Source organism: Haemaphysalis longicornis, unplaced genomic scaffold, assembly GCF_048455015.1.
Source record: "Haemaphysalis longicornis isolate Haplotype H1 unplaced genomic scaffold, Haemaphysalis longicornis Haplotype H1 scaffold_6, whole genome shotgun sequence".
NCBI lineage: Eukaryota > Metazoa > Arthropoda > Arachnida > Ixodida > Ixodidae > Haemaphysalis > Haemaphysalis longicornis.
Genome location: NW_027526407.1, coordinates 163,643,257 through 163,715,345, shown reverse-complemented (window position 1 = coordinate 163,715,345; position 72,089 = coordinate 163,643,257). Strand labels below are relative to the sequence as shown.

Below are 72,089 nucleotides of genomic sequence, written 5' to 3'. Positions count from 1 at the left end.
GGAAGCTGGAACGAAGCGCCGGCGACGGACCTCGGGCCTACACCGCGAGGGCGCCTTCCTGCTGTCGTCTTTCCTGACCGTTTCCGAGCTCGTTCCGTTTCTTCTTCCCTGCTTATTTCTTGCTGGCCCATCCTCTCCGTCAAACGGTACAATAACGGTTACGCGGATTGGCCACCACACTGTACTACCCTTCACTTCATATCTATCTATCTATCTATCTATCTATCTATCTATCTATCTATCTATCTATGTAAGACTTTTTCTACCCCACGGATGTAGGTGCCGCCCCTGTTAATTATTTTTTGAGGGTCAGGGAACCTTTTTCTGTCAACAGATTGTGTTAAATGTTGAATAACGCACAAAATGCGTGAGAAAAATGTACCTTTTAAATGGCGTTGAAAGTTAGGCTGCTCGGATACTATTCATAATTAAAACAACAGTGCACAGGACGAAAGAACACAAAAAGAGAAAGAACGAGCACGTAATGTGTCGCCGTTAATGTCCACGACCTGTCTAGTTTGTTGGCAGTTGTTTTTATGGTGTTTGGGAAAACTGCAGCGTTCTTTACAGCTGGATAGCGTCACTCAAACGGAATTGGTAATACCTTTTTTGGAACAAGAAAGAAAAGGTGCATTCAGTGATTACCCCTTTGATAGCAGCCTGCGCAAAAACGCGACTTCACAAAAATTTTATTTATTCTCAGCGATGTTCTAGACATGCTCCAAAACATAAATACTTTACATTACTCATGGTAAGTCAAATTTAACTCAAATATTTAAATAAAACAGTAGAAAATATTTAAAACACAGCGAAGACGAACACCCAACTGCTCTCCTTCACCAATACAATCCAAACAATCAAAATGGGTAAACTCTCTTGGTGATTTCAACTTGCTCAGAAAGAATCCTGACAAGCAATGCCGGGACTGACAATACCGGAGGTGAAAATGGTGTCCATGCACAAAATAAACTTTTCTTAATTATCAAAACTGACGACATTCCCGCACTTTCAAGACAAATATTTTATGGCGACGGCTGCCATATTTCCTTACGTTCACTGGGGTGCTCAACAGCTTGCAATTATCGTTGCTTGTGTCCTGTGGAAAATTATATTCAGATCAGGTCAGCTACCACTCTGCCTAATGATAAGAATTTTAAGCTTATGGTACTACCTTTATTGTTTTGTCCACTCCTGTTATCTTCGTTTATATTTCCTAGGTAACGTGGATGACACCATGCTAGATAATTTCAAAACCGCATACATCCGTCCGGGTATGGTAGCGGTAGATACGTTTTCTTCATCGGGTAAGTGCTGAGCAGTCTCTTCAACTCAGAGCCTACAAACGCATTGCATGAACCACTGCACCAATTCTGTTTAATTTACTTCTCACTGAGCTACGCAAAGTATATCGACAGTGCAAAGCATCCTTACAGTAAATTCAATCAGCCTATACGAGCAGCCATTAATTTGCTGGAAAGATATAGAGCGCACAGGAACCTCCCGCGATTTTTATGTTCAAACTATCCACACTTTCGGTGTTGCCTTAATATCTTCCCGTCCGGAGAATATTTTCTTCGCATAGAAACACTCGCGCACCAAGTCTAAGTTGCATTGAATTGCTTTACACACATATCGACCACAATGGGGTACAAATCCGAAAAAATATTTTCGCTTGAAACAGCATCTGTTACACTTAAACGACCAATCTGGAACATATCCAACGTTGAACAGCCGTGTAGGACGACATTTTAAGATGGAAGAACGTCCGCGTTGCTTTTTGACAATGTGGTGTTGTCGGCCTAGGGTTGAATAGGAAGGGCTTGTGAGACGGTTATTTTCACAGCTATGCTCTGTCATGATGTGAGAAGGCAGTAATCTTGCATCCCCAAAATTATTTTCTTCAGTACACTGCCAACCTTGCTTTCCACAGTACATTGTTTACCATTATATGCACGTTTATTTCTCGAAACACTTTGCGCGTTGGCGGGAAGCACTCGTGTGAGTGATGTGTCCTAAGTAGACACTTCTTTGTAGTCTATTTCTGTGCATATCTCCGGCTCAAACGGCCATGTAAACATAAGCTTTTACATCATTCTCGATTATTTCATGAAATAAAAATGCTGTAAGAGAAATGCCCCATGTACTAAATTTCTGATCATTTACACTCGGCCATTTGCTCTTTTCCGCCTCCTTGCAATCGTATATTTCTATGTGCGGGGGCGTTGGGGCCTTAGACTGCTGTTTTGTCGACACACGGTGTCAGTAATTAATTGCGGACAGTAAACATTCATCTTCTGGTCACATTCACTATTCACAAGGGGTTGAGTCATATTTCTAAAGCCGATAACGTCCACAAGCCCAATCTTGGCAAAAATTCTGCTTAAATGGGTTTTATAAACGTTTGCCAGGGACATGTTTGAAGCAATAAAACTAAAAACTAATTATTCAAAATTTGTAGCAACTATGAAAGAGTAAAAAGAGGGGCTTTGACTGCTGCAGCTTTTGGCATCAGGGGCTGAGCAATCATACTAACGACGGTAGGCGCCATCGCGACTTAACAGTTTTCGCGCTCTTTTTGATATCGAACAATATCGTTGTTTCGACTGGCTCTGTACTGTGTTTCTTTTCCTCCAAATATTTTCAGCAAATCGCTCTTTTCGTAAATTTAAAGTGTCACTATTCTGAGTGGCCATCATTTGCTTTAAATTGCTAACAGATGCAGTTACTGTGAACCAAGATTTCTTCTAGAAGCAGCGTGATTCCGGTGTTTATAGAAAGGAGGTTTATTCTGGGAACACGTTTGTGGCTCAATCAAAAGTCTACTTACTAAAAAAGAAAAAGAAAACGAATACAGCCCTCAGGTTGTCTGCCGGGTTGTCTTTTTTGGCTGAGAATGGCTATGAATATCGAACATCAATTTTTATATTAGCCTCATCCAAATGGTATCAATGGACGCACGAAGACGAATCGAAACGTTAAATACCCACAAAGAGGCGTTTCCGACATTCGTTTATGTTACGCGCCAGTACTTCTTATTTTTTCCGTGATCAATACTAGTTCGCCAATTTTATACTAAACGCGGAGTTTTAGTCATGTGTTGGTGACGTGCTTCCGGTTGAAAAACTTTCTGCATTGCCCGAGTGCTCCCTCCGTTATTGCCAACAGCGAAAATAAACCGCAACAAAACAAAAATACCACAGGTATATGCACATTGCGATATTTGGCTTCACCAAAAGCTGTCTGACGTTTGACAGCAGTGGATCAGACAGTGTCTTCTGTCGTTGGTGGCGAAGGAAGTATTTCGGCTTCTTGTTTAGGAACATTAATTTTAACGCTTATTTTACATTTGCATGCTGAAATAAAGGTGGCACCGTTCGGGGTTTGTGCCCAGGGGTAGTGGCGTTTTCTTCCACGGAATATCTGCTAAAGAGGGCGCTACTCTATGATGCACCGCCTTCGCCGGTAGCAGCAGGGAGCGCCAGGAAGAGCCTCGAGCCGCAAGAAGATAACTACAATGAACTCCAACCCCACGTTAAGTCCAGCAAGCCCTTCAGCAAACCTTCGGACAAGTTAACTTCTAACTCTGGCCGAAACAGCGGCAAACACACTGCTAAAGACAATCTTCGCAGAGCATAAACTATAGCGTGTACTATGGCTGAGTTTCGCCAGTAATGCAAAACAAAAGAAAGATGCGTTTTAATACAATTTACCATGCAGTGATTACTAAGAAGAAATACTCACTCTACCTAAGCAATGAACATACGAATTGAATGCAGCAGTCTGCAGTGGCCCCCTGGAGCTTTGTTGCTATTGCATGTGGTACTGACGATGTACTATAATGTCAGAGTCACTTCTAATAAGAAGTCAAAAGGCAGGGGCGTTCTGTGTTGTCAGCGTGTTTGTTCTAAAGAACCACCCGGAAATGCTGGGGCTGGTGTTTTCCGATCTGAACTGGTGGGCTACATCATAACCGCTAAAACTCTTCGAGCTGCACCTTCAGCATTACGTTTTATGGAGCTTCTAACCCGACATATCGGGTTGGCTGGGCCTATTAATTTTGCAGCGTGGCGTCGCACACTTCTCCACGCAACGCATGTTGCGCGTTTAGCACTGTGCCCCGGGCCACCTCGCTTGATGTTATCATCTCCACAATGTGCATGTAATGGGCCGAGTTGGCTCTGCAGCTTCGCCTTTCGCTCCTGCGACATTATCTTCCCAAATGGGTACCACCCTGGAACTTCCTGTGCGTGCTCAGTGTGATATACTGCATCATTTGGAACAGTCTCTAAATTTTGCTCAGCAACTGATACAAAAAACACCATCTTCTCGCAGGAGAATCCTGAGTAGTATGCGAAGCAGCGATGGGGTCGATTCAAGTGCCCATTATTTTGAGTTCGTCGTTTCCGGTAAATTGAGGTACTACGTAGCTACCGTTGTATTTACCGTTTGGTTTCCATGGAAACTACAAAACTTTTCACTTACCGGAAATACAAAACGGGAAATTGCGTTGACCCTATGGCTGCTTCGCATGCTATTTAGGGTTGCCCTAGGAGAAGATAGTGCAATTTTTTTGGAGGGTGGGTGTTAGAGTGGAAAGGCATTAAAGAGAGAGAGACGTTGTACGTTGTATGAGGTTGTCTTTATTTAGACATTATCATCACCATGTTCAACGTAGGTTACGTCGAGCTGTGGTTGGCGTTCCGCTTTGAATATGACCGGCTTATGGTCTGTGAAATGTAAAGTCAAGGGCTGTTGTAGTAGATGGACCCTGGAGTTGCTGAAGATGAGGTCCATGCACGTTCCCCGGGTGATTTTGGGCTGCTTGTAATCATGGCCCGCTGATACTCGCCGACTCACGCCGCCGCCGACTACGATGAAACGTCGAAGGCGCGTGAAGCGTGCTCGTCTCGTGCCGGCCCAGGAAGACGCCGGCAACATTGTCGCTACAGGAGCCATTAAAGGGTAAGACACCACCGGGCGTTCAGCAAGCCAAGTATGCGTAGTGGAGGTGTGGACGGCGCAACAACAAGGGATGGACATAGGCCCGACTATGAGATGCTTCGCATCTAAAAAATCCGCTATTTGGCCTAACTAGCTTAGGTGTATAAACATATGTTTTGGGTCTAATGGCGTAGGTAAAACCTTCCTCAGTGTCATAAGTTTTCCCTAAGACCTGTTTTTTTTTTCAAGCGAGGCCTAAATTATTTATATCCGTTGCTGGTGTACGCCAAACATGTGGCCGCATAGCCAAGTTTACCTGCGTGCTCTTCAGCGCTGCTCTCGCTCGTAGATTGCAGCAGGCGTGGGCGCACAGGTGTCGCTCGTCATCGTCGTCGTCGTGCCTACCACCACACCACATCGCAGGTGCGGTAGCTTGCTCTTGCCAGGCTCTTGCCACAGCAAGGGTAAGGCGCGCGTGATTCGCTCCGCGGAAGAGCCAAAAGCCATAGGAGAAAGTGAACGTTACCGATAATTGCATAAGAAGTATCTCCAAAAACGTATATTAAACATTTGCTTTCGCGTAAAGCTCAGCGAAATGCAAGTGTTTCGTTTTAATTGATCGGTGGTTTTTCGTTTTCATTTGGGCCATTGCGTTTTGATTTTAACCTAGGGGTTTTAGGTCTTGGTTTGCAGTCCCCGCGTTTTATTTTTGCTATTTTGCGTTTCCATCTTGGTAAAACTTCGCGTGCACCCCTGGGTTCGGAAACAAAAAGCTCTTTTATTTTTCACTATAAGACGTTCTCTTAGTAAAAATCCGTGCCTCTCCTACGTACACCAGTGTGGTTTCGTGTCTTTTACCGTTGTTTTGAGTTGGGGCACATCATATAAACACGTTTGTTTGACGATCTGCACTTCACCGGGTGTGCCCCGCTTGTACATATTGTGTGAGGGAATATCACTTTGGTGTTTCAGTCGTCACGTAGTGCCCATGTTACTCGCTTGCTTCTTCTTTTTTCTGTCTCTTTACCCTGGGTGAGCGGTTTTCTTTCGGGTTCGCCTTTTCAAAGACGACAGTCTTGCTTGGGCTACGTAAGCGTCAATGGTGGGGCCTATCTGTATATCCCTCAATTCAGCCGCCTTGCTAAGAGTTAACAGAATTCTTGAACCAAACGTTTAAACAGGCAAAGCAGTTTTAAACTACTAACTTTGGTAGCAGTGTTCATAGTTATCACCATTTTTCAGCAAAAATAAAGTTTCGGGAATATCTCAGGAACGACATCTACATGAGCGATAGTTGCGTTATTCTTTAAAATAATGTTACATGGCTGGATCGTTTCTTGATAGCAAATTCGTTTTGTTTTGCCCTCACGGCATACCGATTTTAGTTGTTTTCATTTAAATTAAGGCAAACCTTCATGCTAACCCCTTAATTCGGCGGGAAAGGGTTTCTTAATTTATTTGCTTTATCTGCGTCGCTGGTGCTTCATGCACTGATTTCGCGATATTTACATCAACAAGCTTGTAAAAAAACTGTTATTCTTCACAAGTCGAGTACACAGGGATGCGACATTAGAAGGATTTCGCAAATATTCTCCTCTGTAGAAACGTCGGAATGGCGCTGCGCTTGGAGAAATAGACTGAGAGATGGTTTGTGCATTTATAACGGCTGTATCGATTCTGCGGTTGCGTTTAACAGGCTCTTGAAATACCATCACCAAATTCTAATCACCACTATGCAGCGTTTATAACCTAACTGTTTTACTCACATTTCTGGGTGGAACACGTGAAAAATATTCCGTGCGATGCCACAGAAAGTGCCACCGGAAAGGGTAACTCGTAAACTAGCGTTATAGCCCGTAGCAGCAGCACCGCACCAACTCACTGACTTACCGCAACGGGATTTTGCAATTGTCATGCGAATATCCCCTGTGTATTTTATTCGCCTAATGTAAACAGTAAGCCCAGTCTAACGTAAGTCATTACAAACTATCCCCCAACTTAGCGTTGTTGAGCACGATGATTCGCACTGCCGCGTCGAGCCTCCTCATTCTACTCGATGTCGTTACAAATTCTTATGCCCGCTTTAGGACCATAAACACAAAATACTAGGTGGACATTGAGGACATGCATACACTTGAATATTTCAGCCCATTCACTTTTCTACGCGATCATACAATAGCTTGAGCATTGATTTTTTTCATCACCCATTCAGTCAAGATTCCTGTTGTTTACCAGCGTCTACTGCAAAACTTGATCTGCTTTTCCCGATTTGAGATTTACCCTTGCAGGCTACGACTGACCCTTGAGGTGGAGCCGTTGTCGAAGGCTCGGCCTTATTTTAGAACACCTAGGGATCTTTAGCCTTCGACAAATTATGACAGAAGGGATTTTTTTCTTGCTTTCCGCCACTGTGAAAACAACCTCATCATGGCTTTGATGGAAAGTTTACTTTCAGGCCCAGCAGCCAACGCCTTATACGCACAGCCACGGAAGCGGGTTAAGCATTTGAATTTACACAACGCATAGACCATGGCCTACCGGGACTATTACACTGAAAAAAGGAGAGAGAGTGAGAAGAATGTTCTTTATTTAGGATTTAAAATAAAACAATGTTGCTGTTTGCATGAGTGGTGGCCAGTAAGGATGGTGAAGTTCTCATACAGGATGGGCACAATTTTTTGATCGCCTCCTGTATTTACGCAGTGCTCCCTTCGGACCCTCGTCGTAGCAGACATACAGGCAAATCCTAGCGGTGGAAGGTTTACAGAAGGTACGCCGTTCTCTCTACCGTTCCTCCGTGAACCTAACGAGTTATCGTTACAGTTCCAGCAACCCTTAACAAAACGTGAGTGTTCCGGTTTTTCTCCCAAAAGAATTCACCAGTTCGAGAAACCCCGTTCTGTACAACACTGTCTCTAACCAGTTTACGAGTCGCATGTGCACTGTTGCAGAGTTAATTTGTTTTCATCGACCGTGCTCACGTTAAGACAATGTAGAAACTGAGGAAATATAGCCACATTTTTATAGGCAGAAGTCTTGTCGGAAGCCAGTTTTCACTGTGCCGTCCAATTGCGATGAACGGCCTTTGGCTGCCTGACTGATTTTGGCGGCGTTCTTCGCAAGCCGTCGTCACAGAAATACACGGCAGGAGGCGTCCGCAAGAAAGAGAGCGTGGTTATGCCCCGCGTGAGGGGAAGTGCTCAGTCGAACACCGTCGTCGGACGGATGTGTTCGGGGAGCTTGAGGAGCGTGCAACCGCGAAAGACTGAGTACAGTCTATGGCCAAATGTGCTGCAGTTGCAGCCACACGAAATGACACGAAAACAAGGCTTCGTGGCACTAAGAGATACGTTGCACACGGAGAGTAGGGGCGGGGAATTTTTCGTAATTAACTTATCCTGCTGTCTTTGGGAATGGGCTTTTAGTTTTGGCACTTTGTAATGACAACCTGCACCAGATGGCGGTGAAAGCTACGGAGCGGTGGTGTTATTTTTTATCTCGTTCATGCTGGGCATTGACACAGACAGACTGAAATTTTTATTACGCAAAACAAGTAGCCACCTGAGAGGAGTAAACCTGGGAGGGAGCGGAATGGCAAAAGAAAATAAATTACGGAGACCTCAAATTTGTATTTCCTGCAATCTCACGGATCGGTTCTTTGAGATTCCTTGAAACACGTTTATTTGCTTATGGTGCTGCACTGTTTTCGGCTGAGGTTTTTTAGCTCGCTTTTTCTTCTCCTTCGCCAATGCGTCGACATGAACAGTAACGATCGCTTCGCCAGGTTATGCCATCGTTTTGTAGACACCGTGCTTCTCCTTCATACCCTATTAGGTTGGATATATTCTCGAAACTACGAGCCCTAAATATCTTCTTCAATCAATGCTTTGTTCAAGTAAAATCAGTGACAATTTCTTGCCTCATCGCGTCGTAAGCTGTCCTGTACATTCCTGTTCAATTCCTCCTTTAGAACTGACGTAGGAGCGGTGCGCCTATTTTAGTGCCATTAAAAAGACACTTTTGATTGTTCCTGCAGGTTCTTTAACGATAAAGCTTATTTACCTTCAATGTTGATGGATTTTTAGCACGCAGTCAGCTTCTGTAAGAACCATTTCCCAAATGAAACACTGCCTCTAGTAGTTAAGGTCATGTGGCAGTGAGTCCAAATATCAAACACTAAAACCCATGGGCCCCTAATAGTAGTAACTCGTCAACAACACGCACCGCTTTAAAACTCCCCTCACTGTGTTTGTAAGGTAGTCCCCATTAAAATAATTACTGAGGTTAGACTAATATAACTATGGTGCTTCTTTGGTCGCACTCAAACATTTGGATCGCCTGCTGTTCCTTATGAACATGCCAAAATATCTAAAAGCGTGGTTTATTTTGTAGTTTCTACTGCTAGTGCTTGAACTTGTATCCTTATTACCAACGTCGTCAGCAGTTTAGAATGATATTTATTATCGGAATAGCTTATGTTAAGTTTAATAGCAGAGAGCTGAAGATATCCTGTCCATGTGGTAGAGACAACATAAAGCCAGAAGATCAAAGGAGCACCGACACGAAATTCTAAACAAAAGCTCTCTAGCCCTAACAGCCAAAGGTTCGTTCGTGGTATGCGGTACAACAAACTCCCAACCCGGCGGAGGCAGCGGCGGAGGTAGGTGGTTCGGTTTCCCTTACAGCGCACACTAGACGTGGCGAATTTTCCCAGTGTTCCCAGAGCGCATGTGCATGCTCGAAGCCGGTGGCGTCGGCGTTACGGTTTTGTCGCCTGCTTTAGCGATTTTTTTGCCTGTTTGGCGCAGCTTCGCGTCCATTGCGTGGTGCCTTCGCACGGATTGATTAATTTGTTCGACAGCACCTCCAGCGTAACCCGCACCCGACAGAACTAAGGGGCCATACGGCAAACTTACGTTGAGCATTGGTTTGCAGGGCGGGAAAACAAAATGTACAATCCATATAGACATCTGGATTCTGGAGAAACGCTACCTTTTGCGCACTGCTTGCCCCGAATGGGACTCCGATTTTTAAATTGGTGAATACCAATTCGGTTGTTTTAAGAGGTATTACAGTAGGCAAAAGTAGAAAATCGTTCTGATAAATAGTGATTATAAAAGTTCCCTGAGCTCTCTCGCAATTCTCAAACTTACTAAACTAGATAGTTTAAATCAGTATAAATAGCAATCATTAAGCTCACGTGCGGAATTCTTTCGGTGCCTGCGCCTGTGTCTAGCGGTTATGGCAGCGGTTATCTGCTAACCCAAGTTAGCAGATCAGGGTGGCTGGGTTGCGCTGTCTCACCCTTTGGAAGACGCTCCTCTCCGGGTTCAAGAGAATTCATCGAACACCGTTAAATCGAACGCCGTTTGGTAGAAGGACGTTTGATCGAGGACATTCCATCGAATTTGGTCATACACATTAAGGGCGGTGCATTTTGGGCGTATGGACCGCAAAAAACTGGAATTCTCATTTTTTGCGCGCTGTAATCTTCACGCTAATCATTTCGGTAGGACCATTTTATTGCGTTAGAAACCGCTGATTTATTTTGTTGAAGTATGGGATCAAGCACTTCGGTAGGTATAGCTTTCATGAGTGCGCTAGATACTGGCATCTACATAAGTGTCTCAGCCTCAGCAAGCAACGCAAATTTTTCAGCCTGCGTCCGACAAACGTGCGGTTTGACCTTCCTGCCGCACCATACAAATAGACTGAACGTCAACAGACTACCGTTTCTGCGCGTGTTGTTAAAATCGTGGTGGCTGTCAGGGGTTTCACGAGCTAAAAAGGAGTCTCGGTGCTGTCTCGCTGCTGGTATGCTGGTTCGCATTCGAAAGCTACGACAGCTGTCCGAGCTGCCCGATGAACTGGCGATCCGTGCGCCAGCTATGCTTCCGCCAAAAGAAAATATCTAGGTAGAAGGTTGCAACTGCAGTTTTTCAAAAGTTGTTGCAATCTGACCTCCCTGCGATGGGCGGTTCCTCAGCTGCCTGCAACAGAAAAAAAAAGCTACTGACGACCGGCTGAAAGCACTTCTGAGTTGACAGCAGCAGCCTAAGCAGAGGAAGGCTGTTCAAGCCAATCAGAGAGCCTCGAACGCATCTCGAACGACCTAAGAAACATGGTAGGAAATGCTTTTTTTTTTTGGGGGGGGGGGGGGGGGGCAAATGCTCATCAATAAAAACAGTACAGTGTTTTGGCACGTGTTTTTGTTTGTACATTGCAGTTACATATACAGCTCATATTGTCCTTGCAAAGTAAATTTTTTGATGACTGCCACGCGGTGCGTATATTTTAGGGCGTCCTCAAAATGTGTGCCTTCAGGCAATTTCTGCGAATAATTACTTTGTATGAGCAGAGTTCCAGAAAACCGAAATAACGGAAATACCAGCCAACTTCAGTAATCACAAGACAAAAGGCAGCATTACCTGGACGAACTTCAACTCATTGCATGCTCCCTTTAATCATCACAAGTATCGGCAATGAGCAGGAGTAGTGCTTGAAAAATACGCGGTTTTCTTACCCGACCCTAAATTATAAAGCCTCCATGCTTTAAGCATCTCTTTATGACGAGAAAAGTTGATCTTTTCTGGCAGCAACAGTTATCGCGCCCGCAGATTCCGAACAGCATTCGATAAAATGGGCTATGTCAGTTCGATGAAACGGCGTTCAATGAAGTGGTTTTGTTCAAACGGACATACCTTCGATGAAATGGCGTTCGAAGAATTCTCACTTACCAATCGTCACAGTGTGCCTTTTGCCGACGAACGGCCAGGCTAGAGCGGCAGCGTCCGCGGTTTCACTCTTTGTTTCACTCTTTGTACAGCCACGTGTGTGAATTCAAGTGGTGTCGCATGAGCAATCGTTGTGGGTGTCGGTAAAGCTTTGCTTTCCAATCAAGTTCACAACGTGACCTGACTGATAGATTGATCGATTGATTGATTGTTAAGTGCGACGCTGAGAGCATCTCTTGTCGGCGGCCCTGTCCTTCCTGCGTGCGTCCGTCGTCGGCATCCGCAGTCTCCTCCGGTCACCCCTTCTCCTCTCCGATAGCGAACACTCTCGCGAGGGGCATTGGATTGGATTCAATTGGATTGGCTTGGCTTGGCTTGGCTTGAATTGGATTTGGATTGGATTGGATTAAAGTGGATTGTGTTGGATTGTGTTGCGTCATAGCCGCGGCAGACGCACTGGCGCCGGCGCGTGCCCAGGTGAGAGCGAACACTCTCTCTCAACATCTGCGGGTGTGCGGCCCAGCGCGCTCTCACTCCGCCGGTGGGCAGCGCTGCGCGCGGTGCTCCGCATGTACAGTACTCTTTCTCTCCACGCTCTCCTCTCCTTCGGACGCGCTGCGCATATAACCGGTGTGCCGCTCTCCGGCGGCCTTTCGGTCGACGGTTGGTCCCCGCTTGCGCTTGAACCCCCCTCAGCGTCGCATCACACCAGGGTTCCAGCGAGGGGAGGTGGGCGTAATTTTTTTCATTGACTTACTGATTGATTGATTGATTGATTGATTGATTGATTGATTGATTGATTGATTGATTGATTGATTGATTGATTGATTGATTGATTGATTGATTGATTGATTGACCAACGTTTAGTGGCCCGGATTTGTAGCTTAGCCTTCGGTCGGGAACCCTTGGTCCCTGGTGGGAGTCGTGGCCATCTGGGCGAGCCGGGTCTGGACACCCAGGTCGGAGTTGAGTAGCGCGGTCTCCCACTACTCCTTCGAACTTATGTTGAAGAAAGGCTGTCCTGCCGTGCTGTTTTGCGATTCATTTCTCCGGAGAGGGCAGGACCATACCATTTGATGTAGGTCAGCCCTGTCACCGCACGCCTTGCATTTATCTGAATACAGCCCTGCGAAGCATCGCCTGTAAACCACTCGACTGGGGAAACAATCGGTCTGGACTCTGCAGCCATCGCCATGCAACTGACTGCCATTTGCTCAGTGTCCTGTCTGGGGCTGGGCATTTTGCCCTTTATAGCCTATAGTGGTGAACTCTATCTCTATAGTGCACCAGTCTGTCCCTGCCTGACCGCCATATCGAGTGAGCATCTGCATTAGGAGTTTCGACATCGGCTCGGTCAATGAAACCTCAAGCCGTGTCGTGCGAACACTCGTTCCCGGCCTGGCCAGAGTGGGCCGATTCCCATATCAGTTGTATTTTGCTGTCTCGCTCCACCCTCAAGCCTAATTTTAGAATTTGGAACGCATCGGGTGGGGTCCATCCCGTCGAATAGCCGACTTGTAATCACTTACTAAAGGCGTTTTGCTGCTGAGCACGAGGTCGCGGGTTCGATTCCCGGCCGCGGTGGCCGCTTTTCTGATGGAGGCGAAAAGCAAAAACGCCCGTGTGTACGAGATTTCGTCGCACGTTAAAGATCCCCAGGTGGTCAAAATTAATCCGGAGCCCTCCACTACGGCGCGCCTCATCGCCTGCGTTGCGTCGGCGCGTTAAACCCTACAATCAATGTAATCACTTACTATAACTTTTGTCCTGAGGGACGCGACCATTGCCAGGGCAATGGTTACCTATTCAACAATTTCCGGTTCTGCCGTCCGGACCGAGCCCGAAATGATGCAACTGCGCAGTTGATTAACTTCCGCCAAGGTTATAGCGTCGCGACTGGTATATTCGGTGGTATCCACGTACTGTACATAACGTCCTCGGATTTCGAGAATCTTTTGTGCAGAGCCCTGGCTCTGGCCTATCGTTGCTCCTCGTTATGTACCGGATGCATCTTTTTCTTTTTTGGGAGTGGCGGGGTATATACGTGGGTCCGTACCTCCGCTGGTATTGAAACTTTTAAGTGCGAATGCCCTTTATAAGCGACCCTGAATTCCGTTGACCACCGTCCGTCCACATAGCAACAGCTGCGGGTGCGCGCGCTCCTCGTCTTCCTTGGCAACGGGGGAAGATGGCACATACCCACGTGGGAGATTGGCCAGGAATCTCCTCTTCTTCCTTGGCAACGGGGGGAGATGGGCGCGCGCTGCCTGGCCGCTGACATGGCACATACCCACGTGGGGGATTGGCCAGGAATCGGGCGTGAGAAGGGCTAATGCACCCGCTTAAAGGAGTACTGACACGAAATTTCAAAGCTGAGATCCGCTCAAGCAATCAAGTACAACGGCAACACAAATAGGTGTCTGTGAATAAATGCATCTTTCTTTCTTTGTACTTGTGTGTGTGTGTGTGATCTCTCTTTCGCAAACATTACCGAACCGCGCAAATTCAACTCCTGCATTCGCACTTTCACATTCTTCCCCTCGGAGAAATGCGGGGAATTTTTATGCTTTGCGCACGTCTGTAATTTATTTTAAGGTAATCTAGAATTTTCAATCCTGTCTGGCTCTTAGAAAGGCATTCCTTTGGGGCTGTTTGCTGGGCTTCTCTAAGCTCACTGAGTGTGTTATGAAGTCCGAGCATTTCAAAGCGTTCCTTCAATTCTGTATTGGTACACCGAGGGGTTGTTTGTGCGCTCTCCTTATCATTGCGTTTATTTTGTTTTGTTCATCGCGATTTAGGTTCAGGTAAGGGGTAACATATGTAATCCTACTTAAAACGAAAGCCTGTACCTGTCTCATTAAGTAATGGTCTTTCATTGCGTGGTGCCTGTTTGAGATGCGCGGATGAGCCGAATTGTTTAATGGAAGTTTTCTTCCAGCGCGCGTATAGTTTCAATGTTGTGTCTGTTGGCCTGAATTCTCAGGCCCAGAACTCTGATGCTCTGAACTGCCGGGATAAGCTGCGTACCACCTGCAAAAACTGAATTATGGGGTTGAGTTGCTTTGAAGCCGTCTGCTGGTGGTACGGTATATTAACAACTGTGATTTTTGTGGGGGGAAACTCAAGCCTCTCGGTCTTACGTACCTTTCCACAGCCTTGGCTGCCCGTTGTAGGGTGTCCTCTACATGCCCGTCGCTGCCCCCAGACACCCAGAGGGAGACATCATCAGCGTACAGGCTATGATGTAGTCCCTCTATGTCGTCCAGGATTTTAGGAAGTCACATCATGGCCACATTGAAACGGAAGGGAGAGTTAACTGATCCCTGAGGCGCCCCTCTGTTTCCGAGCCTCAGCGTGGCTGATTCCAGTCCCCCTAAGGCAAGTTTAGCCTTTTGATCCGTGAAAACGTTTTCGACGTAATCGTACGTCCTCCGGCCTATTCATAGCTTGTCCATGCTGTCTAATACCCCCATGTGTTTTACGTTTTCGAAACCCTTGGTTAGGCCGAGCCCTAGAATTACCCTAGTGTCTAATGGAGAACAGTTCTCTCAGTCAATAATATTGTGTTTAGGCCTGGGCAGTACGTCTTGAGTCGACAATTTTGGGCGACAACCTATCATCGTTTCCGGAAAGAGTCCTTCCTCTTCTGCGTAGCTATCAACTCTTTTCAGGGTCACATGTTTCATACCTACGCACGATGTAAGTGATGTTGGTCTTAAGTTATCTCTATGCAACTTTTTGCCGGATTTCGGGATCATCACCACCTTGGCCGTTTTATACTGCCCTGGGATTCGATCTCCTTCCCAGCACGCGTTTGTGTGCCAGGTCAAGGCCTCGACAGAGCTGTTGTCCAGGTTTCGCAGCATCTTGTTAGTTATGCCGTCCGGGCGCGGGGAAGATCTTGTCCGGAGGTCTTGAATGGCACCTCATACTTCACTCACCATGATGGGATAGTCTAGGTGTTCTTTTTTCTGGCCCATGTATTATTTAAGCTCTTCTTTTCAATTCGTCGCTATATATCTTTCACAACTTGCTTTAATTAGGTCATCGTCGGACCCTTAGAATTGGTGCAGTAAAATTCTGAGGTTCTGGTTTTGACTGGTTTTTTCTATTTTCTGGGTCAATAAGGCAGCTTGAGTGAAGTTTTTGCAAGGCCAATGTGTAGTTCCATGCTGTCGCATGTGCTGTATCACTTTTGCTGCGTAAGTTCGTTTGCATAGTCATTAATATCCAGGTTCAGGGCTGCAAGACGTCTGCGTAAATTACGGTTTACCTTCTGTCTTTGTATTCGCCTTTCTAAGCTTTGCTTCACCTCCCACATGTGTAGTAGCCTAGCATCGGCCTGACTGAGGTTTGCCTCTCCCGGTTTGTCTTTAGTTTCTTGCTCTACGCTACTGCGTAGCTGTGCTGCCCATTCCTCGATATCTTTATATCTTTCTGATGGGGGCTGGCGTTGTCGCTTGAGTAAAATTCGACTTTTCTGATCTGATGGAAGGTATGCCAGTACACGAAAGGTATCCATATTTTGAGTCGTCTACCACATTTGTCGTTTGCGACCTCTGCCTTGAATGTGGTCGCGAATATGTAGTGGCCGCTGCCCAAGTTTTCCTGTGTATTCAGCCACGTGGCTTCTGTTCGTGTGCTTTTTGTGAATGTGAGGTCTGGTGATGTGTCTCCGCTCACACTTTTTCCGGTCCGTGTAGGGTGCGCGCGATCTGTTCTGAGGGTAAGGCCCTTCTGCTGCGCGCCAAGCCAAATGTTCCTCCCCCCAATTGTTTCCCGCTTGTATCCCCAGTTAGGGTGGTGGGCATTGAAATCTCCTACAATTACCGATGTGTTTCTATTGGCTATTTTCGAATCTTGCGGAACAGCTTCGGAAATCTGTGGTTTTTACGAGAGGAGCTCTATAAGTTAAGTATGAAGATACTACCCACCTTGTGTTTCCTGTCTGGTATTATTTCTACTAGTACGTGATCCGCGGTCGTTGTGCCATCATCGATGTCGGGACGTATGACCGGCAAGTTACACTTGAGGATGGTCGTTACAATGGATTTCTTTTTTGGCTCATTGTCCGAGGCGTCATTTTCTAGCTCACAGTAGGACGTTAGCATGATAATTTTGCGAGGCCACCCACCTCCTGGAGAATGATGATGTCCGGCGTATCACCTAGATTTTTGTTTTAACAAATTGCTCTAGGTTACCCTTTTTTGCGCTGGGAGCCCCGACATTCCCACTGCCAAACGACAAGCTTGTTGATCTTATTCCGCACCACAGTTTCTTGGCTGAGCGTTATCAAGGTTGGGCCTAGCACTTTAAACCGAAGTGGGTCTGAAGTAGGGTTTTGTAGGTTTTATTGGGCCCGCGCGTCTTTCTCCTCCCATGCTGAGGCACGTTGTATCATTTTCTAGTAATGTCACTCTCGTATTGAGGTCTTCAATTTTGGCGCCTATGCTTAGGGCGAATTTTTCCAGCATGGCTTCCAATTTTTTGCTGAGTTTACCTCGCAGCCTTTCCCCGAGTTGAGTAATCATTTCTTCTTTTACGCCTTCTGTTGCCCCGGACATCTCGGGGTTTAAAGAGAGACCTTGTTCTTTGTTGCTAGCCCAGCGCTTCGGAGGCTGGGACTCAGGCGACTCATGCGTCGACTCCTCCATCTCGCAACTAGACGAAGGTTCAGATTGCGCATTTGTGACGGCTGTTTTGTCAGCACCAGTTTTGGACATTGTTCCTGTTTGCTACCCTCTGCCGTGTGGATGCAATGGGGTGGCCCTATAAGTTTGGGTGTGGCCGCTTGATTTCAGTTTGCGCTATTGAGTTTAGCAATTTCTGCGTTAACGGCTTCATTTTCATTAAGTGCTACCTACCGCACCTTGCTTATTTTATGATTTCCGATAGTTCTCCTCTACCGAGCTAGCTTTGCGGTTGTCTTGCGCACTAGTCCGCGGAGCTGCGCTGTGGGAGACAGCGCTAGCCCAGCTCACCTTGATGTTTTGGTTTCCACTCGGCGGATGTCTTCAGCTGTAAGACGTGGACCTTGATTGGTGTTTCGAGTCCTGCCGGCCCGCGGCGCTGGGGCTTCCGCGTCGAGGCTTCGATCTCGACCGCTGTTGTCTCCCGGTGGAACCGTCACAGGCACCAGCGGCACCGCATGAGTTCTTGCTACCATGGGAGTCGGGGGAAGGATCACGCCTCTCATTTTCCTCGTCCCGCTTCTCGCTGTGCTTGAGTATAGACGATAAGTCCCCGCGTCGGCCGCAATGCTTTTCCTTTTCGTCTTCGTCTTGTCTTTGTTTCTTCTCACACTGTAGTTTTTTTTTTAATCAGGTAGGGAGCACGGAAACGTTGCCGGCATTTTTTGTCGCCGGTGGGGTGGTCCTGTCCACACAGATTGGCTGGCGGGGATGGTTTTCTGGCGGGTTTGTACTGCCACAGTTCTTGCATAGATGGCGGTCTGGTGTGGGGCACACATGGTACCGATGTCCCACTGTGCCGCATGCGTCGCATATCTCATGCTGCTTCTTGTGCCAGAAGGTTGGGGCGAATTTTTTTCATTCCATTTCGGAGTTTATGTTATTACTCCGCAGCAGTATTTGGTTAACCGCCCAATTTTCATTCCAGTGACGCCGCTCTACTGGGCTACGCTCCACTGCTACTTCTCTCCAAAGCCGACCCCTCAATCACAAATTGTATGCTCCAACGCCACTAGCGATGCCTCTTTCGGAAGTTGCGGAATGGGCTTACGGTGGCAGCACCACTACGAGATGACCGCGGGGAATGCGCAAAAGCACAAAAAGGCTTAAACGCCCCCGAAAGCCGCCGCTGTGGCCGCCTCAAGTTCCAACAAGCCTAGTAGGTGCGAATCCCTCCCGTTTGAAGAGACTCTTTTCCGGTTGGAAGGCTGCCTTGAGCCATTAACTTTCTAACCTAAAGGGTTTCCGAGCGATGCTTTCGCCGGTGTATTTCACGCTGAAGTATGCGCCCACTACAGGTTGCCGGTTGCAGTTTATGCGTGCATGAAATAGGTGTGGAGGGAGAGAGGCATGTACGCAAGCAGCCCTTTTTCCACACATAATGCATGCACGCATAAACTGCACACCTACAGATCACGGGCGTTCTCATAGGCATTAAACGTGTACTCCGTGCGCCCTGTAAGCTGTCCTCTATAATCGAGCTTTTTGGGCCTGGGTTTGTGTGTTACACAGAGAGTAAGACGCCTACGACGTTGGAGGGAAACTGAGTGTTATATGTTTGCCCACTAGAATAAAGCTTGAGGCTTTCCAGTTTTACCTCGCTATTGGACGGACTCATGTCGTTCAGTTTCAGAAACGGTGGAACAGGAGAAGTGTCGTACCCAAAAAAAAGCGCGAATAGGCGCGAAGACCACGGAAAGCCTCTTCCGCCTCATTTGCTGCGTCAAGTTCCAGCTGGTCGAGTAGCTGTGATTCCAACGCGCTTGAACCGAATCTTCCCCGCGCCGAAAGCCGACGTTGGTCACGTATACTTGGTCCGTGTAAAACAATTCCAATGCGAAATTGTCGGCCGTTTCTTTAACTCAAAGGCACGCGGACATAGCCAGTTGCCTGAGTGCACTGGTTGTGAGAAGGGGGGAAAGGTGTGCACGCGAAGCTATTAGTTTTATGCCCTTACTTATGACACGTTCATTGTGCAGGTGGAAGGTTTAAACCTGGACGTCAAACTTCTCAATGCGACCTCCCGGTGTCCTTAAGCGATGGAGCAAATTGGGTGCGTGTGTTACACAAACAGTGAGGGGCCTAGGACGTGGGAGTGAAACAGACAGGTCCATGTCAGTCCGCGAGACTAAAGCTCGGCTCCTTCTCAGTTTTGTAAGGCATATTGGCAATGAGGTACGCTCTATCGCCAATTGCAAACCAGTTTTGTTTCGTGCTCTTCGTTGACTGCGTCCCGATTGGAGCTCATACCTTCTTCACGGAGTAAAAATGGACTGATTTTTTTATGTGTTCCGGTTCACTCCTAACCCGTATCCCTCGGGCTTTAGGGGTGACGAATTGGTCAGGTTGCCGGTTTGACGGCGCGAAGGCTCAGGGTTCCATTCCCGGGATCTGCCTAACTACGTTTTTTTTTCTTCTTGGGGCTTCGGATTTTCGGTCTACCATGGATGAATCGGTGTCCGCCTAGACCGCTCTGCTGTTAAAAATGAAGGTCTATGGTATTGGGTAACGTTAGCGTTGGTGGGATGATCGGTGGGTGGCGCATAAATGTTGGAATCAATGTCAGTTTTTGTTTTTTCAGAATTTGGTAAGTATGGTAGATCTTGTGAAACATTCAATCGAGCTACTTCTCTGTGAAAAAAAAGACGGGGTAGATTTAGCTCGAGGTTCATAGATGTTACACTTGGCATGCAAGAGTAGTTGGCCAAGATAAAACATGCGATGCGGTTTTGTGCGGATGTTAATCCGTTAGATACGTAACCTTACCCGGGGTACTGTACTGCGAAGTTAGATTTTAGATTCGGACGAATTGCTGTTTTGTAAAGCATCAATTTTAGGTATGGGGGTTCAGCAGAAACGTTACGTGTGAGGTGGCCAAGTGTTCGATTAGCATTGCTAATTATGTAATTCACCTGCGTTTCCCATGATAAGCTATGAGATATGTGCGCTCCTATATACTTGTGTGTTTCAGTTTCTTCAAGTTGGTGACCTTCAATTTGGTAAAAAAAATTCTGAGAAAATATAAAACGCCAGGAAATTCTTGTGGTTTTACTTGTTTTTTTATTTAGACGCTTTTCCAGCTAATCCACGAGTTAGAGAGTTTGTTTAGATCAGACTATAATAGATAATAGTCAGAGTTTGAAGATTCTTAGCTGCAGTACACAATCATCTGCAAACAACCTTATTGAAGAGGTGATGGTGCGAGGCAGATAAGTGAAAATCGATGAGAAAAAAAAGAGGACCAAGTACAAATTTTTGCGGCACACCTCACATAACTGAACAGAAAGAATAGTCCAAATCATAAGAGGTTACAAACGTTGTTCAGCAAGCTGTCGTTCCATGCCGCAACATGTGTGTCAACACTCATTTCCAAACCTTCATGCAAAGTAACTGATGAGAAACAAGATCGATATCCTTGGAGAAGTAGAAGAAAATACTTTCAGCAAAACATGTTATAAGGAGCAAGAAAATGTCATTTGTGGGAGGAATGAACTGAGTCTCGCAAGAAAATGATTTCCAAAAGCTTTGTTGGCTTGAAGAAAAAATTGTTTTCTTCCGCAAACTTAACAAAGTGGGAATATATTATGTGTTCTGAAAGCTTGCATGGAATACTTGTTAATAAAATTGGACGGTAATTTATTGGGTTGTACTACTGCTGGTAGCGTATACAAGTGATCTCGACATCTTAAGCTGAAGGGATCGATTTCTGTCACTACATTTGCAGTTATGAGGAGACAAGTGCAAGACGCCAACTAAAAATGTTAAAGAAAAAAGACTAAGCTCGCCTTTTGAAAGCTGTCGTTAAGAAACTGTTCGCGCTTTATTTCGCCTACAGGAAGTGGAGTTTTTAGCCGCCAAAGGTTCGAAAGAGGTGCGCTGAGAGAAATTTCTTTGATGCCGCAATATGTGAACTTTTGATACGGAAAATCCGCAACATGCCCTTTTAAATGCTGCATATGTACACGCTTTAGCTCACTGCTACACTTGGGAAGAAGTTAAAAACGGCAATAGCTCATGCACAGTATCACTCTGCCTCAGCGATGGAACCGGGATGTCAACGGGCGCGGGCGTTTTCAAGTCAAATAAATCGAATCACTTTATTCAAACAACCTTATATGCTTATAGACACGGACAAATGCTCAGAAAAGGCTAGACGGGGTCTGTGCCCCTATAGGGCACGGAAGGTGAAAGGAGATTGCTATGAATGGGTGATATCGTCTACCCTTTCTCATGTACTTTGTTTTTTTCTTGTTGCTGCGGTAGTTTGCACCCATATTAAGTCCCAAAAAACGGCTCGTGCCATGTTCAAAATATCTCAGCAATGCACTACTTGCTCTGCGCGAAGTAACGTCCGGCTGCGGTGATGACGCACAACGGAAACTTCTGTTGCGTTTCTATAGCCTGTGCAGGAGTAAAGTTTCTCTCATTTCCTTGGTTTTTTCTTTCAATACACGCAAGCAAGTGGTCTTTTGTTACCATTTTTTCACTATTGATAAAGTTTCAGTCCAACATAAAGGCTTTGCTGTATCGTATTGAACATGAACGATGATTTAAGATGACAGTTGTTGTTCGTTATTTGTATGGTTATTTTAATGTTAGAGGGCTGCAACCGATTATACGTTTTGTTCAACTTTATGCCGTTATAACCTAAATCTTGAATTTTTAATTAAATGTTTGCTTTTTTGAAGAATGTGCCATTCTGTTTTTTGGCGTGTGCTGTGCGCCGATGTGGCCGTTCAATTAACTACCAATTTTAGATGCACTGACTTTAAGGCAGAGCAACCTGTGGATCAGATTGGATCAGTACTGTTAGGATGGATCAGTACTGCCGATACCATCTACTTAAACGCAACGAATTCATCATGGGCACAGTTTTGACGAGAAATCATGTCAAAGGACGTTTTTTGTGTTTTTTTTTCACCCAGCTTGTTCTATCTGTTCAGTTTAGAACATAGGCGAAGATGTTGTATTTTGTTTAACTTAATTCTGTACAAAATTTTCATGCAAATGTATTTTACCAATTTTACATTTTTTTAATTTTCTGTGTTGCATTTTACTTTCCATACTCTCTGCTGTGCAGCACCCCTCCCCCCTCATACCTTAGTTTAACATGAATTTACAAACCCAAGCATCAACCTTGCAACAAACTTGCGTAATAAAAATCTTTCAGTGGTTCTTTTTAAAAAAATGTCTTTCTCCTGGGGCGTTTTTCAGCCTTTACTGCTTTCTTAGTTGCTCCAATCTCTTGAATCTCTGCAGCTTAGAATAGGCAGAATATGAGTTATTCAGATCGTAATTGATTTAATGGTGGTCAGCTTAAATTTAACTGAGGACGCAGACAAAGCCGAAAGAAGAAGCGCAAGCGCTGACAGTACCAACTGAAGTTTTATTACGCATCTATCCACGTGGTCCAGGAGCAACAGTGCGCAGAAACCGTTTTCCTTCATGGGTTAGCGCAAGCGACGCAGTACAGACACAATCGTCGACGCCTTCTTCAATTTCCATAGCTGCGATGATTTCACGCGCAAGCCTATCGTTGTTTTTATGCATGGTAATGACGCCATGGAAGTCCACTTCACACTCAGGGCAATCTCGGAGGTGAATGGCCACAGGTACTGACGGAACTTTCTTTGTTGAGGCCTTGTGCTCTCGAACTCGTTCGTTGATACAATGGTCGGTCTGGCCAATGTAGCTTTTTCCGCACGATAACGGTAGCTTGTACACAACCCCCTGCACACATGCTGCGTACGTGGTACGGTGGTTGGTTCTGCATTAGCTAGCTATCATTGGCTGCTTGACGCGGCGGCACATGGCATACCCTTTGTTTGAGGTTGAGCACACAACTGTCACCCCCTCTCTGACCACTATCTTCTTAATGTTGTGTGTTAATCCGTGTAGATAGGGCACAACCGCAAGCTTGCTCCTGTCAATAGCCTCTCTTGGACCTTCGGGGACTGTTGCAGCTCGGCAGCTCATCAACCTATTCTGCGCGCCTCGTTGTCTGAAAAACATGTTCTCCCGTTTCAATACGCTTTCATGCTGTGTTTGGCGTACAGAGTGCTCGCAGTCAAGAAATTTTTTGGCTTTTCTGAGCAAAGCTGTCTCGTCGATACAATTGTTTGTCGACGAGAGCTTATTTATTTACTCACATATTTACAGGCACCATCATGCTCGGAGCACTGTAGAGAGGATTGGGTTTAAATTTACGACCAATTAATAATTAGAGTGCCAATACAGTGCAGTAATGTTTATCGTATGTTGTTTCAATAATTAAGCTGCTGTTTTGACGACTACCACGAAGAAGGGTTTCTCTCCTACAAACGAACGTAAAAGTTAGCTTTGTAAGGTAGCACCATTAACCGAGCTAGAAATGCCTAACGGCCGATTGCACTGCACCATAAGGAAACTTCCATTCGCTGCAGACCGCCGAGGCGGCAGGCGCGGTAACTTTTTTGGCGCGCAAAATGACGAACCAGTCGCCTCCTTCACGCCGGCGGCGTGTTTTGGCGTCCGCGTGTTTTTCAAACCGGCGCGCCACTTTCGCCCAAGGAGCAGCGACCGGGGGACCGGTTGTGCCACCTTGCCCTCTCACCAGCGTCGCGTCTACGACTGGACCCGGGCAAGGGGGGCCGTCCAATCGCAGCGCGGGAAGATAGGCGCGGCTTCGAAACCAGCGGCGGCAAACGCAGCTAGGCGCTCACTCGCGGACGAGTTCGCGCGAAGTCGACGAAGAGCAGCAACACGGTGTTTTTTGGCCCTGCGCGATGGGATCGCCGCACGACAAGAGGGCGTGCCGGCGGCTGTTCGACGACGGGGAAGACCGTGGGACGCGCCGCCAGCTGGACCGGCTGCAAGAGGACAGCTCGAGGGCCTGGAACTTCGACTTTGCGCGGGACCGGCCGATGCACGGACGCTACCAGTGGCAGAGGGACGACGACAACGCGCGGACACAGCGCCGCTGGGGAGACGCCTCGCCCGGTTCAGGTGAGAGTGTGTGGGATTGCGTCTTGCGCGCGCGCCGGGCACGTGCCCGGAGTGGGGCGCGCCGCCGGGGAGCGTGACGTAGTAGCGGCTTCTGAACCGGGCAGGTTCCGCGTAGCGCGTTGGGGGCCGAACACGTACCCTGGGAGCGAGCTTGGTAACGCAAGGAAAAGCTCGTTGCTCCCGATCTTTGGAACCCTGTTTATTAATAGGTCCGGCGAAATATGTCGGGCAGTTAGGGCACATGGTGTTTGAACAATGTTGCACACTTCTTAATTTGTTTCGACGTTTTTAGGTGCATTATTATACGGGATTACAAAATAATGTTACGCGATAAGCTGCTGCACATTCACGCAAACAGTGTCCGACGCTTCAAGTGTTGACATCGGACTGACCGAAATATTTTGGGTGCATTCAGTTACACAGGGCAGAAACGACGGTATTGCAATAATTATAATGAGTCGCAACCCTACGACTGCCGGTACCTAAGAATAAGGACACTGCCCTTACTATTTCAATTTATGTAGTTGCACACATACAAAATTACTATTCTTAGAAAATTCCTGAGCTCCATAACATTAATGAGGACGTTCCGTGCTTTGCAGGTTGCTCAATTGTTCGCCTAGTTTGATCATACTGTGCTATAATATCTAGCACATAGAAGTATTATTTTAAGCGAGTTTTGCAATAACCTGCTTTCACTAGTCGATACTGGGTTCGTGTTTTTCATTGTTTTTAAGGATCATGGCTGGGCTGCAAGATTGCGTTCATAATTTGTATTCGTGTAAAAATTACCTGGCATCTAGCAACTAGTAATTGCTCCCGGTCTCTTTTGGAGCCGTGCGGTGTATAATTAAGTACGATACTACATGGCCATGTCACACAATGTTATCAATTGAGTTTCGTTAAAGGCAGCCTTCCATGATCTGTATCTTTTATTGCTTCTTTCGCAACATAGATTACCAAACTTAAGTGAACGTTTTCATTAGCTGGTAAGTCTGCAGTGCTCCAAAAAAATGATGACGTTGTCAGGAAGACGTGGAACGCGGCCTCGGAAACTGCACTCGCACATCTAATTTAAGCTGATTCGTTACACAGGAGTTTCTTCTTGAGACAACAGTACTTGCGTTATATATCCATGCAGTCAGACGTGACGTTTTGTGTTATGGCGGTTTGGCAAAGGTTAAAGAAGCTCCGGCCGAACAAAATATCCTTCCAAGCACTAAAAAAAATATATGGTGATTATGTGCACCCCTGTCTGCATGAAGGCCTGCATTTTATGTATGTGTGCATGCATGGATTGATGTATGTGTGGACGTATATACGTATGTATGCATGCATGCATGTTTGTTTGAATTATTGCGATCGTGCATGCAGGAATGTGTTTGTGTATGAATGTGCGCATGCATGTGTATACATATATATGAGTGTATTACGCAGGATGATATGAATGCATACGTGAATATGTCGATGAATTATGCATGTTTGCCTAGATGTGTATGGCCACATTTACGTATTTATGTATGTCTCTAGGTACGCGTGCAAGCATGAATGTGAGAACGTGTGGATATGTGTTTGCATGCCTGCTTGCATGTATGTGTGTACGTGCGTGCCTAAGTATGTATGCATGAAAGTATGCACGTTAGTGCGTATGTAGTGCGGCTTATGGTGATTGGGAATGTGGGGCTTGTTGAACTAACATATATGGAGCCAACATCCAAGAACACCATTTATAAGGGGCAAAAGAAGTTGGGCATTTTTTTTGTGGAAGTAATTAAGGGAAGAAATTGTAGCAAATTTTTGCTGCAGGTGGTGTTAAGACCAGCAACCATTGGGTAACACGTCGGAAGGTGTTTCTCCTGAGCCCCAGGAGCTAGCGAAGTCCTTTCCCGAATGCCTCAATCGACCAAACCTGAACCAATTCATTGCCTACAAGATTGCAAATGCACAGGCAAGCGTAGCGTAACTGAGTGGATCCGGTCACTCATTTTTCGCTACGAAGGCTGTAACGCAAGGTTGTGGGTTCGGGTAGCGCCTGAAGCGTGAGCGGCCATCGGCCCTGGCATTTGTTGCTGGCGCCAGGGTTGTGGCGTCCCAGGTTGCTTAGATGTAGCTCACCACTAAAGTCGGGTAACTAATGTACCGCGCACCAAGAGACTGCATAGGTCATCTGAACATACTGCACCGGGAATGCCTCAAAAGTCTTTTTTCGTGTATTTCGTGTATTTCGTGTATTTCGTGTATGCAGCGAAGGTTTTACATAGCTAAATAAAATAACTGCGAAAAAGAGGGGAGACATGGACGAAGTGAAGACGGACACGCACGGCGCAAACTTTCAACTACAGTTTATTGTACCACTGTGCGAACCTTAGGAACTTCAATAGGATCTACTGCGAGAAATTACGGAAGATGAGGCGATTGCAGGACTCGGGGATAATTGTGTCTGCACACCCTCGCTTGCGCTCACCGAAAAATGAATTGGTCTTCTTTGCTTGCCGCGTCACAGGGCGTTTAAGCTGTATTTATGCTTACGCATGCGCGGTCGGTCCTTGTGATGTTCATGAGGTTCACACAGTAGCACAAAAAATTTATTTTTAGGTTTACGCCGTTGGTGTCCATTTTCTCTTCGCCCATGTCTCCCCTTTTTTGCGCAATTATTTTATTTAATTATGGAGTAGTAACATAAGCAGGATGGTACTCTTATTAAGTACTGCATACGTTCGGGCTGAGGAGACTGACGGAAATATATTTAAATTGACGGAATTCACAGCCCGAAGATGCTCGCTGCACATAGGTGGCGTGTGTAGGTGGCTGTGTGACACAACGAAGCACGACGGGTGGGATAAACAAGAACATGCGAGGTGAAGCGCTCACAACGAAGTATTTATTATCATAAAGGAGTGGTTTTATAGAGTAAAACATACGAAACGCGCACAAATCAACTTCCTATTGCTAAACTCGAGACGTAACAAGCCATCTAATCATTGTGCAGGCACGTCATTTTACGCACCCATTGCCGGATTGAGAAAGTGCTAAAGTGCTCTCCTTAAACCTTGACGCCATTCTGTTGGAGAGTATGCTAGCGCACCCTCAATCCGGTATTCGGCGCGTAAAATAAGGTTCGTGCACAATGATTACATGGTTAGTTACGTCTGACGTTTATCATTAGGAGGTTCATTTGTGCGTGTTTGATATGGTCTATGACATACATAATGTATCAGTACTGTGGCAAGTTCCGCTCGTGCTACAGCCCATCGTGATAACAGCGCAAACCTAGAGGAGTAACATACCAGAAAAAGCTCAAATACAAGCGCTGAAAGCGATTTTTAATAATTTTTCTGTAGTTTTCGGCAGGTACCATCATAAATATAACCCCATCCTTTCATAATAACAAACAGTTGTAGTTTGCCCTTTAACTTGGTCAGTTGTTTTTCCTCCACTCTTGGTAGGTTTTTGGGTCACTCGATCGATTGATTGTCGGGTTTAACGCGCCGACGCAACGCAGACGATGAGGCGCGCTGTAGTGGACGGCTGCTGATTAATTTCGACCACCTGGGGATCTTTAACGTGCGCCGAAACCTCGTACACACGGGTGTTTTTTCTTTTCGCCTCCATCAAAAAAGCGGCCGCCGCGGGCGGGAATCGAACCCGTGACCTTGTGCTCAGCAGCGCAACGCCTTAGCCACTGAGCCACCGCGGCGGGTTGAGCAGGCGGACACCTCTGCGGTTATCTGTCACTTTGGTAAAAGCTTGTGAAGAACTGGGAGTAGTATGATGGGTCAGTAATTCTAAGGCTGTTTTTTCTTTTCGCCTCCATCAAAAAAGCGGCCGCCGCGGCCGGGAATCGACCCCACGACCTCGTGCTCAGTAGCAGCGCAACGCCTGAGACACTGAACGCACCTACACACTCCAAGACGTCCGTAAACCAACGAACGCACTGCCAAGCTCTGCTACTTGATGCCCGAACCAGGCTCCCGCGCTGCGGACTATCGGAAAACACTGCAAGGGCGCTGATGGAAACGAGACCAGGAGTGACGAATGCCAGGTGCACGACGCAGCGGGCAGCCGGGGCAAGACGGGTGGGAGAAGGGGTTAGCGGCCTGCTAGCAGAACTGGTTGGCGAAGAAAAGGCGGGAATGCCGCCGGCGTCCTTCAGGCCCCACCACGCATCCCGGCATCAGGCGGGCTAACCCGTTACGGCCTTCGGCGAACGCGCGAAACTTTTGGCGGGAAGCAATGGTAGTAGGTCTCCGCCACCGTGGAGCCGCAAACAGGCTTCGCAGCGTCGCCTGCGGCCCTCCATCTCTTGCGATAGATCACCGTTTCAAAGGTCTTCAGGCGTTCAGCGTTAGAAAGTGGCGTCACCACGCGTTTCGAAACCGAGGGATAGCTCTTTTTTTTTCTTTGGATCACGGAGGTGATGGTTGGGAGGCGCGAAGGAGGAAGAGAGCGCTGACCTACTCGGCGCCCGCCGATGGCACGGAACCGACGCCGTATACCTACCTGATGAGAATGCTGAATTGCTCAAGAACGTCTCGCCCATTTATTAGGTGTGACGCGGAGGCACAACGCTGGAATAAAATAGTACCGGAATGGTTTGAAAATGCGCAGTAACTTTTAAAAAAAAATGTCGTGAAATTTTCGGTTGTTGGAGTAGGCTTTAAATTTCTACTGCGTGGCTTATAATAGCGAAATTTATTTTAAAATGCTAAAACTGCCCAACAAACCAGCTTCAGTTTTATTTTAGTATTGAATCGTGAAAAACTAACCTGAAAAAAGTTTGAATCGAGGAGGTGAAATAATAACGGGGTGCAAATTCTTCTGTGTGAGAACACAATTGTTGTTGTGTTGTTCATTGCCTTTAGGCTGTGACGTTCCGCTCCCGTCTACGCTGGGCAAAATATGCCGTTTTACATTGAAGTTATTCGCTTCTACCTTGCGTATACCCGCAGACAACTACAATGACGAAATCAATTTTCAGCTCGGAGCATTAACTGGTCTCTCTCTCTCTCTCTCTCTCTCTCTCTCTCTCTCTCTCTCTCTCTCTCTCTCTCTCTCACACACACACACACACACACACACCGCACGCACGCACGCACGCACACACGCACACGCACACAAACGCGTGCGCAAACTACAGGGAGTGCGCACGAATCGCGCACATACATTTTGGCGCACCCACGCACCTATTCGAACGCACGCGCGCACATGCCCACATTAAAAGACAGTATTCATTGCGGGCTCTTCCCTGCTCCAACCGAAAGTAACAATGCTCCAGAAGCGATGCTCCACGATGCAATTCACTCTTACAGAAATGGTTGTGGCGCATACCTACAAAACACCAGCCAGTTGCTTGTCACAGTATACTCTAGGTACGTAGTGTTTTTAATAACTGGCCATGCATACCCTAGCAAAAAAAAAACGCCGTCTCCACGAAGTCAATGATGATGAGAGGGGGGAAGCAAAAATGCTTATCGGTAAAACCGTGAAACATTCGCCCGCACATCATATAAAGACTCGACACGTCAAGCTTTCCACCGCTCCGTTGACAAGCCCGCCAGGGACGTCGATGTTTGTGGTGGTTATGTAGGGGTTGTTTTTGACGATTGGCGAATTCGGTGTGTGACATTTTAGCCACCTTTGCCGTCGCCTTCTGCAGAGCGTCTTGTGTCGTGTACCCCTGGCACGTGTCTTAAGCTCGTAGGCGACGAACGACAACCTCTTCTTCTGCCTCATCTCCTTGCTGGGTAGCCACGAACGCGTTGAACGTTTTGACCTCTTCGGCCAATCTTTATTTGGCCAATCCCTAGAGGAATCCTGATACAATCATCATCATTCCGCCGCGTATGGCAGTAACGAGGGACGGGACAGGGCCCAAGCAAGAGGAGCTTCGCCCCTAAAAAGCCATGCGTGACAATGTGGATCGGCTGAGTGCGCAGCCCGACATACACATTGAACACGTACAGTCATGAAAAGTTTTTACAGCAACAAACAACGAGGTGCCAGCGTATGCACAGGTAGGCAGCTTGCTATAGCGCCCTAGGTAATCAGCGAGTTCGTGCTCATGCGCTAGAGCTGCCGACTGCAGAAAGTCAGCAACGGGAGCACCCATTATCAGCCGACAAAGATGCGCCGGTGGCTATCGTAACCCGCCGCTCCGTGCATAGGCTGACAGCCGCTTCTTCGTTATTGTTAACAGTTTTTACGACAGCACATATCCCACTTAGACAACAAGTAATTTGAGCAGGGAAACCAACGGGATGCACGCGGACAACGAGTATAGCTGATTTACTTTACAAATTCATCTGCACTTCTAGCTTTTATAGCCTAGGAGCGGAAAGTTCTCTGATAGAGGTGGTCGGTTTGTCGTAAAAATCAAATATTTTAGCGATCTTTTCAGGAATATGCGTGTTAATGTGAGCGTATGCAGTATGTAGAACTGCAAAAAACTTTTTAATCGTGATTAGGAGTGGGAGAAGTGCTGCAAGTATTATGTACAATTATTTTTAGGAATTCAGTGCTATCACTGAGTTGTAAAATGAAACACGCAGCAGTTACTAAGTGGCCGGTCTAGGCTAGTAACTATAGTATTTAGGTTTAATACTTAGTGGGAGGACCTACATACTGTTGTGCGGTGGTAAAGTTCGTAAGGAATTAGTAAATACAACACGTTACTACCTTTGTACTAGTATGTTTCAAGGGTGTTTTTTTTCGAACAGACTATTCAGCGGTTTCCTGACAGTTTGCCTTCAAATTATCGTAGCGGGGAAGAAATTCTTTAGGAGCAGAAGAATGAGTATGCAATGGGGAGGGAGGGAACACTTCAGAAAATAACTTGAATATTTGCTGGTGGCTCTGTAGGAGTGCGTGAACCTCTCGTTCGTCTGCCTCGCCCACGTCGGGCTCGTCTGCTTCGCCCACGCCCCTCCCGCCCCCCCCCACGCTTTGCTCCTGCTTCAATGTTCGCTACGCGACGTTTCCCTAATGTCTATCAAACACCGTGCCAACCGTGCATAACGCTGTAAATATGTTGTGTGTAGCATTTTATTTTTGAAGGAGAATGGGGGGAGTGGGTGTCAGGCTAAGTACGAAACGAGAGGCAGAACAGAAGCACAGACGTAAAACACAAAAAAACAAAAAAAGTGTAATTCACTTATTAAGAATTCGAAAAAACGGTTGATGCATACCCTACACAATGTTTTATTGCGTTGTTAATTTATGGCCAGGGGAAATACGAAATAGCTTATCTTGTAATTCAGCCCATATATCATAAACGCATATTGTTGCTTCGTACCTTGCTGCACAAAAGTAATTATATGTAGTCTTATGGCACAGAAACTAAGGGATCCCATGCATTTCCATACTCTCCATGAGAATGAAAAAATCACAGAAGAGGGGGGGGGGTCTTTTTTTTTTTGCCCATTCCAGTGGCTTTATTCGCCCGGAGGTCCCGTCTCTTCTCTTTCGCACTGGCCCTCGCGGTCTGTCCTGTTGTTGTCCACAAGTGTTGGCAGTTCGTCTGCCACCAAACCCATTCCTCCACTCGTGCCACCCACGCTTCGTGCAGACACAATTCTACAAAGCGTGAAAACGCTGGTGGGACTCACAAGGCCTGCCGAGACGGCCTCCGACCGGCACGTCGGCAAAGACTTGTGACAAGCTGGTCATCGATTTGTCCTCTCCCTCGCTACGTAGTCAGGGTTGTGAAGGGAGGCCCTCTTTGGTTCGAAGCACCTTAGGACCTCGCGTTGTCCTTGCCTTGGCGTCCGTATACACAATGTTATAAACCGAACATTTGTATGTCAGCCCTCCTAAAAGGTTGCAGGAGTGGATGGAATTGGATTGGATTGAAATGAGTTGGATTGGATTTGGATTGAATTGGAATAAATTCAATTGTATCAGATTGGATTGAATTGGAATTGTATATACTGTACACACACGTTGTCACTCATTTACATGTGCGAGTGGGCGCTGCTACAGCTGATTTAGGGTAAGAAGGATCCCCAGTGCTTCGCCCACTAGTCGTGATTCACTTCCTGGAGATGCGTGAATTTTTTGTTCCGGTCTGTTGGGTGGACGAATCGACCCGGACATTCGGCCGTCACGCCACATGCATAGCTCTGCCAATAGTATATTCGTACTTTTTGCTTTTCCAATTTCTTATTCTTTTATCTTACGCCCGTCACCAGTTGGCACACTCATAGTTGAAGACGTACTCTCACTTAAAGTTCATTATTTGAGCCCACACATTTTGGGCCAGTTTAAGTGATTGTTCCACGCATCAGCCCCTGACTTCAGACTCAGCAGAGGCATGGGTATGCGCGAGTCCGAAAGCAAATCCAACAGGGGCATTCTTACTATGGTAACACAGTGGCATGAGTCTCCGCCAACTTTTAAAGTGAAGCTAGTGTTCTCACTGATGACGTCTGTAACGCGAAAACGCCGTGCAGGAAAGCCAACTTGCTCTGACGATGAAGAGGAATGATTCTGTGTAAGTGAGAACAAAAAGGCTTGAGAGGCTGGAATCGCACTTGGGTCCCTCGCATTAAAAAGCAGAGGTGTATCCGATTGATCCATGAAGACATGGACGAAACTCAGTCCAAACTCCGACCACAACCAGAAAATCCATCACGAGAAAGCTTCGAGTTTAACTATCATAGTTGGTGGAACGAGGGGTGCAGGATTTTTCCTGTGGAGTTACTTGGTACAAGAGCAAAAGGCACTTCAGTTTACGCTAAATCTTTTAGGCTCAGCAGGTGTGCTCAGTTATTTATACGCGGAGAACCTGTGATATACTTTTAGCACCCCCCTCAATTTTTTTTATTTGATGTGCACTAGCTAGGTCCTTCTCCAGGTGGTGTCCGGATAGTCACTGAAAACTGAAAGAGCCATGAATAATAAATGCGTAAGACAATGATGGCGTTAATAATTTATCTGAATACATCGACTGTCCAACCTTCCGTTGCGTATTACAACATCATTTTTCCAACAGCGAACACCTCAGGCCGGTGGTTTGTACCGCGCCGCAAGAAGTCATACCATATTTTTGTTTTTGTTCCCCTATTCTCAGCGTGTTGTCTCAGGTTGCTCTTAAAATTCCCGTAGGCAACGACTATTTGGTTACCTTGTTAAATGTACTGCCGCTGTCTAGGTCATACAAGGTTGGTGCTGTAAACTCCACCATGTCGTTCATGTTTGAGTGCGTCCTTGTACGGAGCCGGGTGCTATGGACAATGTATAGTCTTTAAAAGCTCGATGGCCGTTGTCTGCTACGCTGATCGCAGCAGTTGGTTTTCCATGGTCCTCACCTACTGTACTTGGGCGAAGAAGCATGAACGGTTCGTTACGTAGGCTGAGCACTTTATTCAATTTAATGCACGCGTACTTTTTGTTACTAGCAAGAGTAAAACGCGAGTTCACCGTTGCAGAGAGAGAGAGAGAGAGAGAGAGAGAGAGAGAGAACAACTTTATTGTGGAGAGAGAACAACTTTATGGCCGTTGCAGAGGAGTTATTTTTTAAGACGATAGTCACTCATGGGCTACTCAAATGCAAAGATTTTGGTCTGTCTGCTCGTCACATAAAGAGAATTTATTAAATGAATTAATACTACATGGGTGGACGGGACACAGGGCATATGCAATTTGCTACTGAAGAAAGAAAGCGAACAGCACACAAGTTCACGCAGAGAAGGCCCACTCATCCAGAGGCTGCCAGACTGTCTTTATATCCCTCGACTCATCCGCCGGGCCGAATGTTATCATTAATTCTAAGTGAGACGTTTGCATAGGCGAAACCCTTTTAATATACAAATTCAATATATGGCAGCACTGTTCAGCAAAAAGTTAATATTGAGCGTATTTGGTAAAGAAAATCTATAGATAACTGGCGTTTGCGTTGTTCTCGTGTTAAAAGTAGAGGTGTGTTCAATTTTCGCGACTGGTAATAAAACGTATAACAAAGTGTTTTAGCCAGGGAAAAAAAAGGAAAAGACTTGTGGCCACATCTCGCCCTCGTGGCTAAAATGGTAAGCCGCAAACGTCTCAACAGAAGGCGCAGCAGTGCGAATGAGACAAAATTGAACTCCCGAAACCTCCGTGGGGGGGACCGAGACAGGATGGAAATAGCGTGAGACGCAGGCGGTTGAGACTGGAGAGGCAGTTGCGTGACATGGGCGGTAGAAGACTGTTATTGTCTTGCGTCGACATTTGCAGCGTCGCAAGCAGATGCGCGGCTATTTTTTGAAAATGTCCAGCTTGTAATGAAAAAAAAATTATCGTCCGATGACAAAAGACGAATATCGCAGGTATATTCAGTGTGTTTGCTCTATTTTTGCTTGTCGTGGCCCCTAGCGGCCCTAAAACGCTGAGCATTGAACATGAACTTTGCTGGTTGGACGCGCTTCCTTCCCAGACCTTCTCAGCGATAGTCTGTGCCTGCCGAAGTTCTAGTATTCACCCAAACCTTACGCCGACGACCACAGAAGGTTTGCCCGAAACTGAAAGAAATTCGATTGCGCAACACATTGCTCTCAATCTACATTGGTCATAGTGCTTTGACGCCAAAAATTCTTCACATCAAACCATCTGCGTTTGGCTGAAAATAAATATTTATTCCATTCGTCCTCTCTGTGAATGCAAGAAAAGCGTGGAAGTTCAGTTGGAACCATCCTCCCTGGCTTATTCGCCGCATATGGGGAGCAAGCACCAAGAAACCTCCATTCTTCTCGCCCTAACTTTACATAGACGCACCAAACAATAAATAGTAATCCGCATGAAAGCTTTGAGTTCACTGTACGTTGAAGTCGGAGCCTCATTATGCTTACCATAGCGCGCATTCGGACTGCGCTCGTTGCGCTTCCGATTCCGAATTCTTAACCCTATGTTTACCTTCATGCTCCGTGCTCTCGCCGCACGCTCCGCACTTCGTCGAGTAAGAGCGGCCTGTTCAACTCATCAGCCCCTTAATCCACCCTCCTATTTAACCCGGCGCTCGCGTTCTGGTTCGCCCGTCCTGCGGTATGCGCTAGAGCTTGCACAGCGCGACCTCCGCGGCACGCTTCGCTTGGCCTCCCAAAGGCCAACGGTGCGCTGGACAGAGCGCCCGCTTCCACGCCGCCGACAAAATGCGCGGCGCTGACCGGTCTATCGCTTCAAGCTCCTCGCAACGGCAGGAGCGAGGGCGACTGACCCCTCGGCGAGCACCAGGTGAGGGGGAGCTCGATGACTCCGGAGGCGGCCGTTGACTCCTCAACGCCGCCGCTACGGGGCCAACGCCATCGCCGAGCGAAGCTTACCGTACACCCCAGCTCGCCCAGCGGGTGGCTCGGCGCGGAAATGTCGCGAGCATTGCCCCAGCTAGGCCGGCCTCCTGCCCCCCTCTCCCTCGTCGCCTCATCAGTCAGGGCAGCCCGCCCCTACTTGCTCGTCAGGCTCGTCACCGGCGCGCCCTTTGGAGGGGCCCGCGGGATGCTCCCCGTCAAGCCAAAACAACGTTCGTGTTGCCAGAGAGCCCCCGAACCACTGCCGGTGCCTCGAGGGGTGTGGGGTTGCGCCGAAGCAGGGCGTGGAATTGTTTCGTGCAGGGACCGGTGGCGACGCGAGAGGGGTGGGGTGTTTTGGTGGAGAGAGGGCGGTTGTTTACAAACAGAAACGTGCGTTTTCAGCACAGAGAGATATTTAAAAAATGCACTGCTAATCCGTATGCTTTGAAGTGACAAACTTGGTGATGATGCAAGCGGACGTCTCTAAGACTGAAGTGTAACGCTTGCCACCCCGCTCTCGAAATAGTCTAGGGGAACTTCGTTAGGAGGAGGTAAAATCCGGGAAGACTAACAGGAGATGAAAATGGCTGTAACTTGCAAATCACGTATCTTTTTTTTCACGGATGATGCCTTGTATTAAAAATTTGAGGCCTCACGGGGAGACAACAAAAACAAACGCATGTATTAACCCATTAGGCGCACTTTTCATGCGGGTGCAAGCCTGACACCGTCGTTTGAAATTATCTTCCCGACCAGTTAGAACTAGTTTTGTGGCTTCTAAAAAACTTGGCGCCTTACGAACACATTCGTATTTACCCTGTCTCATCTCGTCAGCTAGCGCTGTCGATCTCACGCGGAAGTTAACGTTTTCACGCCATTTATGAATGAAGCCATGCACGAATGACGGCACGCATGCGCAACGTCGGCGATAGCTTACTAGCTAACTTTGCGGGTTGCTGCGCTTGTTATTGCGCTTGCAGCACACTTATTCAACCAACAGTATTCAGAAACCTTCTGCCCCTTTCAGGAATAGGGTGCCTCGATGGCAACGCCACCGTACAGGGTGCAGAAGCCCTTTAAAGGTTCTCGTGCAGCCGCTATTGGGTCAAAGTGCTCGACGCGTTTTTATTTTCGTTACCCACAAGACCGAGCAACGAGAAATAGATAAGATGATTCAAACTTCGTCAGTAAACCGCCTTGCGGCAATACATATAGTGCGGTTCTGATACAATGACTTGCAGCGGCGGCGAGCGAGTAACAAAAAATGGCGGCGCCAGCGTATACCTGCTCCAAACTGCCGGCGGACGCGTGAATCGAGGCATCCTATTCAGGAACGTTAGTTAGGGCGTCTTGCGGTTTATCAGTGCATTTATTTATTTTTTCAAGCACACCCAGCGAGGGAGAGAAAGAAACAGATAGAATTACTTTTCTGTTTGAGGGGGACTTAACGCTTTGGTGAGAAGGAGGAGGACAGGAAGCGAGGGCTCGATTGAGATGCCATGACCTAAGGGTACCCCGTCTAAGGTTTGTGAGATCACTAATCGCTTGATCAGGTTGCGAATTCTCCTATGTTTATGGGCTACGTAAACATCATTTATACTTCGAGGGTTCCGTCTATGGGGGTGTGGATTGGCGCATAGGACGCACTCTTTGAACGCCTAGGGATGAGGAAAAATTACCCGATATTCAGCACGCTTCAGTTCCGGCTACAAAAACTGAGGCCGAGCTATTTTTACAAAAATGCTACACGTTGTGCTACCTTGTTGTGCTGTAATGTGATGCTTTGGACTGTCCGACTATAACGTTCCGTACGAAGAAACTACCGTTGCCTTCCAAAATGGCAGTCGCTGCAGAATTTGTTTGCCTCAGGTGGATGCAAACAATTACGACACATACGGGCACCGTCCCAGCTCCATACCTTTTTCTGTTACAGTTTGTCATCACCAGAGTGGACAATTTTTCATTTGTAAGGCAAGTTAGCTTTGAAGCCGACTTCAGCTGACCAGTATCGAAACACCGCCAAAAGCATTCTGCCACAGAAGTGTGTATAAGACAATGTAAAATAAATAAACTAATTCGCCACCCATTAGCACTGAGAGAAGCAACACATATTTTGGTATCAACGCGAAGGAAACCGCGGCTGATTGTGAAGAAAAGCTTGGTTGATTTCTTAAGGATGCTAGTGTTAATATTTATTGAAATATAAGTTAGGTTTGGGTTAGTATTGGAAATGATAACGGCCTCTGCAAGGCTGCGAAGGATTTTCAAAAGGAGACCCCACAAATGTATCCCGAAAATGGCTGGCCTACGTTCGTCGCACGACAGCACCGCTGGCGTCGAACTCCGGATAAGTCCGCCTTGTTTAACGACGAAAAATGCGGAACTTGCTGGCGGGAGCACCTTACTTGTCACATTCACAATATTATTTTGGCCATGACATAGCGAGAGTGGACATGGCGTGGGCAGACGCACATTATTTCTCGGCTGCAATTAAGAAGCTCACGTGGAGTCCGTTAGTTGAATGTTCTTTGCATGACGGGCCGTCCACCTTGCTTTTCTGCGAGGGTAGCGAGGGTGCCTCGACGTGACTTCGCAAACTGGTACTACAATTCTCGCACAGGATCGTTTGACCAAACGAGATAAATGATCACCTACGGCGACCATCTTTACGAGATGATACAAACGTACGCTTCGCTTTTCTTGAGGAACCCTCAAAGGGATATGTCATAAATGCGTTGGTTTGCAAAGCTCCTTCCTAAACTGAGCCTGTACGACGGTCGGCAGTACACAAAAGTCGCCTTCTAGAAGTTCGGGACGACGCGTTTGCATTGTCATCGCTAGACGTATGCCTCAGAGTTTAAGGAAGTCCCGCAGCTGGCCTGCGCTCTTTCCAGTCATGCCTCTTTATGGCTTCCGGGAATCCTTCCGGGCGCCCGATTCTGACCCCAAGGCCCGCGCGGCCCCTTTGCCGTTGCGTCACCAGACTATTCCGTCATGACTTCCTCGTGGCGGAGCCTCTCTTTTGGTTGGCACACGAGGAAGGGCGTGCCTCCGATAACCGCAGCTTCACCCCCGCTCAATGATGCGCGGAGTCGCGCCCAGTTCTCCGGGAAACCCAGGTGCTTACATGGCGTTCCCTGAAGCGCTGTTCTTTCGAAGAACAGTTGGCGTAGTGTATTGGGGCGGCGTGAGGCACTTGCTTCGGGGCCCCCTTTCGGGGGCGGTGAAAATTCCTTTGAGGGGCGTGCGCGCCCTTCTTGGGGGCGTTTGTTAGCAGCTATACTTTCATCATGGCGTTTGTGTGCCTGCGAGAGGTGGCGGTTCGTCCTGCGTAGCAACACCGAAAACATGGGTACACCGCCGAGCTTTTATTGCATTGAAGAAGAGGGGAGAGCTGTAAATTGACCCTGGTTTACATAGAACTTGGCAGAGGGGTCGCAGTTTGGTTCTTATTTAGGGTGAAAATGTTGCGGACGAAATGTAGTTCTTGCTCCTGTTTGAAGTGGCGATTATCATCCGGGCGCACCGCACTGTCTCGCGTTCAAAAGTGGTTTTCTTGGAAACAGTTTTTTTTCTTATTCTTGGTTCTGAAGACGTTGCAGTTAATGGCGGAGGTGCTGTGTATTGCCAAAGGGAGCTTCCTTCTGCAGACGACGTGGTTCTCAGCAGGCAATTTCCCACCTCACTCAGCCGCTTCCGAGGCTGCGGTACGTCATTCGAATGAAAATGTTCCCCATGAACCACGGACATTTTACTAATTAAGCAGATAATTTGCAATGATTGCGGCAGGGGACATTCTAGTGCAAGATACCAACTATAAGCGAAGTTCCCCAGTAGAGCTAATACACAAAACTAAAGGAGGAACACATGAGAAGAGAACTCGACTCGTTAAAAAAGGTCTCTAAACGAATCACTATAAAAAAACACAGAAATAAAAACCATCATTAGCTTTTTGGACACCTTTACTGTCCTTTACCTCTATTCCTGCACCATTGGGCAGTTTTAGTAATTTTTATACCGCTTGAGCGATCCTTTGTTTGCACGGCGGGAGCAGGCTTATGTGTTCACGAAATTAGCCCTGCGATGCACTTCAAGCCCACCTGAATATTAGCGCATTGCTTTAGCACACTGGCTCAGAATGGCTGAACCTAATTGGATGCCGTTCACGGCTCTGGTGGTTAACATGAACACAATTTTGGCCAGTTTTCTATAGCGAACTATGTGTTGTGAGCTCGCAAGGACCTAAAGAGCAAAAACGTAAATCATAAAAATTTGGCTCAACAATCGTTTGGAACACAGGGTGTTCCAAGGGTGTTATCCTAGGGTGTTCCTGTTTACAGGAGGCGCATCCTGTTGCACCCCATGGGAAGTGAGGTTCTCGTTTCTTAAACCCTCACGAACGCTGGAACAAAATGCTGGCCGGTTTGTGAATACAAACGGAAGCCCTCTCACGACACCCGGAAAATTCGAGCGGTCTTGGCGACGCCTATGGGGGTTTAGCTCCCCGTTAAACTTCGCAACGTAAGTTGCAAACAGGCTCAGCACATCCACGAGTATGCTAGCTCATACGTACATGGTGGCGCATTGATCAACTTAGGTCATCAGTTTTTGTGAGCATTCGGAAGGTGCCGTGATTTATCTTTGACCACTGTACGAGGATGTTGTTCCCTCACAGCACAGACTTAGTCCATCTTTGCATTGAAAATTTAAAGCTAACATTCTTGTGTATGCTTTTTTGTCAGGTGCTCGTTAACGAAATCAGTGATTCTCATGTCGACCGTTGTATACTTAGTGGTTTATTCAAGAAAAAGTGGTTATGCCTGTAACACAGACAAACTGGGGCGGGCCAAACTCGTGGTACAAGCCTTGCATTCGTGCTGCGCTCCTACTTCCTTAGTAAGACATCACCGCCTCGGAATAATCAAAGTAGCATGCTGAACCTTAATCTTGATTATGTTACCTGTTAGCTCACTCATACCATTGAATTCAATGGCCAAATAGCACCATGCCACAGTAAATTACCCACGGCGATGTGTTAGCACGTATTCGCCTGTCCTGTAGGCACAAGTCTTGTCTCTTGGTTGTTTGCACACATTTTTGGAATTATAAACCGGATAATTCAAAGAAAAAGAAGCGGTGCCTACGGCAAATACGGCGGAATAATGGTTGTTTAGCAGTGGAAGTTCTTATAGGTTAGTTATCAAGTTCAAAGGCTCTGCTTCCGGCAGAACCTATACTGGAGCGAACTCACGTAGCACATTCTGCATGACGGTTATAGACGTAGTGCTTGATGTTGCATTACCCCGAAAAATTCGTGAACGTAAATAGCACTGGAATAAATTGCAGTCCAGCGTAACGACAACCACTTTTGCACTGCTTCATAGGGGGCAGGCCGAAAAGGCAGTCGAAACGCGAATCTTTCCGAAATCAAGTCGAACACCAAACGGAGCACCCAAGAAGCTGTTAAACGAAAGTATGACGTTAGAATTTGCGTTCTTTGCGCGAACACCTGTTTTAATCGGGACGGTTTACTGCACTGCGTCTGTGGACTCTACTGCTTTACTGGTGGGCCGGCATTTTATAGTTCTCTCTAGCGCTTACCCATCGTCGTCGTTAGACGGAGTGGTGCGTTTTGTGTCTAACTTTGCGCGCCCATGCGCGCCTCTAGAAATCCAAACTGCGTCGATCGCGCCGCAACGGCTCAACCGGTTAGAAATTGGCTTCATAACTTGTGGGGCCGAGGTTCCATTCCGACCACATAAAATGTTTTATATCGCCTTCACTTTATATCGTCCCAGTGAGACTCGAGCAGCGCCTCGCACGCACCACTAGTGCCTCCTAATCCCTCTTCATCCAAGCCCCTGAGCTATGGAACTCCTTGCCAGTCGATGCTAGGAGGGCCCAAAGTGTCGGGGAATTCAAAGACTTGGTGCGGTACAGAGATGTGTGACCAACTGCACGGCACCTCTCCTCACCCGTATATACTACTGTATATATAGCTATAACTAACCTCATCTGTATATATGTTATCATAATCGTTTTCACATGTCCTACATATTGTTAGCATACAGCTGAGGAGGCAGCCAGCACTCTGGTGTATGGGCTCCTGCCTTTTGGCTGCCTCTGGCTCTCAGCTGTATAAAAGTTATACCAATAAACTCCTATTAGCTATCATATTAACCTATTCACTTCACCCACGATCTTCATTATCGTCAGAGAAATTTGACTTTCCTGTAGTGCGTTTTGGATGGTCTACAGACGACATTAGTGGGAGGCTGAAAGCTTCGCTTTAAAATTTGTTAGGTGCAAATAGGAGGAACAACGTAGCAGCATTTCAATTCTCAGCTGCCTGTCGCCAAACATGCGCTCGCGGCGTGCCCCTTCCGAAGGTTTCACGCAGGCTGAATGCTTCAATGTCTTTGTTTTGTCTCCCTTGAGCTAGTGACTGCAATCGCGGCGTTCTACAAAACGACGCAACCTTATTCGAGCAATCTTGGACGTTTCTGCACTGAATATTTTCCAAAACGTTTTGTAGAGCTAAAAAAATGGGTCAAGCCTAACGTCGCCGCATTGCGAAGCCATGAACGCGCTGACTGAACGATATCTGCGGCCGTGACCGGAAATCTGGATATGTGCGGGCGTTGGCACGGGGTTGGCCTCCGCGCTACTCAGAAACCGTTAGAAAACCGGTTGTGCCTCCCACGACACCGGGGTACGAAAGTGAGAAGCGAAGGACTCGCAAGCGTGCCGCATTCTGAAAGCCGCCCTCTACAATGCGTCAGGATTTTGGTTTTTGGCCTCCGCAATTTGGATATTTTAATTTCAAAGAATACCATAGGTGGTGTACGCGGCATCATTTTAACGATGCAGTCTCATTGTGCGTGTTATGTATCTATTATGCGGAACGGGTACTGTAGGCAACGAATGACTTCAGAACGCGGATAATTTATTGCAGCGTTATCGGCTTTCATGTACAACGCAAGCAAATCCTGTGTGCAGGCGGATTTTGTAGTCGTGAAACATTTTTATAATGCGTGAGGGATGGCATGTTCCACTCAAGCTGGTTTTCTGCCATCTCTTCTTTCACTCGGCGCATTGAGATAGCGCCTTCTGTCGCGGGGAGGCGTGCTCAGGCATGCATGGTGGGGCTGTAGTTTCTCTGCTTTGTCCAATTTTTACTTTTTAAATTGGCTTAAATAAAATACAAAAGTTATGGAGGACCAACTCACCAAAAGTGCGGGCGTGAGCGTTGGCAGACGAAATCTTCTCGCACGCGAACATCAAGCGTTCCGTTATATGAGCTCCGTTCGAAGTAAGTCATGCACCACTCCGTATAATGACGAGTAATGATTGAGCACCAAGCGTTCTCGCGAGAGATTCCTTATTTGTTTTTGGGCTTTGACTCACAGGCGGTGTAAACGGTGACTCGTTGATCTCTGGCTTTTTTACTTTTCGCCGTTTGATTTTGCGCGAGCAGAGTTTTGCGTTTAACTATCGGGTAGACGGAGGGGTACAGGATTTTTCAGTGTAATTTTGCAGGTTTTTGCACGCCTTTGCAAATCTTAAATGCTCCTACCAAGATGCAGTGGCGCAGCCTGAAAATGTTGGCTGTATACCTGATTGTCCCAGGCTCAAGTCCGACCAGGGCAGGCGTTTTTTTTTTCTTTCACTTCTCTCACAATAATCAATATTATCAGAGAAATGTTCCTTCCCAGGAACACGTTCCTGAAGCGGCCGACGCCATCACTGAGCTATGAAACTTCGCTTAAAAAAACACACGTACAGGAAGCGAATACGTAGCCTACCATAGTATCTAAAAAAACGTAGCCTACCATAGTAGAAGCTACGTTCCAAAAGGCAATGCCAGTTCTTCTGCGCAGCCACGTGGAAAGCGGATAATGCCAGCTGCGGCTGTGAGTGCCGGCGGCATCGCAATCACGCGCCGCGCCGGCTTGTCTGTGTGGCGTGCACATTCAGTCGCAGCGCAAAACTGCATGTAGCAATCCACGCCGTTCAATTGAACATTGATGCTTTCGCATTCACTGTTCATAAGGAGTGCTGTTTGAATGCTCGTTCAACACGAAATGAGAAGCGAAGGGTGCGCAGCGGATATTTCCCAGCCAAGCGTCTGCAGCGCAGACAACGCGCTGGAGGGAAACGAACTTTCTCTGACGGTGATAACGTTCGTGGTTGAATTGAAATGAAACCGCTTCCTGTTGTCGGAATGCTCAAAGCAGCTCCTGCTGGCTTGAGCGTAAGAAAAAAAAATTGAGCAATAGAGAGCCGACGTCGAAGTAGTTGGCGGGTGAGCCGTGAAAGTGCGGAAAAATTGAACTGAATTGAAAGAGAAAATTGCGTTGAAGGGACACGAAAGGAGGATGAAGATAGGGAGGGAAGAGAAGAGGGACTCACTTGAAAAACATCACAGAACAATTTCATAAATTTACAATGACAGCTGGGACTCTCTTGAAGGGAGTAACAGCGTGAGGTTTTTTTGTTTTATGGCAGTGGCTAAACGAGTATAATGATGAGATCCTCGAGGCAGTAAAGCTGGCTTAAGTAATGGCTGAGGAAGCAACAATGCTGTCACCTTCCAGGAACAAAAGCAAGTGCCGGGAGCAAGTGTTTCCCAACGGGCATCAGGTTTTCTTCCCTGTGAAATACAAACACCTGAAATAATGGCCCTGATCAAAGAAAATCATGACTCCCTTCGTAAATTTGTCCGTAACTCTGCTCATTCTATGATTTTACCCAATCGAGAATATTGCGGCGATGAATATGCCTAATAATAAGTCCAAAATCTATGCTTACTTTTTACGCCTAATAATGGCAAGACTGATCCTGGAGGAACAGTGCGTAATATTGATCGTAATATTGACGCTGAATATTGGCGCTTATAGTGAAAAGAATTGATCGTTCCAAAAAGTAACGTAACATTGATTCTAATATTGGAGCTTGGCATCGATAAAATTCAGTGAAAAGAATTGATCGTTCCAAAAAGTAACGTAACATTGATTCTAATATTGGAGCTTGACATCGATAAAAGTGATCCTACCAAAAAGGGGCGTAATATTGATCAAAATTGTTGCGTAATATTGACGCCCCATATTGTGAATATCGATCCTACCATAAAGGCGCGTAATATTTATCGTCGTATTGCTGCTTAATGATGGTTAGGTTCATCCTTGCGCCGAGATGCGCGCACCTTATAAAGGTGCTCAACGTGACGTCACGAAAGGCGCAACTAGGAGACGGGTTTCTCAATATCTCCATACTAAAGAAAGCAACTTTGTAGCATTTATGCGAAAAGAACAGATTGGAAAATCACGTGTCCGTGTTCCACATGGTCTACGAGTAGGCGCAAACAAATTAGGAAAGACCACCTGGAGATCCCGGTATACGTGCGGCGAAAACGACACGAAGTCGTGCGATAGGAGACCATGCATATTTGGGATCTAGGAGCTTTTTTTCAGTTTTTACATCTGTATTAAGGGGAAAGTCGAAAAAGTTAGCCCCGGGGCGTCCGGAGGGGAGGGAACAAGCTGCGTGGCCGGTGATGCGGGCGACGGAGTTTAGGAGCGCATTTCGCCAGGTGTGCCGCATCACGTGGTGCTCTCACCACCCTGTAGAAACACCTTCCTGGCTCATCTTCCTAATTCTTCCTATACGCTATATTAGTCTCTCTAAAAGTGCAAAACTGTACAAACCGGCCAACCATGAGAGTGGTGGGGCGTATCTACAGCAACGTCCCTTTGGAGAAGGCGTCATAAGGCCTGTTGACGGAGGGGTGATGGGCCAACGCGCCCGAGAAGGGACCAGTTGCACAGAAAGAGGGGAAGGCGGCGTAAGTGACGTGTGCTTTCACCCCCCCTTGAGAGGCAGCCCGGTGCCTTATCTTTCTGCATCTTCAAACTTGGTGTGTTTTCTTTGTGCCATTAGCAGTGTTAAGCTGTGCAAGCCTGCCAAGAGAGAAAGACTCTCTGGCCACGCCCACCAAAACATGATCAGGGCGATGCTGTCCTAAGGCCTGTTTAGCGCGAAGGTTACGGTGCAACCCGCGCCCAGAAGAGGCCAGTTGCAGAGCGGCGGAGAGAGGGGAGAGCAAGTGACGTGGCCATGACGCGTCCCCGGGGACTCCCGGGAAAGCCGGGTGCAGCGACCGGTTACGCGCACTGTGTACAAAACACAGCCTGGGCCGCCGCCGGGGGCCACCTCAGCATCGCCACCAACCAGTTCCACGGCCAAGTCACCTGGCTGCTGCCGCTGGGTGCTGCACTCGGGGGAACAGCATCAGAGTCGCTGCCGCTACGGCTGATCGGGATGCTGCTGAAAGCGCTGACTACGAGCGGGAAATCTGCGCTTTTTAAACACGGAACGAGGAATTAGAGGGATGGAGTAGCGAAGATGTGCAATCTCTACGCAAGTGTGGGAAGATTGGTGCAACGGAAAATTGGAGGCCTTTCTGCCTAACGGCGACAATTGCTTCAACGCTGGCAAAACTGAGAGGCGAAGTGCAAAGTCAAAGCCGCTGCAATGGAAGTCGAAGCGCCAACAATCAATGTGCAAACTGCCTGCGAGTCAAAATCCAAAGTGAGTAGACGAGAGCAAGAGAATCCCTCACGAGAAAGCCGGGCGCCCGTCTCAGCTCATCGTCTTGCTACACGGAGGGGATGTAAACTTTTGGCGAGGAGGAAATGCCGTGAAGGCTGAGAGGCTGGCACTGTTTGAATGAAGAGGCGGCACGTAATAGATGACTGGTATTTTATTATTCCACTGAGCCAAAGTACAAAGTCAACGCCCACACAACAAGAATAGTAGGAAATTCTCTGCGACGCGTATGCGGTAATGGTGCAATTGGTTACACGTCCGCTCCATAGCGCGAAGGACCCAGGTTGCATGCATACCACGGGAAGAGTTTTTCTTCTGTTACCATCATCACAATAATGTGCACCCCCGTTCTGTAAAGTTGCCCGTCCTGCAGGGCGTTGTGGTTACGACAACGTTATCAGTGCGATAAAGAAAGCTGCGCTTTGAAAATTGGTCGCGTATCTGCCTACTCCACTGCACATTTCATTGTGCAACTGTATCCTCCTGACTCTGTTGCCCCGTAATTTCCTCCCCACTCTTCCTTTCCTAATTTTCCGTGTTCCCCTCTCCCGGGTGTTTCCCTCTCCTCGCAGTCTTCATGACGGCAATGTGAATTTTCCCACATTCCTACTGCTTGGCGCCATCTGTTCGGACAGTGCATGCCCATTTTACCGTTTTTTTTGTTTTATGCTGTTTTCAATTGCTTGATACAGAATGCATTTGTGTGAATTTGCTATATCGTTTTTTTTCTCTAACAAATTGATGGCCACGCGCAACAAGCTAATTGTTTTACATCTGGATAGTGTTTCCGGCGTGCAAAGTTTTCTTGATGCTGCGACTTTTACATTTTTCATCTGCAGCAGCCACCCATGCGTATGCATACAACACACAAGCCAGTATAAGGGAGGTTATTGTCATCAAATGAAGGAAGTAAGAACGGGCAAACTCCGGCAGTCCTATTGTTGGCGGTTTTATTGTTCAGCGCGTTAATCACTCCATTTTTTTTTCAAGTGAAGTGATTTCTTCCCCTGTTTCAAATTTTCTGAAGCAGTTATCACGAAGTCCTGAGAAGAGATTGGACCCGATTAAAAACAAAGGAATATCAAACATGTACCTGCTTTCTATATGCGGCAACCGACATTATGTGCCGAGGAGTTGGACGAGGCGAAAAACTTTCGGACAGAAGTAATTAAAGTCTCTTGTCGGAAGATAAAATTCAAAAGTACCCACAATGTGAAGCAAGGTTTCAACTCTTGGATGCATAACGTTTGCCGGTGTGTTAAACAAATTATTTATTCCGCTCTTCAGAATTGAGTTGTTGGGTGAAACCGACGCTATACAAATTAATTCCAAGTTATGTTTTACCGTGCAGTTTTAAAATACATGTATAGCATAATGAGCCATAAGGACCTTGACGTATCACCCGGCACGCGTGAAGGAACACGATTTTCAGGTAGAACATGCGAGCCTTTTTAACAGTATTCTATAGCTGAAGTTATGGGCATGTTAAAGTTTCCCAAGGCAGTTTACCTCCAAAGAGGTCCACCTAAATGGCCATCCGCGTGATAGCGGGGATGCAGGAATAGGCTGAATTTCACTGAAGGAGCAAACAAAGATTGAGGCTTCTGTCGTTCAGATTCAAATATACGGAGTGCTGAATGAACACCATAAAAAGGTAGTTGCCCAAACGTGAACGAAACGTGTTTTGGAAACAGACATGTTTATAAGTAGCTGTCCATGTCGCCGCCATGTTCGTCGAGGGGAGTGCCAGAGTGTTTTTGAGGACCCATAAAGAAAACGGCGTTCTGCCCGTCACACAGGTGTAGTTTTCCACATTCAAACGCGAGACGAAGTTGTTTTCCTTTTCAGAATACGTGCCGAAGCAGATCAACAGTTCATTGCCTGTTGAGCAGCTAATGCCTATGGTACAACTCGAGGACGCAGAGGCGTTGTTTATTCGCGCTGAGTAGGGAACAAATCACGCATGCCTAACACAGAAATGTAACTAACTATTCCTCCAATAAAACGTAGGATCCCCGTCTGCTTCGTTTCCAACGATTTCAGAGCTGCGCGCGTCTTTGTGCTTCCTTGGTTATCGACATTATCGCGATATTTCATGCGGATATCATGGCGTTGTGTTCAGGGGCTTTGTGCCGCTGCAAGCTGCATCAGCTGCTCATTTCTTGCTTCCAACGTACAACTTTCTGCAAGATACATAACTTTATTAGAGTTTGCTACAGGCACGGAAAATACATGTGTAGGTAATCGCTGCTTCCATGGCTTATACACATACATACATACATACACACATACATACATACATGCATGCATGCATGCATATATACATACATACATACATACATACATACATACATACATACATACATACATACATACATAAATACATACGTACGTACGTACGTACGTACGTACGTACATACATACATACATACAAACAATGTGTGCACACATACAGGAATGCTTCCATGCATGCCTGCTGAAGTACGTACATAAACCCACAAATGTACACCAATGTGTACACAACATGCAGTTTCGTTTTCTTCCCACGAAAAAGACGATATCTGAAAACAAACAAGCAAGGGCCGAGCCGAGTGGGCGTTGTCCTCCGGCCGTCGTTACGCGCGGAGAGAAGCCAGGGGGCAAAAGGCCATCATCCCAGGCAGCCGGCCACAGGTGCTCGAAGCGCGGCCCTCTGCTCCGGCTGACGGGAAGCAGGCGTCACGCTGTTGCGGTGCGCTCGGAGGACGGGGAGCAGCAGGGTTCGCCCGGGGGCCTCGGCGCGATGGCCGATGGGGCCCCCTCCACCCTAATGATCGGCCGCCGCTGTGCTAGGGCAACCGGTCCTGCGATGCGAGGCGAACGGGCTCCGTCATACAGCCGCGCTGCTCAGCTGCTGCTCTGTTCACAGGCGCCGAGGACGCGCACCTGCGCGGAGTTTGCGTCACCGACTCCTCGGAAGCCGCAGAGAGGGAGGTCGCACGTTCAGCGCTGTGCTCCCTGGCTGTAGTGCTATAACAAAAAAAAAAAAGTTGCGGAGGCTGGGTCTCCTCGATGTGGCCGCGGTGTTTCCCCTTTTGCACTGTAGACATTGCCTGTTGACTGGCGGTAAAAAAACGGGTCTTTTTAAAGCATTACCTTTCAACACTGCCGCCCTTTTAGAGGGGAGCGCACTTTGATGCATTGCATTTTAACTGTCCTCTTATAAGTTATTTACGCTTATGCGGAAGCATATTAGACGTGCGTCCGGCACTACAATCTGTACTATCTTGCAAACATGGTTAAATAAGTTTTAGCCTTCAGGCGACTGCGAAGATTTTGGAACTTGAATCTCTTTGTGTCCTCGACGGACGTAGTGCTTTCAATTCCGGATATATTAAAATCAATGGAAAGGAACTAGAACGTAGGTTCATTTTGTTCAAGCTTGATTACGTAGCAGATTAAGGCTTGGTATTTTTGGTTTTGCAAAAAACATGGTCAATTTCTTACGATGCTTTTCGTGGTGGCTTCAGTAATTAAGCAATCTTCGTCTTCCGCGCACCCCTCTTCGACCTACTGCGAAATGATTGATCAAATTATTTTGCCTCTACTAGTGCAATTGAACACTTCCATGAAGAACCTTTCCTCTAGACGGATATTTACTGCGTCAGGCGAACCGTCAATATGAGGGTCTCTTGTTCATAGACAACTGAAATTTGCGATGAAGAAAGGACACCACGTTGCGAGTCCTTTGAATTTGCGTTTAGAGAACTTAAACTTGAACTCTACTTTACTGAAGTTAAAAAGCGAACCTGTAACTGTTTGTTCACTTTCTAGGCTGGTACCGCCAAGCCCAGTGCTTAAATTTTTTACAACCGCGTAGCCGTACTCACTCCTCCGCACCAATTCAAATGCTTTTCTTTCTTGCCAGCTGTGGTCTTACCGTTGTTTATGCAGTAGGCGTGACCGTGTTGACATTGAGACACGTAAAAAGAATTCTTGAGAATTTTAAATATTTCCAATGCAAAATAAATGAGCAGGGGCAAATGTTTTTTTTTTCAGTTATAACACAAGGCCTCAATGCGAAAAGATTCTTTAGTTGTACAGAAGAGGTCAACCTATCCATTAACGGGGCTTTTCACGGGAGCTAAATAGACTAGCACAACCCACTCCAACCCTCGGTCGATGCAATGCAGTGACTTGCTTGAACACGTTAACACCACATCCAAACAGAAATGTGTTTTCAAGCTTCTTACACCCCATTCCTTTCACAGTTATGGGGACATTTATATAGGTACCAAAGTAACGCCTATATGGTAAAATATTTAAAATTAAACAATGCACAAAGTGTGTGGCGCCTGCGCCTGCATGTGTACCTTTTTACTAGCTTATAGTATACCGAACAGTCCAAGTTTCATGCCTCGATGGGCTAATATTTTCCTCCACACTTTTTATTGGGTCATTCAAATTTACTTCTTTTGCGGGTAAAAGGATCAGTGGTAATTTGCTGAAACGGTAAACCTTTCGCTCTAACGATGCTCTAACGGTGTGGAAATGCCTTCTTTCTTGATTTCAGATTCGCATAAGCAAAAGGACAAGAGCTGCTCCTTCAAAGGCAGGTGTGACGAAGTACTGGGACGCTCAGAGATTACCGGCAGGACACCTTACTGAAGATTTTTGCCTTTTGTAAGTGCATCTTATCTATCACCAAGGACCTGCTTTTTTAACAACGGCATCTAAACTCTCATCTTAAATTAGGTTTTCATTGATGATAAATACATCCTAAGAGCAATCAGGGAATGCCCGATTTAATCCACACACATTTATTTATTTTAGTCTTTATTTTTAAAGTTCTATCGTTTTAGGCGCCTATGTTTAAAGCTACTTGTTTTTTTTCCGTATGTAGTAAAATGAGGTTTAAAGTGAGGGTGTGCGAAAAAGAAAAAGGTTGTGTACTCTAATATTTAACACTTGTCTTAAATTATGAAGTGCGTGTACACGGCTCGGCAGTAGCGCATCGCGTTGGTTTTACCAAGTTGCATTCACTTAGAGGTGTCGAATGCGCTAGCCAGGGGATTTCCGCAAATTCGGCGCACGGGTGTAAGCTGCGACGGCCTGCCAATCGTACTACAGTTCGCTGTGGACCATTCGAAGTCACCTAACTGAAATTTTCGTTTAATTGGAAGTAAGGTGCAGGCCCCGTCAATTTCACATGCAATCCAAAAAAAAGTAAATCGCTCAATATTCCGAAGCTTAAGACCGTTACATGGGTAATTAGAAGTTATTGTAAAAAAGGAGCATCGAGATGACCATCCTTTTTCGATAAAATTCATAATGTTCAGCCGCAAAAACAGCGCCGTGTTCTCCTTGGCGTCGGCGTCCTTGCAACTGAGCAGTGGACAGTTGATGATGCGGCAGGCCACTAGAGCCTCGCGTTAGCGTATTCTCGTCGCTCTTTTGACTTTCTCAGCCATTGTTTAGCAGTCTGTGTGGTAGGCTGGAGGCCTATAATTTAGGCATATGTATTAAACGTCATGACAAACCGTGACTTACGCTCGACCTGGGGATGAAAGTCGAGATTCTGAAGGGAGTCAAAGACAGAAACGTGTTGCGGACTAATAAAAATGGTGTCCTTGTGCTTTTTGTTTACTTGGGAGTTCGGTTTCTTCGACGTTTTTTTTTTTTTGCGGTCCCCGTGGACTTCGTTTTGGCGGGAGTCGAATGTATCACAAATTCGTCGTAGTTCACTACGCGTTAGCCACACGAAAACCCGAAGAAGGGCTTGCGTTCGGGCTAGTTGGTATTCCATAACGTTCATCTTAAGCGCAGAAAAAAACAGCGACACAGTAGACGAGGACAAGCGCTACTTCCAACTGAATTTTATTGAAACAAGGGGAAATATATAGCAGCGAAAATACAAGAGATGCAGAAAAGGTTACGATTATACACAGATTAAAATAACTCAATTCCGTTATTTTAAGCTAGCGGGGAGCAGCCAAGAAGAAGGCACTTAACTAGTAAAGTGGGAAAATTCTGTGCTCCGTTAGCTTTCGGCAGTCTGACTGATCAACGTTTTGTTGCGTGTTTTGAGGTGCACGAGAGGTATAAATTGAAACAACTTGAAGATTTTGTCAGAAGTGGGAACCAAAGAAAAAGCAATACAACAACGCGGCGTTGCTGCAAAAACATGAAGCTTTCCAAAATGCACACCTGGGAATACCCCAGTAGTGTAAAAAAAAACAGAAAATTTGTGAACACATCAACACGTATACTTGGAACGCCACCAATAGAAGTCGAAGAGTCACATGTTGCCGAATTGCTTGTCTATGCTTTAGTTTTCTTTAAGCCGACAGCTGCGCATATCGAGCAGTTTTGATACAAATTTGTTTCCCTGCGCAATGCTGCCCCAAAAGCGTGAATCACGCCAAACTGCTCCAAAACGGTCAGAGAGCCAAGGGTTTTAACGCTCCCATCAATATCAATGGGGAAAAAGACTTACTGCATAAGTTCCCTGCACCATAAGGTTCTCTTTCTCTCTCTCTCTCTGCACCCCAAGGTGATTCTGTTTGCAAAGGTTTAATTTATTGATTGTTCAATAAAAAACCACGTGAAATTTTTCCCGATGTCGTTTTTTCCAAAGTCAGAATGTCAGGTTTGGCCATGTTATCTTCTGTGCGTTTTTAAAGTTTTCCCATCGAAAACCATTGCAAAGTATAGCAGAAAAAGTACTTACGTGTACGGAGGCGATATAACTACTTGTGCCAGTTGATGGAAAAAAAAATTGGGCCCATCTCCCCGCGAGGGGGACTCGAGTAAATGCGTTGCATAGGGGGTGGGTGTATTGCGTTAACGTTTAGTGTTTGGGGAGTTGGTGGTATTGAATGCGTTGTATCAGCAGCTTCTTGACGTAGTTTGAATGAGTCAAGGATATAAGGCGCGTTTGTAGCCTCCCATTCTGTGTCGGCTTTGTGGCGCAGTGGGTAGAGCACCATGTACGTTGCGTTCCGCCCGCAGGGTCGAGGGATCGAAACCAGGCGCGGGATAGTATTTTTTTTATATAGTGTAAGGGGAGGGGTGCGGAGTACGACTACGGACGTCAATGCGGGTGACATCGTGAGTTACTGAACTGCTCTGCATTTAAAAACGGCAATTTTCAGAGCGCCATATTTCCAGAACGACATTACTGGGCGCCACCATAATGGTGTGGTGAAGATAGGAAAATATGCCCGCCGGGCGAAGCAGTTGATCGTGGTTCAGGCAGAATGTTCTTCGCCGATTTCACCGTGGTTTTGGTTATTGGGTTGGCTTGGTTTACATTTAGTCGTTTTATCTCTTGCGGGACGTTCCGTTCCTCGAAAGACGGAGTTCATCAAAACAACGTGGTGCCCGCGAACTCGTCGTCTTTCGGCCTTGAGTGTGAGACGTGGTGCGTGCTTGAAGTGAAGCTTCCCACTTATTCCGGCCTTAGAAAACGCTGAGGTATTGCTGCCTCTCACAGCGAGCTTGCGAGCGGCGGGAATTGGACGATCGACACTGCATAAGGGGCGGCGCAGGCTACATCGCCGCAAAATGTTCAAGCAATGTCTGATAGCTGGACAGGCAATTATTGCACGCTAGTAATTATGGTTCGTCTATCTGAAGTGAAATTCAATGCCAAAAGAGAGGTGACTAAACATACCAACGTTACACAGATTACGATGGTAGTGAACGTGGACCTTCGGGATTGAAATTGGAGGGGATGTGGGGTGCGATTACTCTCACCTCGCTTTATGCAACGTTTGCCATGGCTCCACACTTGGGCGTACAGCCGGGTCTGGTATCACAAAATAATAATTTCGGCAGTCACATGATAATAAAATGCCTTACGATTGCCTAGTTTTTCAATCAGATGTTTTCAACGGCTCTCCCGCTATCTATGCATGGAGCCTAATAATGTAAAAATAGTTTGTAAATAGTCGGTGCAGTTTCGTATATTGTGATACTCTAAATGTAAAAAAAAATTCATTGAAAGGCTCTTTCACTGTGGTGTACATTGGAAACCAATTAAAAAGTCCACTACCCCAATGTGTACCAAAAAAAAGATTTTATAAGCCCCTAAGCTGGCATAATAAATGTCGTTATCAGCTCCAAGTCAAGGGTCGTCTGCTCCAAAATCGAGATTTCGCTGCTCCTTTATCTGCTCCCAAATCTGATTCGGCTGTCTCACCCTTGAACATACTCGTCCTTGAATGAAGAACGGTTTCGCTGTCGCTTTTAATAGCATCAAGTCTCTATCACTCTGCTGCCAGCATGATTTGGGCTTCTTTTGGAATGACATGCCAAATTATTATGAAAAAAGCTGTTTAAGGTTTACAGAATTATTTGAGGTGCATTTGTCTTATCACACCATGACAAAGAGAATGAACGGAGGTGTTAAAGCCTGAGTTCTTCGATCATAGCAAAACTGCGTGGTCGACTTAAGGATGCTTAGAAATCCTGACTCAAAAGTTGTGGTGCTTGTAAACAAGCCACAGAAAGCACAATATCTGAAGCTCTGTAAAAACTTATTTATTCAAAATCTATCTGGTAGACACGAGAATTGCAATCTTCTTTCAGAACAGACACTGGGCTTACACTGATTGACTGTAACTTAGTTTTGCGTCTCTTTGCAGGTTTCTGAAATGAGGGGGCCCAAGGAAGAGGATCTTTTAGGTGTTTGGGGCTGAAGATTCTTCATGCCACCTGCACACCGTAGTCGGCTGCAACAATACAAAAAACAACAAAGACAAGAATTGTGACACCATTCAATCCTCACCTGTAGCCCTTAGGGATGGGCCTCCATTTATCCCGGCAACATATCTGTATTTGGCTCATATTGCCCTCAACTGACAATTGTGCGAGGTCTGCCTCCTGTAAACAGTTTTGTTCATTGTTGTCGCACCGGAGAGGCAGTGCGCACAGGTCAATATTTTGTATAATGTGATCTCCTGATTTGACAAAATGAAAATTCATGATTTTTCGCGATCAATTTACTGAACCCCATAGATGAAACTTTCACTCACGCATTGTTAGGTTACCATTGGAGTAATTAATTTTGCGTACCCAATAAGAATATTTGATGCTGTTCTCGCAAGACTCTTTTGTATTTCATATAACGTACCGACAATGCAAAAAGAAGCCTCAGCATACTGTGCCCGGTTGTAATTCCAGTGGGAATAATTTATGGGGGAATTCCTTTTTTATAAATCAAAATCTTGCGCAGTAGTCACGAACAAGTCAAAAGAACGTATCAGGCACCCGGAGAATACGATTCCCAACTATTCCCGTCATATGTACCGTTAATTGTAAATATAAACACCCGTTTCAGAGGGTGCCAATAAAATATATATGATATTACCTATGTAAGCCCTGTCATAAAAGCGTCATTTAATATTCCGTTTTAAAGCGGCGCTGCAATTTAAATTAGAAACAGAACGCAATACGGAACGGACTGCAGGCCGGCGAAAACAGCCAAAATCACAACGCGAATGACTACTGCAACTATGCAGTGAATGCTGCATACAGCCAGCTTAAATAACTGCCAATGTACATGCTCTAATTATGATGCGGTGTTATGGTGAAAACGAACACTTGGTTCTTTATCAAAAAAAAAAGAAACATTGTGATCGCACCAAAATATGATTTGTATATATAAATTACCTATTTACACGTCGGGAGTATTTTTTATCGACTGATCAGTTCGTCAATGTCCACTATTTATGAAATCTTAAGGGCAATATCATTTATTCAAAGTGCTATTACTGTACAAATCACTCAAGATCTCGTAGGTACTCATGCTGGCGGGCACACTGCTTGGCAAAAGCTTGGGAGGCGAGGAGGTTTAGTTGAAAACTCCGCACCAAAATTTCTTTCAAGATCGCCGCTTGTTTTGTGTACTACAGGCATAAAACGCCGCACAATGTGGAGTTTAATTCGGTATGAAAAACAGCCTGAACTTGGTATTTTCTGAGGCAATGGCTTACACGAAAAAGTTGTTGCCTTTAAATCTTCCGTGCTTTCGTTAATTGTTCAGCTCGCCACATGGTGCCTAACAACTTTGAATTCTCAATTTATATAGTTATATTCACAAATGGTTGAAAGAGAGGTAATAATACTCGTGAAATTTATTTTTGTATGCGTATTTTGCAGGAATAAATGTTCACTGCCAAAGTATATAATACAATTACTGCGCGGTTTTTGTACTTCTTCACTGGTGAAAGGTTTCTTATATACAAGCTAGGTCCGCACGCACGTTCACATTGTATATCCCTCACTCGTTATCACCATACGTTGCGTTCCGACTTTTTTGTTTCAGCTGAATGTACTATTTCTATATCGCAATATGTTTTGATATTTCGCCCAGAGTAAATACTCACAATGATAATTAGGGCAAGAAAAGACCCAAGGCCACACTGAAAAGTAATAGTGATCTAGAATTGTCACTGCCGGAGCCCGAGTGTCAAAAAAAGCGATAATTATCAGCCAGTATAGCACTTGCATTCCTTCAGCTCGGTGTCTTTTAGCAAAGCAAAGAAATACTAAATTTTGCGCACGGTATGTTGACAGATTGTTAGTGACAGCAATGCAATTGTTGCCTATTCGGTACTACCCTGAACTCCAAACCTTTCAATACATATTATACACACCAAAAACAAATATTCTTCCTGTTGTAGTCTTTGAGATGCCTAGCTAATAGAATACTTGCGCACCTGATCGTTCAAGTTTGTGATTGCATCATGGAGAGCCTGTGTCGCGGATTGTGAAGCAGGAATTCAGCTACATGAAGGCCTTAGAGTCACAAACGATTAACACTGCCACAATCATCCGGTTGAACCGTACCTATTCTCCTAACATTGTTTTGCATTGGAGGGAAGAGCTTTTTATGAGCTGTGTTGCCTCTTTCTACTGCTTAAGAAATTTTCATACCGATGTGAGCTGCTCCGGTAGATTGATATAAAAATTCTAGCTTTGATATTTTGGCACATAACCTTGAGTTTGGTTTCTCGTGGAGAGCGACCATGTTGTGGCGGTCATATAGGACAAGAAAACGTTGAATACAGTGCGCACCTATGGAATACGGTGCGCTCCTGCTGGCAATTGTTTTATTTTTGCAAAAAATGTCTACTTGTCATCTGTTGTCACTCAGTTGCTAACATTAGTCACAAATCTGCATTTAACCAGATTGCTATCGTTTCTTCCGGCCCGACTTAATTTTTCTGCATGAATTTATTTCTGTATAGCCCTAATGGAGTGTGTATTAGCTTCCTTGCGAAAGTTTCTATGAAAGAAGGAAGGCAAGCTGGAAATTGAACAGCGAAGCCAGAGGACATGGCAGATAGCACACGTTCTGTGCCAACTCAGCAGCTTTTCTTTCAAAATGGCGAGCATGCAAAACAAAGAAATGAACTCAAATGAAAACATTTTGATTTAGAAGCCATTTACAGAAGATTTTTGTAATAACGGTGTGCCGATTGTGTAAAAACCTATTGCGTTTACATTTTAGGCTCACATTTTTGCTTAACAGTTGCAGCCTATCGTTAGCTGACGGCATAGAAAGAAGTCGTGGCACACGTTTTGAATCTGCCCTTTCAACAGATCTGGATGGAATAGTGTAAATATTTCAAAACAAATGAGGAAAGTATAATAGGATACAAAACACGTTACGTTAAAAACAGTGTGTGAGACAAAGGTCAGTGCCAACACCTTGTTATTTAAAACAGCTGCGGTCGAAACCCTGTGATGCAAAATTATGTCTTGCATGAAAATTGTGCAGTGAAATTTGACTTGCTTGATTTTGTCGAAATTTCGCTAAATGATGCATTGTGTGAACCATTTCTGTACCTAAGGACCGGTGATGATAACTTGTACTATGTAATTTGCTTTTAAACTTCTATAGGAATGGTATTGAAATTTATAATAGTGTGTCTGCAATAAACGTTTTATAACATAAGTTCTGTCGCGTCCCTGTCACTCCTTTCTAGAAGAGTTTATTACGATGCAGGCCGCATTGAACAATTTTTATCACATAGGTAAGATTTGTATGCTTTTGTTCTCACCAAACGGGGATCATCAACATGGCTACCAACAAAAACACATGATTGTTATTTATGTTTAGAGCAGAACTATACTGTGAACGCTTCAAGAACGGCTCATTAATTATAATGTGCCATCACAAAGTGTAAGCACAATCGAAAATGTGTTTTTGGGGGCCCTTTTGATAAGAAAAATGCCCTGACTGCTCTGTTATGTTTTTTTTCTGCTTCAGCATCAATAAGGAACTGAAAATCTCCTTGAAAGGCGCTTCACTGCGGCTTGATAAAGCTGCTTAGCAATATTGTTAGAGCAGTCGTTTTTCAAACCATGAATAAAATGACTGCGGCTGAGCATAGCTACCCCCGTATATATAAAGCAAAAGCGTGGTTTAGCTTGGCTCAGTCTTGGTTTCACATCGTTAAACTTTAATTTACGTCTACGTAAGTTTCTATTGATACAAATGATATGTCTGTCCGTCCTTTACTTTCGCCGTGTCTCCAATGTTTTGCACTGTTACTTTTAGTTATGCAATACCAACATGCCCAGGACGCGTCCCTTATAAAGCGCGCGTCTGTCTACGGCTATGGTCCTACTTTTGGCGATTTTCTAGACGGACAATTCGCTCTTCCTCAGTCTCTGTCTTGCGCTTGGCATCTTCGCGCGCTTGACATTCCGGACCCTCTCCAGTGAAGCTGCTCGCCGAGCGATATCCGCGGGGTGGTCCGACACCGCTTGCGGACGACGACTCCGAGCCTCCAGGTCCCGTGCAACGCCCAGAAAAGGCGACCCGGCCTTGCCCTCACGCATGGCCAAGATTGCATGTGCGCGGCCAGTCACATGATCAGGCGGCAACCCAGATTAGGAGAGCGAATGCGCCATGTCGGCAGCGGCGGGAGCGGCATTTACCCTAGGCGGTCCTCGGGGGAGCTCGGCCCGTGGAATCACGTGATGCATTACCACGGGTACGGCAGAGCTGCGGTAAAACTAAGGTCAAATTCTCTATGGCGGCGAAACCGTTTTACGAAATAAATAAATCATTTTTAGAATGAGTTCACCAGAGGGCAGCTCAGTACATGTTCTTCCTGGAAACGTTACGAACGGCAACGCTATCAACCTAATATACTTGACCGTGGACCCTTAGTGGCAAATTGGATTTGGCGCACAGTATGGCATGTAGCAAGGTCAGCGCATAATATAAGCTAACGCAGTGGTGTTTAGGTAGAGAGGGTCTTCCCTTATTCGTGTGGGTTTATAACAGACGGACGCAGCTAGCGGTCTTGCGATGGACGAAACGAGCTTATCGCACTCTTCAAAGCTTTATCCGGCTCCTGTACGCCTTATGGTGGTTGAACAACAGCATACGGCTCCTTTAAACATCGCTAAAACGATGTACGTTTGTACCACTCAGCACACATCTAAACTTTTTTACGGCTGGAATGGGCAGGCGCTACCTAGCTGCTCCGTTACTCTAGGTAGAAAAGCACTTGTCAAGCACAAGGAATATTGCAGCTTCACAAGGTACGTAAACCACAATGCTACCTGAAGTGTAACTAACAAACCCAAAGCGTAAATAACAAGTACGATACATTCTTAAAAGCTAGTTGGTTGTAGAATAAATAAAGCGCTAATGACATGTTTGGTTTTGGGGCACTGTAAAACTACAAGGTAGTTCTAGTTGCTCGGCAATAGCAATATGTTACGGGTTGTCGTACACTGGGGCGTACACTGTCATTCTACACTTTGGCCCTGCTTCTGACATCCTCAAGGGATAGCAGAAGTGGTGGCATTCCGCAATGCGTTTTTTTTTGGGGTTCGCTGGGGTGAGCAAGCATTTGGAACTCACGTTAAGCTGAATGAATGCACTTGATCTTGTACTGGAAGCATTGGAGCTTTTGAAATTAAAATGTGCGAGGGAGTTGACATTATGTTGTACTGTGTGTACCTTCAGAAGGAAAAAATCATGGTGTTGATTTCCAGATATGCCGTTATGATGATGGTTCTCATAAATTTTGAGATAAAAGTGGCTAGCGGTATCTTTTGAGACGGAGATCTTTACGTGCCATGAAGAGAAAAAAATTCACCGCGACTGTGGGGCTTTCAGTACGGCTTGGAGTCATCAAAACTTCACGTAGAAGTATTTGCTTCTAAACAAAACTGTTGGTGAGAACGTTAAAACAGTGAACAGATGATATGCTGGGTAGAGAAGTCATGGATTGTTGCAGCTTCCCGTGTAGCTAGGTAGAATAAATACTTATTTTTGGGTTTTGCGTGCCGAAGCTGCACCTGCATATGGGGCAGTCAGTAGTGTAGGGCCACAAATATATTTATAATAACTGCTGTTCTACAAAGCGGACACCAAATTCTACCCTAGAATATCTAGGTTTCTCGCTTTCACCAGAACCAAGGTCCTCAATGACGAGCTCGAACCCCCGTCCTTGGGCTTACAGCACCGCGAATAAGCCACCACACCACAGCGTATGTAGCGCTATATTGTGACGCCATTTCGTAAAAATTAAATGGCTCATTAGGCCTTAAGTCAAGGGATGCAAAATCAATTTTTGTTTCAAAATATTGGGAGGAGCGGGACAGGAGTGGATTTCTGCTATTTTCTGCGTGAAAAATTGAGTTACAAGTTTGAAATTAAGGGGTTAATCACTTCCAGAAACATTTTAGTTAACTTACAGCTTGACACGGCTCTGATGCGTCATGAATGCGTTTGTGATGCGGTGGTTGCCTGCGCAGCCACTTGCCCAATGCTTATATTTGCCTGGGTCACCGTACCGGTGGTGAATAAATTTTAAAACATACTTGAGGAAGAGTGATTATTTTTCAGACGCGGCTAACCGGCACTGTGACTGTTCCACTCAGCGGTTTGCAAGAATTAAGGACACATGTGCTGGTGAGGCCGTGGCGTGTCGTCGTGTCCACGGGAAACCTCTGCCTGCTTGTCCAAACCACAAAATCATGAGTGACGTCCTCTTCCCCGTAATACCGTAGAGAGGTCAATGGGCGCAATGAATTGAGAGTGAGCGGAGTGTCGTGCGGGATGATGTTGCATATCTCGCTTAGATGGAAAAGAGCTGCTGGAGCACACCATTGTTATATTGATAACTTTATTGTATAATGAAATGGATCAATGTGATCAATGTAACATACATAAAAAGAAAGTTTATGTGTCTAATCATTCCGTCGACCTTCACAGCCCTTGAGCAAAAACCGCCAGTCATCAGGCATTGTATAAAAAATCCCCTGGAGGCCTCCAGCGAATTAGAGGACGTTAGAGCGAACCAGAGAAAGATTTAAAATTAGGCGATGGCACTGCGAATTAGGGAGGATGAAAAAACGAATCAAGAATAATACTAGTGAATTAAGCGAAATAAAAGTTAAATAACCGCAAAAAAGAGAATTAAGAAGGCACGGGAAATAACAAGAATGAGTGCGAGTTGAAAACGGATAAAATTAGGTGGATTTCTGAGTGAATCAAGGTAACTTGAAGTTAATAAAGAATAATCAACTTTTACTGGCAGATGTCAAGGTGTGCTAAGTGGAAACCAAGCGTATTAAAATGAACACGAAGCGAATTATATTGTGAGTATTCAACGCAACTAATAGTGAATAAAGTACTCAATTAAGTTACATAAAATAAATTAACATGAACCCAACCTAATTCAGAAGGACCGAAGTTAATTACGAAGACAAACAGACGGAGAGGAACCAATGCGGATTAAGCAGATAAGCGTCAAATAACTTGAATCTAAATAAATTAAGGTGGGGCACTGAGTAAATTACGTGCATCACAGTGAATTAAGCTGAAATATATTCGATTAAATAAATAAAATAAAAGCAAAATCACATCCTTTCTTTTGTTTTAATTCGGATTCATTGTCAGTTTACTGCCTTGTGTCTTTCTTGACTTTGGTCGTTTTTAAATCACCAGGGTTTGTGTTATTTCGTTTTTTTTTTATCTTAATTCACTCATTGATTCCGTTCAAGTCACTTTGTTTCCTCGAAGTTCATATTGGTTCCTGTTATTTTGGTTTGTCTACTTTCTAATTAAGTCGGACGTTTTTGATTCGCAATCAGTTCAATTGTATCTAATATGGGCTACTTTGTTCCCCAATTAGTTTATTCTGATTCTTCTTATTTCAGATTATTTTTAAAATATTTTTCTCTTTCTTACTGATTCATTTCGCCCCATCTCAATTCACTGTGGTTATTGTTGATTAAATTTATTTCAGCTTAATTCACTTTGATACTCTTTAATTCATTCAGTGATACAACTTAACTTACTTTGATCCAAGTGATTTTACTCTGATACCACTTGATTCGCATTGATTCCTATCTGATTTGTCTTCGTAATTCACTTCGGCCCATCTGAATTTGGTTGGGTTCATTTAATTTATTTTATCTAACTTAATTCCCTGTTTTATTCTCTATCAGTGGCGTCGAATCCTCACAATATATGCTTCACTTCGTATTCATTTTTAATACTCTTGGTTTCATATTAACACACCTTGAGATCTGCCAGTTAAGTTTGATTCATCTTTATTAACTTGAAGTTACCTTGATTCCCTAATAATTGCGCCTAATTTATTACCGTTTTAACTCGCACTCGTTCTTCTTATTTCCCGTGTCTTCTTAATTCCCTTTTTTTCCGTTTCTTTATCTTTGATGTCTCTTAATTCACTAGTATTATTCTTAATACGCTTTTTCATCTTCCTAAATTCGCAGTGCCATCGTGTAATTCTAAATCTTTCTCTGGTTCGCTCTAACTTCCTCTAAATTGCTGGAGGCATCCAGGGGCTCTTTTATACGACGCCTGATGCCTGGCGGTTTTCGCTCAAGGGCTGTGAATGTCGACGGAATGATTAGACACATAAACATTCTCTTTAAGTTACATGGATCACATTGATCCATTCTATCACAAAAATAAGTTATCCATGTAACAATGTTGTGCTCCAGCAGCTGTTTCCCTCTATTGGAGCTACGCAACATCATCCCGCACGGCCCTCCGCTCACTCACCCTTCATTGCGCCCATTGACCTTGTGGGCGCCGATGTGGTCGTGCGGCTTACCCATGATTTATTTGCAGAGAAGGATTCGGTGGCAGAAGAAGCCCCGCGAGTCGGGGAGCTCTTGTGGAACGCGGCCGAACAGCGCAACAGCCTGGGTGTTCTCTGGCGCGTGGCTCGTCGTGCGTCTCGTGGCCATGCACTGCCGACGATGGAGGTAGGGGCCAATGATGATGATAGTGGGCGCTTGCTGTCGATGACAAAGTGCCGCTACAGGGCTCCCCCCCTAGCGCGGAGCGCGACTACAGAAAAGAACATGAACAACTAACTAGCATTGAAAGCTATGTACAGGGTGTGTCCGCGATCAGAGTTCCTTAAGTAGTCCAAGAGAAAGGAGATCTAAGATCATACAGTCGTTTTTCTCAGTCCCGAAATAGCGTCAGCTGACAGTCCAAGTCGTCATCATGAGGGCTCCCGGAGCGTCGTGGAGTCTCCGGTGGTCTGGGATGAGAGTGGAGTAGCGGACGAGCTTGAGTACGAATCTGCTGGTCCGATGTCAGGCTGTTGCGGGTATCCACATGAATGTTGATGATGAGACGGGTCTGAAAGGGCGCGCTGTAAGTGCAGCGTTCCTCACAGTGAGTGGGCAGCACGCCTGAGCCATTGAAGTTGAGGCGGAGAGGGTGTAGTCCGACACTGGATCGAGGCGTATGCTCGACTTGGAAACATGAAGTGTTGCCGATGATTACCGCGACATTTTTGTGGTGCAGAAGTCACCTCAAGCAGGCGACAATTCGGGCGGAACTGACGACGGGTCAAACGCAGGCACCATGGGCGTCGGCGTAGTCGGAGCAAACTGCTAACTTGGGAATTAGCCCTCGTAGAAGATGGTCTTTGTGGTCGGTGCTTGCGACGTCGGCGGCGACGTTTAAGTTTGACGGCGGAAATGGCTGCTTGCTGGTTTGGCTTCAAGTCAGGGGAGGGTTTCTTTTCGAGGCATTGATCTTGTAGATGATTTTGAAGACGTGTGGGACGTGTGTCTCGCCAACTCTGCGGCCGCTCAGCAATGCTGGTCCCGTTAGAGCTGCACCTTAGAGTCGTGTGGCCGGGGTGTGTTGCGTGGGCCAGAGGGTTGTCGGTGACACCGTCCTTACCGTCGGTGTCCTGGTACCGGTAGGTCGTATGGGACGGTGGCAGCTCGTTGGAGGGCGAGCTTTCGTCGTGATTCGGAATGAGTGATAAAGTATGCGTCTCGTGGGTGTAATGCGGCTGCTCCAGTGGAGCTGGAGGATACCCGACAGCCCCCTCACAGATGGTCGAACGCCGTGCCGAATCACCGCCTTGGACTCACTTCTCCAAATGTGTGAATGAACACGGCATGGTGGCTGTCGAAATCGCGCTTGGGTCCACAGGAGCCGCTTGCACGAAAGGTGGCAAATGAGGTTTCTTCAGGGGCCAGCCCCGGGCTCGAGTGCTGCGGGGAGGCAGCGCAGATACATTGGGCGATGGACTGCTAGGGTGTGAGGTGCAGTCCCGCATTGTCGTTGCCTCTGGGCTACCGTTCACTGGGCATAGCATGGTCATAGTAGTAGTGTCGTAACGGGGTGGTACCGCCGACGCCAGCATGCTGGTGCGAGAAGCTAAGTTCCTGACAGGGGTGGTGCAAGGCCTGGCGGCTGGCGTGGGTGGTTTGAGGTGCCGACCGTAGCGCGTCAGGAGGACTGTCCTGAGCTCGTCGTATGGCTGGGCTCCATGCAGGCTCCAGCAATGTGGAGGCCAAGCTGAATGGTAGGAGCTCGTACATCAGCGAGTAACGGTCCTCCTGGGCTGTGACGTGGTAAAGGTCGAAAAAGCACTCCATCTGCATAAGCCACACCTCGGGGTTCTTGGGGTAAAACGGTGGGCGAGGTGGCAAGGCCGTTGCATCGAGTGTCGTGGTGGAATCACCAGGAGTCGAGTGGCTTGGTGTGGCTGGCTTGGAGTATCCGAAGGTGGATGGGGGACGTTCAGTGAAGCCCGTTGGTGGTGCAACGTTGCTTCGGTGTCGCGCATAAAACTCGTTATTGCACGAGGAATGCTGCAAGCTTGAGAGCGTGGTTCCCGTTTCATCGTGCGTGACCGCGTGCGAGGAATCCGTGAAAGGGGGCGATGCAGCGTCCTTTAGTAGAGAATGACTCGAGCCGAGGCGCGCCTTCACGTAGGCCTGTAGCGTGTTGTAGGGCCGCTCACCATGTTTTATCGGCTCACCGCGTAGGTCGGCCGGAAGCAGGGCGGTGGTGATGTGGTAGCGCTCGGTCTGTGAGTCGATGCGGCGAATGAAGAAGTGCGCTTCCGTTTTTAAGAATCAGGCACGGGGATAGGGTCGCTCGAAGGCCGGGTAGGGTGGCAGAGGGCAAGTGAAGTTGGGCTCCATAATGCCCACGTCCCGGTTACCAATTAATGTGGGCGCCGATGTAGTCGTGCGGCTGACACTACATTTATTTGCAGAGGAGATTTGACGGCAGCAGCAGTCCGCGCGAGTCGGGGAGCGCCCGTGGAACGCGGCCGAGCAGCGCAACAGCCTGGGTGTTCTCTAGCGCGTGGGTCGTCGTGCGTGTCGTGGCCACGCGCTGCCGATGAGGGTGGTAGCGGTCAATGTTGATGATGGTGGGCGCTTGCTGTCGATGACGAAGTGCCGCTACAACCTCAAAGCATGACCCGTTGAACGATAAAAGCCGCTCTAGGAAAGCCAACCTTCGCCGCTTTCGACCAGCTACCAAACCGACGCATAAAGTCGCAGCGCGCAACGCGCCATTAGACGCGTCAGTTTGACAGAACCATGACGCGGCAGTTTCTTCCGAGCGCAGACGCACGACAGGAACAGTGACGCAGCAGCGACGCTCGCCCAGCGGCGCCCGCTCTGCGCAGCCTCACGAGCGGTGCCGCCGACCGCGCTCCCGGTGGCCAAAGCATCCTCTGTAACATCGTCGGCTAAAAGCGGCGACAAAGACAAGCTGATCATGTCAGCGCGACCGCGCACGCGCACAGACACGCTATCTCGAACCCGATGTCGCATCGATGCCACCGATAGGCGTCGCCGGTGCAGCCCGCGGCACGCTGCTCGAGTGTTATAGACAAGGCTGTTGCGGTCTGTATGTGTCTGGAAAGCGGATACTCTTACCCCTACACACATGTTTGGACTCTGTAACCACCTATCTACCCAAAACGTCCTCTTCCAAATAAAACAGCAAGTAATTGATTCTCTCAACAAAACACATCCCAGCTGCATTCCTACGGTTGATCTCCGCGGCGCCTTCCACACCTTTACACGTAGATCATTATACGAGGACGTCAAGCAGCAATCTGTGGACAAGCAATCAGCGGCTATGTTTCCGATTTTCTAACAAATCGTTAAGACGCCATTTGGCTCGGGCCCATCCAACCTGACTTCTTTAACACTTCTGCGCAAGAAACTCCACCAGGACCTGCAATCTCTTTTCTACTCTTCGATTTCACTCTCCTTGAACTGTCAGAAAACCTGTCAAACATTCGTGACATTGACCATGGCTTTTACGGAAACCAAAATAACATTGCAACCGCGATGGCCTGTTCCGACTAACATAACACTGCCCTGCGAATACCCACCTTCACGCTGACGGAGCACCTCCCGAAAAAGTTTAAATAAAACTGATGGAGCAAGGTCATCTCGTTCACTGTACCTCTACCCAATAATGGGCGGTGGGGAAGCCGCACCGCGCACGCGTGGAACATCTTGCCTTAAAGCAAGAAACGGAAGCCGCAGCGCGCCTGCCTGGCTGACTGCGTCTCCACGACGTGCTTTTTAATGGTTATGGAGGCAACTAAGAAAAAAGGAGTCAATATGAAGTAGTCAAATCGCCGATAACCACGCATTGCGTTTGTTTGTGTTTTGCTTTTACTACCCGGCTGCGCCAGTCTGCGTTATCTCTGTGCCAAGGGAGCGCGGTTCCATTCTTTCTTTCTCTGCCGCATGTGTTATCTGTTCTGATAGGGAGAGCATTCCGATCTAACGTGAACAGCCCGGAATAATCTTCTTGGATCTACAATGTTCTCAATACAAATCGACGGTTTGAGACCGCGCGCGCCGAAAGACAAAAAGCCGGCAGAGGAGACGCCGGGGTATTCGATTCTGCGACGCTCGCCGACGCAAGTCACTTTGTTGACCGCTGCTTCGCCGCCTCTGTATTCTTTTGAGTTGTTAGGGGAGCACAAGTTCGCTCCAATAAACTTGTTTCTCCTTGAAGAAACTGCGTCGTCCTTGGCTTCGTCACAATATTAAAATACACCAACCAGCGTTCATGAAATACGCATTAATTTAAACTTAGCAAGGAATATCTCTTTTAAGAAATAAAGGGTGTTGTTAAGTGCATCTCACTTGTTTTTGGTTTCTCTCTTTGTAAATCCACGTGCGAGAATTCAAGTGACGTCACATGGAGAATCGTCGTGCGGGTCATTCGCAGCTTCGTTTCCTAACCACCTTCACAGGGGGGATGAGGGCGCATTTTTTACTTTGTGTTTACGTGCAAACAAGTTTGTGAATATCCACCCTGTAACTTATACTCACTGTACACTCGCGCTCACGGTGACCTACACCGCTCATTAGTATTCACAGCTTTATATGACCTTTGTGTAGCACCCGGGGTTAAAGACCAAGTGCGCATTAGTAGAACAACGTCCTAATGAATCAAGCCTTATCCTAACGTATATGCCCATAGTCATTGTTTTTACGATATAATCATCTGAATACTAATGACGGTGTAGGTCATAGTGAGCGCGACTGTACATTGTGGAAGCAGCTGTAAAATTGTTTCAAATTCACACGTCACATTCCATGTGTATATGACGCACCAGACTGCGAAAAAAATACACCTATCTATCGCTGTTTGCTGCTTTCACTGGGTATACGTGCTACTGGTGACATTTTACTTACGATGAAGGAAAATATAACCATCTACAACAGTAAATAGCCTAATTCCCGATTAAGAAAATATTGTAGATTAACATTTAAAAGAGTAGCAGTTCCGTTAGTTTTTTCACTACGTAAGAGCGACGGCAGAGCTTTGTGGGGATATATAACGACTAAGGCTCATTTTGGTTCACTGAGCAAGTGACGACGGAACTTTTGGAAAGCTGTAAGGGGTGGTTAGGTTAACCCGAACACAGCCAATACTGCATGCGGGAGTGCATATTGTCAAGGGTTCATGACTTTTTCAGGGACAGATGAAGCGGAGATGATAGACAAAACCGTAGTGCGTCGTTTGCGCAATTTTTGTAGGTAAACAATCATTTTCAAGGAAAAGAAAGCTTTCCAAACTGCAGAAGTGTCGCATGCACGTGTATAGTTTGTAGGACACGAAGAGAATGATGCATTCAACAAATTGCGAACATTGCGAGCTGGGCGGTTAGTTTTAAAACATCAGATGCCGAGGGCGCTACAGTGCGGCGGTGTAGCCGAAAAAACCTGCCAAACAAATCCTTGCGCCTTTCACAGGGTCACTTGCCGGAGAAGCGGGACTTCCATGTGGTAGGTTCTACACCTCCGTCACAGGATACTGGGAACGTGTTTCGGCGAGTTTCCGCTAGGTGAAAGTGTTGTCAGCTGCCAAGCAGTATTCAACGGCAGGAGCTAGTTTTCTCTGCGTGTACCATGCATAAGATTTTGCCATGGCGAGTTCACAAGCCTGAACTACTTATGTGGATGAAGTTTGGAGAATAAAATTTTGAGTGTAGGTGGCTTTGAAGGCCTTTCCAGTTTATTTTCAGTATCGGTTTTTCATCGGTTGTATCTTCTTAAGCCTCTAATTTATTTTGAGAATATTGATAAGTATGTCTACTTGCTTAAAAATACTTTGTTTTCTTTGAAATTTATACTTCTGCGTTTTTGTTTACAATGTTTGCAAAAGCCCGACATCGCCTCTAATAGTTATGTTGCTGACAAACTGATCGGACATGTCGCAATGATCGGGAGTTTAGCATCACATTAAAAGCCTTTGTTGAGTTTAACAATTTAGGTTAAAAAAACCGCAACAAACTTTCTCCTGCCAAAGAAGATTGTTTTGGGATGGAAATAAAGAAATCTCAGAAGAAACTACTACTCACGCATTCTGTACGCAGTGGCCATATTTCTGCGCCGGTAACAATCGAAAAAAACTGTTTGCATTCTTAAATTTATTGAAAGAGAGAAGCACAAATTTCATTTTTTTCTGGTTGATTCCGCTATGTGTACTTATAAGTGGACGTGTTGTCGTCACCGGCGCAAGGACACCTGCCCGATACGCTCATTTTCCAACATCAAAAGGTTGTCAGGATTTTGTATTTAGCACTTTATTAAAGTTATTTGTAGATACGTATTGCGCACTGTTTCTAACAGAATAATGTGCCGAAATGCGACAATTGAGGGTATTTCTTGTTATTGAGGAACATTATTTTGCAAACGCTCTTTGGCAGAGGGGCTACAATTCCGACTAGCAAAAACAGTTCCACATGCGAGCAGAACAGCAAGACATAGAATAATATCTCCCCATTCGAGAGCCAAGTGCTGTAAACAGTTTACAACTAATCGGCTTATACTTTAGGCTGCGAAATTCAAAGAATAGGGGTCGGGTTAAAGGAGGATGGGTGGTCTAGTGTGCACTTACAAAATGTGGTGCCTACAGTTGTTTGTGCTGTAAAAATGCGCATTGGATTGCTTGTTTACTTCTATAAGTATATATATATATATATATATATATATATATTGTAGTGCAAAAGACGCGCCACCATGCGATCTCTAACGAACAACAGATAAGCTATGCGGCCACAACAACAGTCAGCATTGTCCCTGTGAGTGGCGTACGCCCGCTCAAGGGGATCGACCACTCAGATTCTACAGATGATGAGGAGACAACAGGGTAAGCCACCGCAGCTGCATCGTCGTCGGCGTGAAGCTCGTGGAGTGCTCGAGACATTCTGCCGGCTGAACCACCGATCCGTTTGACACTTCTGAGTGCCCCTCCTTCCTTCCCTTGTCAAGGCAATAAACCCGCATTACATTTTTGTGGAGTGTGCGGATTTGTGGAGTTGCCTTAGTCAGGCAACTCGACGAAGACAGAACCCTGCACAGCGTGATACCGTTCCAGACTTGACATGGGCAACAGCCAATGCTGTGGTCACCTGGTCTCGCGAGCCGACACCGTGGAGCAGCGATCATTACCCCATCTGGATCCAGCTCTCCGGTCTAGACAAGAAGTGTCGGAAACACGTGCTCTACACGAACTGGTAGCGTTTCAGAGACCTACTTATCCAGCCGACGGAACATGACGGACCAGAAAAACCCTGCCCAGAATTAATAGATCGCATTCTGGGGGCGGCGAAAGCCGCCACTAGCATTTCAGAGGTTGAAGGAGACTCCCCACCACCGGATCGTCACCTGGTCAACCTTTGGAAGCACAGGGATGAACTGGAGGAGATGTACATTGCCGGTGGCCGCACGTACTACGACTTGGTGAAAATACGGCAACAAACTGCGAAGATTCGCCGTCATGCAAAACTACTCGCTCGCCAGCGCTGGGAATAGTATTGTGAAACCTTTTCCGCCATACCGGAGCAGGAAAGCTTTGGTCAACGTTCCGGTCTCTTTGTGGACGCGGTAAGCTCCAAGGAACGGTGCAGGCGGTGATGCTCCGCACCGGGATGGATCAGGAGCACTTCGAAAGGGAATCGGCTTCTATCTTTTTCCCGCAACCAGTAACCCTGCCTCCTCCGGATATATATGCCCCTCTCGAGGTGGACGAATCACAGCCTATCGAGTCTTTGTTCACTATTGCCGAATTTACGGTGGCTTTGGAGCAAATCAATGTTCGTAGTGCACCTGGAAAGGATGGCGTCACGTGGACAATGCTTCGGAACCTTCCCGAACCTTTACGGGGAGAGCTTCTTGCGAAGTTAAACGAAATCTGGATCAGCGGACAGGTGCCAGCAGCTCTAAAACATGCTGTAATAGCTCCCATTCCGAAACCAGGGAAAGACCCGTCGGATATGGCCAATCTTCGACCTATCTCACTTACGTCTACCCTCTGTAAGCTAATAGAACGGATGGCAGTGACCAGATAGAATCACCACCTCGAGGAGGAAGCTGAGTATTTCCACCCCTGTCAAACTGGCTTCCGGCAGAATCTGGGGACGCATGATTCCCTGTTTCTCCTGCGGCGTATTCTACAAAAAAGAAATCACAAGCGCCCGCACGTCATGGTTGCGTTGGATCTCCGCAAAGCTTATGACACAGTCACTCACGTAGCTGTTCTTGAAGCGCTGGCGGACGCCTACCCGGGCAAGAGACTGAATAATTTTGTTCGGAGTTTAACCGGACTTTTGAAATCCGCTCTGGACGCCACGACCCTCTACACTTTGACAACCGTTCAGGAGTTCCACAGGGGGCGGTCCTATCTCCAACTCTGTTCAATTTATTTATTTATCTATTTATTTATTTTAGTACCTCAAAGGCCTGGACGACAGGCATTACATGAGGGGGGAGCTCAAAAGAAAAATCACTGGCAAAAAAACCACACGAGATATTAACAAAGCATTTGACAAACGATTGATTTGAAAAACTGCAGGGGAGGGCGGGTCACAAGTGGAGAAAAAAAAATAAAAAGGCGGAAGCAGTGGTTAAAAGTTGATGGCATACACACAGAATAAAAAATTCACAGGTGAAAAATCACGCGAGACATGAACGAACTTGACAAGCAATTGATTTAAAAAGTAGGTAGGCGGGTCACAAGGGGAAAAATAAAGAGCAAAAGCAATTAAGAAGAAGTTGAAGATGCCATAAGAAGGATC

At 46.4% G+C, this 72,089-nt stretch overlaps 1 protein-coding gene across 1 annotated transcript; it reads left to right on the top strand.

Moving 5' to 3' along the window:
• Positions 1-24,064: 24,064 nt before the first annotated feature.
• LOC144141243 (cyclin-dependent kinase inhibitor 1-like) lies at positions 24,065-58,133 on the top strand. The gene is made up of 3 exons (XM_077672802.1): positions 24,065-24,349; positions 50,768-50,877; positions 54,843-58,133. The coding sequence occupies exons 1-2, from the start codon at positions 24,130-24,132 to the stop codon at positions 50,860-50,862; spliced, it is 315 nt and encodes a 104-aa protein (XP_077528928.1). The 5' UTR covers positions 24,065-24,129; the 3' UTR covers positions 50,863-50,877; positions 54,843-58,133.
• The last annotated feature ends 13,956 nt before the right edge of the window (positions 58,134-72,089 follow it).

Excerpts from the sequence above, each read along its gene's own strand:
- LOC144141243 (XM_077672802.1), top strand. The coding sequence starts at position 24,130 with ATGGGATCGCCGCACGACAAGAGGGCGTGCCGGCGGCTGTTCGACGAC. Across the intron at positions 24,350-50,767 it reads AGACGCCTCGCCCGGTTCAG|ATTCGCATAAGCAAAAGGAC; the intron begins GTGAGAGTGTGT and ends TCTTGATTTCAG.